A 72,089-nucleotide genomic window follows, 5' to 3' on the forward strand; every position below is an offset into this window, starting at 1 on the left:
ATACCGCTGAGCATTTACAGTTTAAAAGGGATTAAAAATAAATATATAAATAAAAATAGAAAAAAACTGACATTTACTATAGACAAATAAAATATATATGTAAAAAAGGAAAAATAGGACATTTTAAAAAGATCATAAAAATGGACATAAAAGTAAAGAATTTATATCTAAGAAATTAATACATTTATATCAATAAACTAAGAACATGGGAGTCATGGGGATTTTATATATATATATAATTTGATTAATAAAAGAATAAAAATAATTAAAACGAATAAAAAATATATATTCAATATAAACTCATTAAAAAAAATATTTAAAACAATCCCAGGCTTTCTGATAGTGTGTTTCAGTTTCAAATCATGAAAACAGCTCACCAAAACCTCAACCTATCCTTTATATTTGACAATATTTACTTACTTGAATTCAGCTCTGCGCTGTGAAAGAGAGCGAGAGAGAGAAAGAGAGAGAGAGAGAGAGAGAGAGGTGCAGCGCATTTTGCCTGATTTCTCCTGATTAATATAATGTAAATATGTAGCTATAGTAAGTTCAATAACATTAATTTTACTACACTTGTTCGACCTTATTTATTAAAACATTTTTTTTTTTTATTTAGAAAAGCTCCACTTTGCCTGCATGCAACATTTTAGAGTGCTGGACGAGATTTTAATTAATACATTAATATATTAAATATTTTAATAAATTCGCACTGGCGATAAGGAACAAACACTAACATATAGCCTTATATTTCTGTGTATTTCAAATGTTTTAAGTTTTATATAATTGACGGTCAGCACCACACGCCTTTATTTTTTAGATATAAAAATGAATTTCTGTTCAAAGTTAAATAAAATAAATTCATGTTCAGTCAAAGTTATTTTCTCTTTTAATTTTCCATTTAAAAAACTCCAGCATTTGAGTGAGAATAAGCATCTGTTGAAATTCTTAAACAGCAGAATGCCTGTGCCTGCTATATTTTAAATTACAGTTATTTAGTCTGTGTACTAAACATAAATCTAAATCCTTATAACTGACAGAAATAAATATAACTAATAATAATTTATAGTTACTGTGCAGATTTTTAAGTATATTTTATTTTTATAGTTGATTGCTGAAGGCTCTTGGTAAGGTGTATTTTTCTGTGGTAAGGAAGTGATGGTATGGGGTATTTTGGAGCGCGGGGCGCAGGGTGATCATGATTCAGTTCTGGGTGTGCGCCAGTGACAGTTGAATTTAGACGTCCTTTCAGAGGATCAATCGCGCAATGCGTTTTTCCGCCGCCAAGATAGAAACACGCCAGAAATTTACCTGAACACACGTCATTTCCAGACCACCACGCCCATCGATGTTAATATATTCCAAAAGTCCATTGCGATTTTAAGGACGTGTGTGCAAGGCGTAAAAATAGACTGTTGATGGGGTGTACGATGGCAACGCGCCAAGCTACACGCCTTGCGCGGGGTGTACAATAGGGCCCACAGAGTTACGGGTGCATACACACAAATAAAACCAGATAAACATTCTACAGTTAAGAACCGTTTAGTTCGCCTGCTTCATTTGACTGTATCAGTGGCACCAAGGAAGTCAATGGACCTTTTAAGTCTGTTCCAGCTATTTTAAACCACACCTGCCACACCTGTTAGATGAGCAGTTCAAATCCTCCCAGTTTAATTTCAGTTTGACTCAATCTGCTCTCAGTCCTTTTTACTCTGCCCTTGGGTTCTATAAACTCATTAAAAGAATAACTTTACTAAGAGCAAGCATTTAGTCAAAATTATAAAGAGAGTATCAGTCAAAGACCGCTCTGCCCCAGAAAGGGGAAGCTGTAGATTATAAATACCAGGGTGTTTTCCTGCACATTACTTATTAGTCATGACCAAGAGTGGTAAGATCAGTTAGTGTAGCCAATAGCAACCGTGAGTTTCTGTGTAGGAGCAGAGCTGCACACAAGCTCGTAACATGTTCAAAACAGGAAGTATAGCTTCCTGTCGAGTCTGTCGTTAGAAGTTAGATCTTTGCCTCCACTGCAAAATAGTCTAACTTAAGCAATGAATCACAGAGGAGACATGAAATGCTTGAATGCAAGGACCATAGGTGGTTTGGGTTGGCGTGTGGGGGAAGTAGAAGAAGGCGCCACTTTGGGGTGATAAAGTCTCTTTATGTGTGTTGCTGTTAAGTTTTTTGGTGAGTTTGATAAGTCCACTCAGCAAGCATTTACAGCAGCAGCTGCAGGTGTGCCGGTTGCAGTAGTGTTATGCAGGGTGTGAATTATACAATGACTTTTGGGGGGGGGGGGGGGGGGGGGTCAAGTTTTTCTTCAGGGTATAAAGGGAAACCAGTACAGCGCAGGCTGTCTTCAGTGAACTGAACAATCTGTGTGCTGTATTGGTTCAATACAAGCTGCAAATAAGGGGTGATTCTGTATTTAACAGGACGGGTGGCAACCCTACACAGTTATTTAACTCATATTGAACTCTGTACAGTGTTCTGCACATTTACCTTTTAAATTTACCCGCAATGCACACAGACTGTGTAGTATATAGCATATATATGGTGTTTATATAGTGTAGAGTATTTCTATACAGTACCAAACCGCATTCAGGGTACTGTTGGCTATCATGTGAAGGTTTGTGAGACCCTTCTAGGATATGCTTCTCCCAGATGGATGATGTTGCAGGCTCATGTCACATGTGCTCAGTTTGAAGCTGCTCTCATGTGTGAAGAGAATGGTGCACTAATGGTGGTCTTGCCAGTTCTGATGTTTTGTGGCAAATGTTAATCATGCTGCCTGGTGCTGGCCTGTAAGTACACAGGATGTCCGGCTCTTATGTCACTGTTATGGAGTCTGCTCCTGACAGGTTGTTCAGAAATATTCACACCAGTAGCCTTGGGATGTCATGCTGTGGGAGTGCTCCTCCTGTGCTTATCCTCCACAAACAACCTGGAGGTGCTGGAATACCTGTGAAACCTGAAAGGGCTGCAGACACTGCCTCATGCTACCAATAGTGACATGGATACTAGCAAAAAGCAAAACTAGAAGTGCATTTGGAGCAGGGTTCCTCCTAGTCCAGGCCAGATCCCAGCCTCATGTGGCCAGAGTTTTCCTGTTCCTGATCTAGCTCGTAAATGATGAGGGAATTGGTGCCACTGACTGGCTCTCACGTTCCCCAGACCTGAATCCAGTTGGGAACTAATGTGAAGTTGTGCCACAGACTGTCCAGGAGATCACATATCCCTAACACAGATCTGTGAAGACATACCCCAGGCTATACACATACACTACTAGTAACATCATGAGTCGGCATGAAGAAATTAACAGAAACTGAATGAGCTTATAATTTCAATGTTTTATTGTGATTTTTGGTATAAATTTTAGTGTACTAATTAAACAATTGTTTTTTTTGGGCAGTGTATTTTTTTTTACTTTGTTACTTTAATAATATTTAGAAATGTGTAGTTTTATCATTTTACTTAAGCAAGAATTGTAAACCATACTTTAACTTTTACTTGAGTATTTTGTAACTGAAGTATTTGTCCTTTTATTTGGCATGTGCTTTGTTTTAAAATTCTAAAGGTATTCCATTTTTGGGTCAAACGAATAGAAGTTAGGAGATGCACTAAATGTTAGCTCTGGTTATACTGGTGATATGTTCACTTAATCGCTAAAGAAAAGACAAATGTGTGCTATATGCTACTACAACTATCCTATGATTCTGTTATCAGAATTAAATTTACAGAAGAAAGCTTTAGAGCACCTGCCAGAAATTGCACTAAACCTTGTCCATATTTCCACAATATTCTGCCCCTGTACGTGTGTGTGTGGCTACAAGTTCAGCAGATAGACAACAGTTTCTCAAGAAAAACTGGATGCCGAAGTTCTCTTCAAAAGCTTTTCCTACGAAGTTTTCTTTATGTGCATTTATGTGCAATTCCATAACACTGTACATTAAATGAATGAAAACTGAATTGTTAGCTTAAGGCTAACATGTATGGAAAAATCAATATAGATGCTTGCGGTTAGCATTTACAATTAACTCCAGAAATATAAAACTTATTTTTGTTCATTAACCAAGGTGCACTTCAGATATAGTCTCAGTATAAAGTTATACAACAGCTAAACATAATAATACTTACAAGCAAATGTTTTTTTTTTTTTTCTGGCCATATAATGTAGAGTACAAAACTGTGACTGTTTAGTTCCTTCATACAGCCTAAACTATCTACGGAAACAATGAAGGCTCAAATAAATGTTACTGCAACAAATCCTGACCACTACATCTCTCCCTTTGCTCAATTGTTAATAATAATAATAATAATAGCTGTAACCCTTTTAATGCCAACAGAACTTCACAATGAAATACGACTAGCAGTATTAATCCAGTGGGTTCTGTGTAGCATTTCCTGTCTATATAAGCAAGATGTGATGGAGCTTTTTTTTCATAGAAATTTCTTTCTCTTTGTTTTAAGGTTCCTCCAAAAGCAGCAGAGAAATCCAGTCATAAAGAACATGATGAACATTGTCCTCCTGGGGAAAACAAGTGCTGGGAAAAGTGCTTCGGGAAACACAATCCTGGGAAAAGGGAAATTTTCAAACAAGAGTATAAATAATCAAACCCCTGTAGTTCAAGATGGTTTTGTGTTTATTGATGGAGTGAATTTCACGGTGTATGACACATCTGGACTCTTTGATCCAGAAACAACGAATGAAGACGTGATTAGAGAATGGCAGTCTCTCCTTCACTCAGTCCCATCAGTCTCCACTGTGTTCCTGCTGGTGATGAAGATCGACAGATTCACTCCAGAAGAGAAGAAAACTGTTGATGTGATAGAAGAGTTTTTAGGAGATCAGCGCCTTCAGAACACCTGGATCCTCTTCACCAGAGGAGATGAGCTGGAGAGTGAGGATCTCACTATAGAAAAATGTATATCAGAGACTGAAGAGCTGAAGAGAGTCCTACAGAGATTTAACAACAGATACCACGTCTTCAACAACATCAAACACGATCCTGATCAAGTCAGAGGACTGATAGAGAAAATCAAAGCAAATCAAAGTAAGTATATTTAGAGTTTAAAAAATCAATAATTAAATAATAATTAATAAATAATTTAATAATAACTTTCAACAGCGTTCATGAGATGCTCTTATTAGATTTTCTTTTAGTTTAGATATCTTAAAAAATAAAACAAAGACTAAAAGACAAGACGAGAATCAATCTGTTTAAAGAAAGGGGTAGTTTCAATCTTACAAGCAGATCAGAAACCAGAGGTCTTCCAGCTTACAGAGTCAAAAACACAAGGTTTTATACATTAATAAATGGGTTGAACATTCTCGGTGGGCTGGGACACAGGTGGGGCTTCAGGCTCTACCTTGCTCGTCATTACGTAACCCCCTTCAGTTTGGTTTAATTGTATCCCAATTAAGTCAGGAACTGTTTATTAAAAAGAATCTTGAGCGTCCTCAAGAGACCGGGGCAGGTTGACCCCACACCTGCGGTATCAGCTCTTATCTATAACTCCCTCTCAGAAGACAAGCGCGACTCAGTCTTGCTATCGAGCTGTTGGCTGGCATACGTGGGGAAATTGTCAACTTCTACGGCTAGACTTAGGGAGGCTGTGTGCTTTCTTTATCGTTACTGTCTGCTGGCCTGCTGCCAATGGCAAATCTGTCTGCTTATTGTTAATAAGTCTGCACCTGCACTCTGGCTCGCTCCCCATCCAGGTCCAAAACCCTTACACACACACACACATGCTTGAGAGGGCTGATTGAGGAGTTTGTACAGAGGACAATGCAGATCAACACCTCTGCTGTTTTATAGTTACATTACATTAACATACAGTGTAAATATCTATAAGGTAACTTATTTTAATTACCACATTCCCCCCTTTCGTGGACTTCTAGTCCACGAACCAATTTATGAGGTCAACATGAAAAGGGTTGTGAAATTTGACAATAATTTTTATTAAATGTTTTAAGGAAAAAGTTAATAAGTTTATATGCTGTGCTGGTTATATAAAGTGTTTGTTTCGTGTACTGTATATATATAGAGTCCTAGAACCACACTACCAGGTTGATTACGTGCCATACCAGAATTGATTAACATATGAGAGTTGATTAACATATGATTAACATATTAAAGCAGAAACAAATGATATCAAACCAAGATGATCATCAAAATATGGGAGAACAATCTTCAGGTAACATACAAGGTATAAAATAAATCAAACAGTTTATATAAATCAAACAGTTTATATTGCACACTGGGGGTTTGGTTGGCACGGTGACTTATACACATCGATTAGATGGCTTTGGTTTATTTATTAAACATTTTATTTTAAACATAAAAAAAACACATTCCCCCTCTTTCCAACCAGGTGACTAACTTATTTGTGCAGTACAAACTATGGCAGGTGTCCCTCAGCACCGGTGGAGCCCAAACCAGGCGCCACATGCCCTATTCAATGAGGAAAGACCCCCCTTGAAAAAGCCGCAGTTATAGGAAAGAGCAGAACACGACCATATTTGCTGCTATGGATCTTAACCCAGCCGGGTCCCAGTAAGCATTTACGGTCCCACTGCCGGAAAACGTAACCACAAGCCATAACTACACACAAGGCCTTCGCCCTGAAACATGGAGCACAATGCCCATCTTCACAACCTAGAAAGTAGGCGGTGAATGGGGCAGGCAAAACAGCCAGTCAATTGAACCAAATCAGGCCTTTTCCCCCCTTTGTGCAACATAAGCATCAAACTCAAAAAAACATTTCACAGGATGGTAAAAAAAGGCACACAACCTTAAAACAATAATCACACAGTGGTACATTTAGGACTCGTGAAAAATACAAAACAGTGACAAAGTGTGAATGTGCAGATTACAAAAGTATAATGAAAATAGTCCATATAAACCAATAAAAGCAAATCCAGGGCTGAAACAGTGTGATGCAAAGTCCTTTATCAATCATATATTGATAATCCACCCTTAACCAAAACTTTTTGTCTCAAAAATGAATTTCATATGGTGCCAGGCCATACTGCTTTTTTTATGGGCAGTTGTCCTTTTAACACATTTTGATAGTATATTATTCACAAATGTAATACTTATACAGCATTTGCTCATCTGACACAGTTGCAGTTCACTGTCGCACACCTGAAAATCCAGCTTCAGCACTAAATCAGTAGAGGCATATATTATAAACACATGATTCTTCTGTTTGTTTGTTTTTTAAGTAGAAACCAAAATTTTTCACAATGTTTGGTGGCACTTTGTTTTAAACAATACATTAACATCTTTCAGATCCATCATTGTTTTGCTCATTTTTATTTTAAAAAGAAATTATGCATTAAATGTAAAAAAGTTTTTTACTAAAAATTATTAGAAGTCCTATAGCTAACAATCAGCAGATAAACATAAAAAGTCTAATGAATACAGTAAGTGGATTATTTGATGTCTTCTACGTTGAGTAGGATGAGTAGGACATTTAGAAACATAATAGTTGGTACAATATAACACAGTGATTTTAATTTGGAGATTCTTTTCAGCCAAATATGTCAATCACCGACATGCTATTCCCTCAAGCGTCTAAACTTAGACATAACCTTAATAATGTTGCTGTCTGGCCTTCTGAAGTAGTAATGGTGTGATTCAGAAACCAGTGTTGGTTATACCAAATATAATTGATCCAGTGATAATTTGTATAAGATTGCATAAAATTGTCTGGAATAGGACAGAAACATCCATAACGTTAAGCTCAAGTATTGACTAAACAACTGAACATCAGGTAACAGGTAGACCATTTGGGCCATAGCACAGATTATTTGCTTGCTATTAGCTAAATGTTTTAACTATACAACTTTTTCATAAATATTTGCTAGGTCTTGGCATTGTTTTAAACTTGTTAAGTCAGCCACAAAATCAATTTGTTTAACTTCTGAAAGTTGATGTCTATTTTTCGTAAAGGGATGTCAATCAGTCTCAGCTAATACAGTTTCAGTAAGTATTTGGTTCGTCTGCTCCAGCTTTCTTACCTATTTGATAAACTGGTGTTGGAAAATCTATACATACACCTGCTGGTGAGCAGTTAATGTCAGCATATACTTTACAAAAGATATACCTTCCCAGTAACTTGACTGGGCAAGATTCTGAGTACAGTAATAGAGCTGTTATGTGTTGTGAATATATGGTCAGTTGTATTTGTTTCATAATGCTTAGTGGTTTTGTTTTCCCTAAAAAGAATAGCAGAAATATTAGGTGTAGTCTGTGTGCCTGTTGCACCTTGTAGATTATTAGGAACAGCTGCTGAGAGAGTAATAATAGCAGCTTGTGTGACAAACTCTTTTTGATCAGTCACATTATTGTTTGGTTCAGTTAGTTGGGTTTTCTGTAATTGTATAGTTAATTAAAATTCTTCTATGTTCTCTTTCATGTTACAGGTGTTAACTAACGTGTATAGCTATAGGTGTGATTGTGAAAGATTTTGTTCGCCTGTGTGGTGCGTAGTGTTTGAGTATGTGAGAGTGTTTGTGAGTATGCGTGTGTGGAATATATGTGTGCTTGTGTGTGAGAGAGGGAGTGTGTGCAGTCACCCCTTTCTGTCTGCCCCGCTCTCGCTCTCGGTCTCTTTTTCTCCCTGCAAACTGAAGTTTACTGGATGCCTGTAAAGTTGTTGAGTCTACTAAAAGACACACATATTATTAGGCAGCAACAACTTCGTTTGCAAACAAAGGCTAAACATTTTTTATTTATTTACGTTTTACTAATTGTATTTTACTGAATTTTCTAGCCACTTCTACAAGGTAAAGAACACTTCCACTTGTAAAACATATTAAGCAAGGGCTGAAACATTAAATCATATTCCATGTCGGTACAGTCATAATTCTTATATGATCACCCTAACAACATAAAATTGAAGCTCATAAGCATTTTTCCGTAACTAAAGCATCCGTTTTTAACACATTTTTATTGATAATGAATAATGAACACTTCACTAGTATAATTTATCAGTGACCCCACTTTTCTGTCCTTTTAGGGGTAGATCAGAGCTTATTTTTCAACAATCTTTGTTGATCAGCGTTTAACCGCAAAAATCTCTGTCCCTCTAAAAGGCTCATTAACATTCGGGTCTGTGAATATCTCAGACTAAGTTATTCTAAGTGTGCCAACCTATATTGCACAGTGTGTTTTATTTATTGTTTTAAGGGCATACGAAATATATATCGATTCTTTAATTTAATCATCATAAATTGTATACATTTAATATTAAATCCACAGACAGTTTTGCTTTTAGGTCTAACATATCAATTATCTGTCAAAGTCTTAATTTCTTATTATCTCAAATGTACCTTCTCTAGTCAGCACTTACAAACCCTATAATTTTCTATAAATTTAGCAATTTTCCTCCCTTATGAACCAATTACTTAAAATTTACCAATGGTTCAACAGTTACTGTAACATTACTGTAAAGTCATACAAGGTGGTACCCACAGCCATCGCATTTTACACAAAGACAAACATATAGTTGACAAACAGACAAACCAACAAATATTTATTGTTTTAGCACTTTTTCTCTTGTACTTTTCCATCACGTGTGTGTAATTTGTAGTAATTTGTAGCATGTTACTATAAATAGCCCTCCTCTGCCACCTTGTCCTCCGTCGGTCTTTGCACCTTCCCCTGTTGTCTGTTTCGCCACGTTTGCTATTGTTTACTACGTCACGTTATTGCTCTTTCTATGTTCTTGTATTTACACGCTATTGTATATTTCTAGTCACGTTTCTTGCCTGTTTGTTTCTTTGTTTATTTTGTATATATTTACGTATTTATTCCTTTGTATATATTCCCTAACCTTGGTTTGTACTTATCTGTTTAGCTTAGCTCTGTGTTGGTTTTCCCTGTTTGTTTATGTATATATATATTTATTCGTTATTCCCCTGTTTGTTTTTTTGTTTATTAGTTTATTAAAGTCTTGTTCTTACCCGCATTTAAATCCGCCTCCCGTCTCATCCCCGCGTTACAATTTCAACACTGACACACTCATACACAGGACAATACAAAGAGAAACACAACATTTAACATATAACTATTTTCTCTTATTCTCTTAGCGCTTTTTCTCTTAGGCCTTTGATTCACTTATTCTCTTTTTATCTCTTAATACTCTTCTTCTAACTGCTACTAGCCTCAGGCTGACTTACCGACAGCATCTATTGACGTTTCCCGTTTCCACCGCACGGGGTGCGTGGTGACCTAAGACCAGCACGTCAAGCGTTACTACGCCTTAGCGTCTCTGCAGAGAATGCGTATAAATCAGGCTTTCAATCACCTTAGTGCTTGTTAAAGCATGTGTATATATATATATATATATATATATATATATATATATATATATATATATATATATACGTATATATATATATATATATATATACGTATATATATATATATATATATATATATATATATATATATACGTATATATATATATATAGTTAATTATAGCCAAACACTGTTGGGTTGTATATCCTTCAATATTTACTCATACCTTACTTTCTTTAAAACATGATTCTCGTCTGTTGTATGACTTTAATTAATCTTTCAGATGTTTTAACAATTTGTTTTAGTCTCTTAAAAACAATTATACATGCTTAACAACACAGTTTATCAATAATTACTAGCTCAGTTAAATGTTTTAAGCTATCAAAGCAAGCAATTTAGAGAAATGGCACCACTGTGATGAGAAGACACAATATTCCACTTAATACTGAATTTTTAATAAGGCTCTGCTTACCTTTTAATTAATGCCGGCGTGGATGTTTGTATGGTTCTCTGTCACACTGTGTCATCTCTCCTGATTGTTTGTCAGCGTGGATCCACTTCGAGCCCCACTGTGAGGGCGCCAAAATGATGTGTCTAAATATGTCTCTTAGAATGGTTCCCCCAAATGGAAACCGGGGCTCACCACTGCTTGCTGAAATTGTCTAAGGTCTTCTATCAGATCAGATCAGGTCAGATCAGAACCAGAAGTCTTCCAGCTTACAGAGTCAAAAACACAAGGTTTTATACATTAATAAATGGGTTGAACATTCTCGGTGGGCTGGGACACAGGTGGGGCTTCAGGCTTTACCTTGCTCGTCATTACGTAACCCCCTTTAGTTTGGTTTAATTTTATCCCAATTAAGTCAGGAACTGTTTATTAAAAAGAATCTTGAGCGTCCTCAAGAGACCGGGGCAGGTTGACCCCACACCTGCGGTATCAGCTCTTATGTACAATATGGTCGGGCTGCAGCCAGGGGCGTTCCTGGTTTCCTGTATACAGGAACGCCCCTCACTTTCTCATTGGCTAAAACAAGTACAACCCCTCTTTTTCATTGGTTAGGGTTAGGTTAGGGTTAGGGTTAGGGTTAGGGTTAGGTTTACGGTTAGGGGGCGTTCCTGATACGGGAACGCCCGCAAACAGGAACGCCCCTGGCTGCAGCCCGACCCTTCTCCTTATGTATAACTCCCTCTCAGAAGACAAGCGCGACTCAGTCTTGCTATCGAGCTGTTGGCTGGCATACGTGGGGAAATTGTCAACTTCTACGGCTAGACTTAGGGAGGCTGTGTGCTTTCTTTATCGTTACTGTCTGCTGGCCTGCTGCCAATGGCCAAACTGTCTGCTTATTGTTAATAAGTCTGCACCTGCACTCTGGCTCGCTCCCCATCCAGGTCCAAAACCCTTACACACACACACACACATGCTTGAGAGGCCCGTTTAAGGAGTTTGTACAGAGGACAATGCAGATCAACACCTCTGCTGTTTTACAGTTACATTACATTAACATACAGTGTAAATATCTATAAGGTAACTTATTTTAATTACCACAAATGTTATTTATTATAAAATACAGATCATTTTATACAGTAATTTTCAAATAACTGAGATTTAATTAGGAATGTTTTTTTATTTAAAAAGCAAGTAATTTGAAGCAAGCATGACAATGCCTGACTCTGATTTCACACCAAATCCCACTCAGAATCATTTCATCTCAAACCACAAGCCTGAATTATACAGGAGAGAGAGGGAGAGATAGAGAGAGTGAGAAGAGAAAAGAGCTGATGTGAGTGGAGGCTCAGAAGTAATTTCATTTTTCATTTTACGGTAAGAATTAAACTGAGATAAATTGTTGAAATAGGTTAATTTATGTGATTATAAATTGTTTACAGCTTAATTAACTCGTTTCCAGCTTCACTGATTAAAGTTCAGGTTGATTACTTTTGTAGTTTTACTAGTAGACTTTACTGCAGAAAAAATAATTTCATGTTCGAATTTTCTGACATTTATCAAATCAAATATTAATCAGTGTGTTTTTTGTTTTGTTTTTGAATGATGTAAGCCAGCAATTTACCACCCCGTTGTTTTATGAATCTGATCATTTTATTAATATGTTTGACAAGCCACAGCGCATCCGCCCTTAGCGCATCAACCCTCCCCGCATCAGAAATATTAATTCTCTCTTTATATATCTATTTATATATCCGTATTCCTGGACTGCTATATATTGACTAAAACACATTAGCTAAACCTTTCACTGCTCTGAGATTAGCCAGCTTTCCATCTCTCATATGTAAAATCAGAACAGACAGGACTGTTTCAGAAAGAAGAGACACTGTGCTGCTCTACTAAACATAAACTATTAATACATACATCATATCATTATCATCACACACATAGAGGACATTCTTCTGAAGAAGAGCTGAGTGTTACTTTCACTTTCATAGATCACGTGCCCTCAATGACTCCTCCTCCTCCTCTGCAGCAGCTCTGATTTCACAGTGATGGAAGATTCTGAAATAAAGTGCTGTGTGTAATGAGTGTAGAATAGAGTGAAGCTCTGACTGTGTAAAAGATCATGTAAAGATCAGAGTTTAATAAAACAGCAGCTGAGGACTCTGAACACCAAATTCACGAACTGTTTGTACAGTAATCTCTGTAATCCTGCAGTTCTTATGCTTCCCCTCCTGCACCGAGCTGCACCGTTAAAATATATATAATACAAAGTAATACGAAGAAAGCATAACAATGCCTGCCTCTCATTAACCGACTGATTTCTTTAAATAAATGATTAGGTTCTGTATTACAAAGTACAATTTCACATCAAAACCAAACTCACAAATAGTTAATCTCAAACCCCAAGCCTGAATGAGCTCATCTCATACACCGCATTTTTTAGAGTCAAGCTACATTTTGATGTGCGATATTACGGTAAACAGAAGCGCAGGCGGAGAGCACGCTAAAAACACAGAGAAGGGGAGACCGACAGGTTTCAGTCGGTTATATTAATTCAGACATACATTAAGCCCAGAAACGAGAAGAAAACGGATTAAAATAACTCACCTCACTGTAGATTTTGTGCAGTACATTATTTATTTGATATAATACCATAACAATCCCATCAGTGTTTAAGAGAGAGAGAGAGAGAGAGAGAGAGAGAAAGAGTGAGAGAGATACAGAGAAAGAGAGAGAGAAAGAGAGTTTTATATTAATATTACTTTTTTCAATCCATGTTTCAAATTAAATTTCTCATGAGTTTCCCAAAATTCCAAAACAGATCCAGTACCTTGTAAAGAGTCCATCCTAGACTATCACTTCTGGAAGTGTGGGCAAATTTTACTGTATTGTTTATTTTGTATTAACTTTTAACTTAACACGTTAACTTTTTATTATTCATGCTTAAAATTAAATTTCTCATGGTTTTCCCATAATGCCAAAACTGGTCCATGACCATTTGAAAGAGTCTCTCTCTCTTTCTCTCTCTCTCTCTCTCTCTTAAACACTGATGGGATATTATATCAAATAGATAATGTACTGCACAAAATCTACAGTGAGGTGAGTTATTTTAATCCGTTTTCTTCTCGTTTCTGGGCTTAATGTATGTCAGCGCGGATAGCTTGACGGTATGTGAGTGGAGGCTCAGAGGTCTGGTTTTATTTTTCATTCCTGCTCAAGAACGACCACAAAATGGCGCTGAGTTACGGTAAAAATGAAATTGCTGAAATGTGTTAAAATCTGTGATTTATGTATACATTTATTCACAGCAGGCCCGGAGTGGCTAATCGGGAGATTCGGGAGGATTCCCGATGGGCCGGCTCATGTCAATCTCGAGTTTGGGCCGGTTGGAAGGAAAAAATAATTTTGTCACTTATCTAATCTTATTCTTGCATTAATTTCCATTCAACTACATATGCATTTTCTATTCATCTGACAGCACAGCCTCTACTTCGCTGTAGATTAGATGGGTTCAACCATCTGAGGGAATTCTCCCCTCCCATATGTTTGAGTTTGTTGCGCCCACGGGTGGTCTTTTCTGGAGCGATAAAATTAAATACAGCAACAGAATAGCACGAAGCGTCAGTCGGCTGTGATGGAGGGTAAAAAGAGGCCAGGTGGAGCCGAAAAGGCCAGATAAAAAAAGAAAGAAGATGGAAGAAGAAGCTGCCAAATGTGTAAAATTAACAAGCTTGTTTTCCAGAGGACAGACTCCAGCTGCAGCCGGTAAACAGAGATATGGAAATAATCTTGAATTGTCAGCTATTGCGCAACGTTTGCAATGTCGATTTAGCCTAGTATATTTTGTAGAGCCCAATACAAATCATTAACCTCTTAACTCGCCCTGGCCCGCGGGCAAGAAATATGTCATAATTAATATCTGGCTGTGTTTATGAATAATTATAATCACCCAATATTCAATTTTAAAGCTTAGAATCTCTGCTTTTCAGTTATCTAGCCTATTTAGCTGTATATCCTTTCAGAAAATAAAAATTTAGGGCGAAATATGCCTTGTTTATTAGAATTAATATGATTACCATATTTGCGTTTTTTGTACGTGTTATATTCAGTGTTGGGCACGTTACTTTGAAAAAGTAACTAGTTACTTCTCCAAAAAGAGTTACTAACGGAGTTACTCCACTATAAAATTAACTAGTTACCAGAAAAAGTAACTATTGCCTTACTTTTATGTTATTCGTCCCGCAAAAAAAAGAACAAAAGAAAATAAATTATGTAATTACTATTATTATTAGAAAAATAACAAGCGAAAATAAACCCAAAATGTTAACAAAAATATAATCTAACGAATTAAAAAAAAAAGAAACGAAAAACTCCACACAACCAAAGAAAATTACTAAGACTTGTAATACTGAAAAAAACCCCGGAAAAAGCAAATTCGCGTCTGGGGATGAAATCAAACAAACCAAACCACACTCAAAGGAAAAATGTATACATAAACAAAACAAAAGCATGGACAAAAACAACAATCTAATGACCGTTAAAATGGTATTAATATAACAGTTTAACTGGAGCAGCTTTCTCCTTTGGACAAAGAAAATACCATTCCAAGTTTAAATCTCTATAATATCTAACCAGTGAAAGGGAACAGTTTATAATTTTACATGGTGATTCTTTATGGATGTAAAAAAAAAAAAAGAAAATCGGAAAAGCGCCTAAAAAAAATCCTGTTTTTTACCATATGTTGACCATTACATGTTCAATTAAATAATTTTAAGTGTTTTCAGTAAATTTTGTAAAGGCGTCTAAGTAATATTAATTCATAAAATATTTTTTTTTACCTTTTAAATCTTTGTCTGATTTAAATTTGAATGAAACATGTTTAAGTGAAGGGTGTTCTGTTAACTAACCAACATATACTTGAACTTATATGCAATAAAAGGCATTGTAAGAGCTAGCTGCTGTTTCATTTATTCAAATTCCTCCTCCATGGAAAAAGTGGGCCGCATTTGGGCATGAAACTCCCGGGCTGAAAAAGGGGCCCACTCCGGCCCTGAATCCATCCCAACCCGACACCAAATAGGAAAATGATCACTTCTAACCAAATCGTCTTGCCGAACCGACCAATCAGCTAACCCTGCCAGATCTCCAGAAGTCAATGTGAGATCCAATACAGACATTCGCCCACTTACCACATCAAACCTTGTCCCTTCTCCCGTTTTAATACACACCATGCCCATACAGTCAGTTCCTCGATAATCAAGCCATTGTGATCATGTGTTGTTACAACCCCATAAAGTACTATGTGGATTAAAATCCCCACACTACAAAATTTTACTATAACCCGTACCACACACTCTCTCAAGAATATCCATCTCAGTTTAGAACACAGTTTATAATTGACAATTCTTACAAAAGTAGAGCCTGTCCAGACATCTACAACCACACTTTCACAGTCACCATTAATCGCCACCAACCTAAAGCCCAAATCCTGCATTATGAACGTAGCAACCCCTCCACCGTTACCCATTTCCCGATCCCTGCGGACAACCACATAGCCGTTCAATGTAAAATCTAGACAAGGTTTAACCATGTTTCCTGAACACATATTATACTTGGTTTTATCTCCCCAACATACTGTTCAAAATCAAGCCTGTTAGATATTAGACTTCTTGCATTCCACTGTAAAAGAAAAAAAGGCAACCATTATGAGCCACAGACTACCTGACACCTGGGACACCAGGTTCTCATTAAGTCTTTCAATGGTCAAGCCTTCCATATTTAGATATTTCTCTGCTGCCTTCAGAATGATTCTAATTCTCTCTGTCCTGCTTTCAGTCTGGGCTGAGCAATTCACTACTTCTACCATAAATGCAAGAAATTTGACTTTATCCAGTACCAGGGTATCTTGGCTAACTATACTCCGCTCAGTGTGACCTACCACACTTTTTACACGACCTTGGACTGAACAAGTCTCCTTAGCAGACCTTACCTCGTTTGCTGCTTCAGGGTATGACAAACCTTAAGCAATCTTAACATGCTGAATGCTTTGGACAGTCTGGTAAACGGAGCAGCCTCTGTACCCAGCACACTCCCCCACATCTAGCACATCTCATCTTCCCCCTGCAGACTCCAGCTACATGTCCGTAATTCTGGCATTTAAAACATCTGAGCAGTTGAGTAATGAAGGCCCTCACAGCATAGCTCACAAAACCCATATAAATGCATTCAGGTAGTTTCTCTTGATCGAGTATCAAAATCACAGACAGACTGTCCACCCTGGTACAATCTGTACAGTCTTAAGGCATCTGACCTCCTTTACCTTAGCACCTTTTACCCCACATTTAATCATTTCTTTAGACATTTCTTTTGGAATCCCACTGATAACTCCTCTAACCCACACTGAAGCCGAAAGGCTTGAACAAGCCACTCTCTGACCAGCCAGTGTTTTAAGCTTTAATGCCTGTTCTTGTTGTCTCCTATTCTTACAGCACAGCAGAATCCTTCCATCTCTTATAGGCTTAGCATATTCTATATCCCCCAGAGCTTTCTTTAAATCTTTTGTCAGTTTAAACTGATTTAAGCTTACAACATTTCCGGACAGCACTTTTATCATTACTTTGAACTCTCTATCCTCTTTCCTCCGATATATCTGTTCAGAATTGCCATCAGACACCTGGCCTTTTAAGTGTGGGAGGTTTCATGGCTAAATTGGAGCAGCCTGGTGGCCAATCTTCATTAATTGCACATTGCACCAGTAAGAGCAGAGTGGGAAGGTTCAATTAGCAGGGTAAGAGCACAGTTTTGCTCAATATATTGCAATGCACTCAACATTATGGGTGACATACCAGAGTTCAAAAGAGGACAAATTGTTGGTGCACATCTTGCTGCCGCATCTGTGACCAAGACAGCAAGTCTTTGTGATGTATACAGGGCTGGACTGGGACAAAAAATCGGCCCTGCCATTTTTGGTTTAGACCGGCCCCTCATAATTAGCGGAGCACAACCGACTTGTAATTTATGTGCGTAGGGTTACAGAGATGCATAATGTATCATCAGCATATTAAATATTAGAAGTTTAGTGTCTATTGTTAACTCCACCATTTTTGTCTGCTCTGTATAGTTCAATTGATTATCCTTTTTATTGAAATCATCTCTAATATGTATTTTTTTTAATTCTCTGATACAACAGTTCAATTCAAATTCTTCCTCCTTTAAACAGCTATAACATGTATTTGTATCAGGCTACAAACAGGGCATTAGCCTTACCATTATCAACTTCATAATTAAAATGTAACTTTAGTATAATCATGTTTTTTTTTTTGGATGTAATGTTTAATGGGGCTCTTTTATTAAATGCTTGAAACCAGGGTTCTCTCCTACTCTCATCATGAGAGGATCTTTTGATCTAGGTGGAACAAACAAACAATGAGCATGATTGTGGCGCTTAATTAAAACAAAAACAACAGCATTACTTTAACTACAAATATTTATTTTTCTAATTACTGGATGCATTTTAGTGTTTTTTTTAAGAAATATCAACTTTAAATTGATAAAATTAAATTATATTAGTGGTGTCAATCACTTACATCAGAGCGAGAGAGAGAGCGAGCGAGAAAGAAAGAGAGGCAGTCAGAGAGAGAGCGAGAAAGAAAGAGAGAGACACAGTCAGAGAGAGAGAGAGAGAGAGCGAGAAAGAAAGAGAGAGACACAGTCAGAGAGAGAGAAAGAAAGGGAGAGATAGAGAGAGAGAGATACAGAGAGAGAGACAGTACAAGCACGTTTCCAGTCGCCCATGTGCTCAGAGCTAAACCACGCAGAGAAAGGGTGTGGCCGCTTTCTTCCTATATCCTGATTGGTTCAGTCCACTGTCTATATTAAAGATGGGCCGCCCCCTCTAAATTGTGGGCCGGTCTCTTAGAAAAAAAAGGAAGAAAAAAAAATCAGCATTTGCCCGGTATGCCAGATTACCAGTCCAGCCCTGGATGTATGAAGAGCTACTGTATCCAGGGTAATGTCAGCATACCACCAAGAAGGACCAACCACATCCAACAGGATTAACTGTGGACGTTGTAAGAGGAAGCTGTCTGAAAGGGATGTTCGGGTGCTAACCCGGATTGTATCCAAAAAACATAAAACCACGGCTGCTCAAATCACGGCAGAATTCAATGTGAACCTCAACTCTCCTGTTTCCACCAAAACTGTCCGTCACCACAATAAATTATTGTGGTCTAAAACCAGGTGTTTCAGTTTTATTGTCCAACATTATATAAATAAATGAATAAAGAATCAATGTCTGCTTTTGTTTACATTAGCTTAGAGATCTGGAGGGGACTGTTTTCGGCGCAACAACAGCACACTCTGGCCATTTACAGCATATTATACACAGCTGATACAACTAATGAACTAACTACACTCTCTGACCCAACAGCGCGGAATTACCCAGAACCAGCTTTAAACGCAGTAACACGTTTTATCAGTGTTGCTGGGATGAGTGATAGTGGCGTGTTCTACACGCCACTCTATCAGTATGAGCTTTAATTATACTGATCCAACATCACCCTGGATACACTGACAGACCAGCTTCACCAGCAAAATACATCATTTACTGTTACTGGAACTCCTCATCCAGCCTGTTCACTCCCCAGCCTCTCTGGATGTTACAGCGGGTCAATAATGTGGGTTATAGTGATTTGTTTATAAATTCTGATTAAATATATTATGCAGTGAAAAAATAATAATGTTTGGTGTTTGTGGCTCGTTGTTTTAGTAATTACATTAAGGCACGTTAAGATTCGTCCTTATAACAGGCTTCAGTGGAAAGAAACCCCACATTAAGCATTTTTACGTTAAGTGAATCTTCAGTTAGCTCTGTGGTTTTGGAGTTACACTAATGCTATACTGCTGTATCACTCAGCTCGCCTCAGCCAGGGCAGATAGTTAGCTGATAAGTTAGTTGTTAGTTAATTATTTGGATCAGTTGTGTTGTAATCAGTATAAACCAGTGACCTTAATTTAGTTACCTGACCGTAAAGCCTGAAACAGGGACAGCACCTGGATTGGTTCTGATCCAAAGGTACAGACCTTACCGCGAACAGTAAAAAATTGGTCCAACAATTAAAAAAATTAAGTAGTTGTTACTGAGGAGTGATGAGAAAACGTTTCATTTCGGCGTTTTTTAGTGGTATGGCGTTTCCGTGACGGACGAGATATTTCCGAAAATGCTGCTTGTGTGGACGAAGATATTTTTTAAAAACGGAGACAAAAACCTCTGTTTTTAAAAATATTTTAATAAAGACTTATGGAAAATCTGTACGTAGTTTTATCGAACCGTTCGGTTCGGCCTGTTCGGTTCCATACACCCGGATGGACCGCGGTATTGCGGTGCGCGCACTGTTAGAGCGAACGAACGCTCTCCCGCTGTACATGCCCCGCACATGGCCAGGGGGAGGGGCTGCTTAGTGCGTACTGGGGGACACTGTGAAGGTACACCAGCAGCTCACATAAGGGAGAAGTAATGTTATTTTATTCTCTATTCTGTTTATTGTTTATGTAAAAACTGAGTTTGCAACACTGAATATTAATCAAGCAGTCCATTATTTACACTGGAGGAGGACCCTCATTTACAATACCGCTGAGCATTTACAGTTTAAAAGGGATTAAAAATAAATAAAAACTGACATTTACTATAGACGAATAAAATATATATGTAAAAAAGGAAAAAATTTAAGAAGATCATAAACAATTGTCACATAAAAAGTAAAGAATTTATATCTTATGAAGAAAAAATAATAGTAGTGAAAATAAAGTAAAATGATAAGAAAAATAAGAAATTATACAATTTAAATTAATAAACTAAGAACATGGGAATCATGGGGGAAAAATATATATATAATTATTAATATAAACTTTTTTGATAAATAAAATAACAAAAATAAATAAAAAAATGAATAAAAACTTAAGTAATATAAAATATAAACTCATTAAATAAAACTAATTTAAAACAATCACAGGCTTTCTGAATGAAAAACCTGATCATTTCAGTTTCAGTTAGTTTCAGTTTCAAAACATGGAAATAGCTCACAAAATATATTATATTTGACAATGTTTGATTAACTTTCCCGCACTCATCTTGGTTAAATGGTGTTTGGGGTGTAATGGAGTTTTATATCATGGTTTTGCTGGTTAAGCTACACTTGATCCGACGTTATTTATTAAAAAAAAAAATCTTTAAGAAAACAGAGGCAATTACGCACTCAATTACACTCGTGCTGCCAAACTCCGCTACACGTGCCTGCAGCTTTTTAGAGCCCTGGACACAATTTTAATAAATTAATTAATATATTTTATATTAAATAACATATATAACATATAGCTTTATATTTCTGTGTATTTCAAATGTTTTTAGTTTATATAATTGACGGGCAGCACCACACGCCAGGGTGACAATGTGCTTTATTTTTCCAGATATAAATAAAAGTGAATTTCAGTTAAATAATACCGAAGTGAAATAAAACAAATTTATGTTCAGTCAAAGTTCTTTTCTCTTTTAATTTTTCATTTCAAAAAGCATTTGAGTGAGAATAAGCATCTGTTAAAATTCTTAAACAGCAGAATGACTGTGTCTGCTATATTAAGCTACAGTTATTAAGTCTGTGTACTAAACATAAATATAAATCCTTATAAATGTCAAAAATAAATATAACTAATAACTAATAATAATAGTTACTGAGCAGATTTTTAAGTATATTATATTTTATAGTTGATATTTTTATATATATTACTTCTCTCCGCGTGTCTCTCCACAACCATGCAACAACCAATCAGATTTTTTTTTTTATTTCCCAGGAGCAAATCAGCTCTGAAGGCAAACACTGAAGATTTGAGGGGTTAATTAAACACAACTTTCTCAGCTTCATGATCATGGGAGTGAACGCTAAACGGAGAAAAGGAAATTTGAAGAGGCGCAGTCAGCTTATAAATCCGCTGTTTGGGACAATTGTGGCTTCAGCATTGAGTTTGATAAACAAGGAAAAAGACAGTCAGCAGATAAAGCACACTGTGATGTCAGTTGCCTGTTTTTGACTAATGGTCAAAATAAGTATTCCTTTTTTATAATAGATATTGTGATTTAAATTCATCTCATTCTATTTAATATTAGCTCTGCCAGTGTGAGTAGGAGCACTGTGTTGATTTGAAATAGAAAGGGCTAAAACGTACAGCATGTTGGAGGTAGAAAATATTAATACATATATATCGAAACCGAACCGAAACCGTGGCCCAAGAACTGCAATATGAACCGAACCGTGGCCACACTGTACCATTGCATCCCTAGTACGTAGGGTAAAATATTACATATCTTTTGTTATTGTAAACGACTATTTAGCTTAGACTTCCTATTCACTGATACTTTCACTTTAGATAACAAGTGATTAATTGAGAAATTAAACAGCAGAGTAGTTTGTTTTGGCTTAAAATAGTAACTATAAAATAATAAATAAGTGATGAAGTATAGACAAAGAGAAAGAAAATGAGAAGCCAAAATAGGCTGTGTGTATATTTGTATTATAAAACCCATAGAACACATTGATTTATGTAGGCTGCTGTAACTGCTGACAGCTAAGGAACTGGGAACTAACTACTTGGTAATCAATGAAGTTCAGTCACATATGAAATCTTAAGGTGTCAATAGGCCTAACAGAGAGAACATGAATAGTGATCGGTCAAAGATGGTGGAGCTGCTCACTATGTTCTTAGAATAGCTTATGTGAACAAAATTGCTGTTATCTTGGATGATTAGTTTGTTTAGGTCAGGGGTCCTCAAACTTTTAAACTAAGGGGCCAGCTCACTGTTCTTCAGTCTTCTGGGGGGCCGGACTAAAAAAATATATTAAAAACTATTTATCATGTGATACTGGTTGCATAATATATGCTATGTGTAATTTATAATGCAGACATTTTAATGATTTATTAAGTAATAATTTCCATTATCCTACCTCATACAGTGCTTTTTCATGAATTAATGTGAACTGTGCGCCTGCTTTTGGCTGACAAGACTGTCAATGTCAGGTTCCATGTTTGTTACTGTCAGTCGTAACAAGTGAAGCAAATGTTCATCAGAGAGTCTGGATCTCGTTGGACATTGGAGCTGTTTCATCCTGGAAAAAGTCTGCTCACAGATGTAGGTGCTCCCAAAAATTGTTGTCATTTTGAGTGTGTGTGTTTTTTAGATTTGGGTACATCTCACCGGGAAGAGAGGCATAGAAATCAACCAAAGTGCTGGACTTGAATGCGTCTTTAAGGTTGTCATAATTTTGTAACTCAGCCAGTTCCAGTTGGTAAATTGGATCGATGCAGTCAATGTCTGCAGCAAAGGGATTCTGGAAAAGACGAATGTCTTTGGCGTGGGCATGAAGCTCTTGAAATCTCACCTGAAATTCGCGTTGCAAAATTTCAAAGGCCTCCGCACATTTTTCAGTCGGGAATCCAAGTGAAGGCTCCTCAGCTGCCAGTTTCTGTGTAGTGGGAAAATGGCAGAATTTTTTCTCCTTCACATGTTTAAGGAGGAGACCCAGTTTTACTTCAAACACCTTTATATACGAATGCATGTCACTGATGAGTCTTCCCTTGCCTTGGAGCTGCACATTAAGACTGTTGAGTAGGTCGGTTACATCTGTTAAGAAAGCAAGGTGCCATTTCCATTCTTCATCGGTGAGTTCTGGCACAGCTTTGTTTTTCAACAGCATAAACGCTTTGATCTCGGGGAGCAGGTTGTTGAAACGTTTCAAAACTCGCCCTCGACTCAACCAGCGGACCTCAGTGTGGTACAGCACATCTTCGTAATCAGCATTTAGCTCAGACAAAAAATCCTGAAACTGCCTGTGGTTAAGAGCATGAGCTCTGATGAAATTAACACAGGACACCACAATTTCCATGACAGAATCCCACTTAACTGCTTTGCAACAGAGTGCTTGTTGATGGATCAGGCAGTGTATGGCGATCGGACGAGGATGGCCGCGTTCACTCATTTCTCTGTTGATACGCGCTATCACTCCTTTCATAGAACCCACCATGCTCGGTGCACCATCCGTGGTCACACTCACTAATTTAGCCCAGTCCAGATCTAAATCTGCCACCGTTTGGTGAACTTTCCTGTAGAGTTCCTCTCCTGTTGTCGTTCCCTTGATGCTTTGTAGTCCAGCAAGCTCCTCTGTGACTTCAAACTTATCGTTAGTTCCGCGGATGAAAATCAACAGTTGATTTTTGACACTTTCCACTGCTAGCTATTAGCTTGGCCACTTGAAAGCTAGCTCGAACTGATGATATATTTAGGTGTTTTTGTTTTATAAAAGAATTTTGCTAAGTCTCCAACACATGTTTCAGTTTTGCTATTTTGTCTGTCCTCACCTGCCCCGTCAGACAGCCGAACTTGTCTTTATGGCGCGATTTATAATGGCGGAGCAGGTTGTATTCCTTAAACATGGCCACTGACTCCTGGCATATTGCACAAAAAGGTAGTCAGAGGTCCACTGTTGATTAAATACTCTGCACTCAGAGTCGATTTTTCTTTTCCTCGACATTCCGTTAGATGTGAGTCTCAGAGCGCATGCGACCAGCACAGAGCGAGTGGTAGTATGTTGTCTGATTACCGTGGGAAATAGCCTTCTGTTTTTTTTTCATCCGTCTACGGAGACTCTCGATGGCCAATTGTCATTTTTTTTATGTTTTTTTTCCCCAGTAATGCTGCTTGCTCGAGGGGCCAGGGAGCAGGTACTGCTGTTGTAGCTAAAGGGGCCGGTCAAATGAGCGCAGGGGGCCGTATGCTGGCCGTAGTTTCAGGACCCCTGGTTTAGGTGATCACTATAAATCAATTATAAATCAGATATTTCTCTTCCTTCTCCTCAAGGTGAAACTGCAGATGCAACTCCAGGTACAAGTGCAGACTACACCAAAAGAGTTCAGGATGAAGCTCAATCTGGAACACTGGAAAACAAGGTCAGTATATACTAATAGAAGCTATCGTACAGTGGTGCTTAAAAGTGTGTGAACCCATTCGAATATTCTGTATTTCTACATAAAAATGACCTAAAAAATCATCAGATTTTCACAATAATCATAAAGTTGATCCAATATTACCTATTTGTGAGTGACAAAAATATGTGAACTTTTGCTTTCAGTATCTGGTGTGACCCCTGCAACCAAACATTTCTGGTAACTGTTGATCAGTACTGCACACCAATATGAAAATTTTAGCCCATTTCTCCATAGAGAACAGCTTCAACTCTGGAATGTTGGTGGGTTTTCTCACATTAAACTGCTCACTTCAGGGCCATCCACAACATTTCCATTGGATTAAGTTCAGGACTTTGACTTGGCCATTGCAAAACATTAACTTTATTTTTCTTGAACCATAATTTGTTAGAATGACCTGTGTGCTTAGGGTCGTTGTCTTGCCGCTTGGCGCACTAGTCAAGTCATAGAACATGAAAACACACTGTCATACAGTACATTTATAAATTCTAAAAAATCTGGATTAATTTCAAAAGATTTTATTAATGGAAACCAGTAAAGCGCAGACACGCTTCACTAAATTGAAATCTCGCTTCCTTACTGTAATGTCTACAGCACATAAAAGATAAATTCATTACATCAGCTAATGTAGCACAAACCACACAATAACCTTTATAGTCATAATATATTATACAGCAAAATCCACAGTTAATCCTGCAAAAACACACTGGCTGCTATATTTCATTAGCTTTCTCGCCTTTAAATTTGAATTCATATTCTGCAGGATCTGTCCTACAGGAATCATTTGTTATTTAATTCTAAATAAATAGAAAATAACAATGTTACTGAAAATCCCTGTAGGTAAGGATTTTGTCCCAACTCATCCACATCTTTTGACACTGGGACTACAATATTAAATGTTATGGAGAGATGTAGGAATGCATTTACCTACCTTAAAAATAGTAATAAACCAGTTTACTGTAAAACTACTCATCTGAGTAACTAATTCCTCACTAGGTCTACAGCAGAGTATGAAGCTTTTAGTTTCTTGTTCACATTTCCCTTCCACCTTAAAAAAACATTTCCATTCCAACTTAACTGTTTCCCTGCATTAAACCTAACTTTCTCTTTGTTAAAACACAGTTCCCTCTTTAGACTGTACACATTTCTGCTTGTTGTGCAGAAATTACAAACAGTCCATATAAAACGTGGATTTCCATTTGAATGTTCTATTCCACCTTAAAAACGCCAAAAAATAGTATCTAAAGCCTGAAGCCTGTGTGCCACAACAGCAGTATTTATGTAGTTATTTATGTAAGGAAAAGTGTGTTTAAAGTTTATATTTAAGAAAGCTAAGTAGATAGAATGCTACTTACACAATGCTGTAGCTTAAGCAGCACGCATACCTTAACTTACACACAAGCCACCTGACCAATAATGAGCCAGCAGGCAGGTAAACAAGGGGAATGATTATTAACATGGAATGGTATGATCCACTTTAGGGGCTTGAAATTGTGTCTCAATAATCTTCCAGGCACAGATACTGCATTGTTTTTGTAGTATTTGACATTATATGTAAGAAATATATTTAAATGTTTTGACGTCCCCAAGCTATTGTTTTGTTAAGCTTAGATCGGGCCCAAAAAATGCGACCTGAACCAACCCGAGCCCGTGCACGTTCTGCCCGAGCCCGACCCAACCCCTACCCATAAACTGTCATTATGAGCCCGAGCCCGCCCCATAAACTGGCTTTTTTCGGGCTGTTAGAATGAGCAAAATATGATCAGAATTATGGTAATTAACACTAACATAGAAGCATAGAACTATTATTTTGTTACACCTTAGCCCATGTCTGTGTTATGTTTCTCCCTCATTTGTTCCCTAGTGCTCCTGCCCCTCTGTTTTCCTGTCATGTGTTCACAGCCACGTGTTTCTGTTATGTATCTGTCACGTCTTAGCCCTGCCCTAACCATCAGTGTTCTCACCTGTGTCTTATCTGTAGCCCTGCCCCCTCATCAGCCCTGCCCAGGTGTTCCTCCTGTATTTAAGCCCCTCTGTTTGTACATGCGGTGTCGAGTCTTTTGTGTTTTCTAGTCTGTAAATCTAACCGTGTTTCCCGTTTATAGTGTTTAGCCTCAGTATCCTAGCCTTGTATCCTAGTGTTTGTATCCCAGTCTTTACCTTAGTCTTCGCCTTAGTTTATGTATTCCGTTTTCGTTTCTGTGTTTGTTTTGTTTGTTTAATAAATAATTATCTTTGCACTTACGTCCTCCTCCTCCTTCACACCCCTCCGTCCCTGCCTGACATAAGACTCGACCGAAAATATGGACGTAGCAAAGTGGAATGCCACGAGGAAGGCGGACCTGGCGTATCTCCGGTTCCTCGCGGAGCTAATTCGGGGGGATGAACCGCTCCCGGCGCCTCTCCGTGGGGTGGAGAGTGTCGGCCCAGCTCCAGCTAAGCTAACTAGCATGTTAGCTCCACCGCACTCTCCAGCCCGGCCGACTTCCAGCACTCCAGCTCGGCCGGCTTCCAGCTCTCCAGCGCGGCCGGCTTCCAGCTCTCCAGCGCGGCCGACTTTCAGCACTCCAGCTCGGCCGGCGTCCAGCTCTCCAGCGCGGCCGACTTCCAGCACTCCAGCTCGGCAGGCTTCCAGCTCTCTAGCCCGGCCGGCTTCCAGCTCACCAGCCCGGCCGGCTTCCAGATCGTCGACTCCGGCTCTGGAAGCAAGCTCCGGTCCGGTGTTTACAACCACGCCCACTACTGAATCTGCGGCTCCAGTCCGGATCTTGGCGGCAGCCGCACTCTCAGCTCCCGCTGAAGCGGCTTCTTCGCCAGCGGTGCCAGCCGCCTCCAAGCCCGCGGTGCCTGCCGCCTCCACGTCAGCGGTGCCTGCCGCGCTCCCGCCAGCAGGACCCACCGCCTCTGTTTCAGCGCTGCCCGCGGCTCCGGCCGCCTCTGGATCAGCGCTGCCCGCGGCTCCGGCCGCCTCTGACTCTGTACCCGCGGTGCCTGCCGCGCTCACGCCAGCAGGACCCACCGCCTCTGTTTCAGCGCTGCCCGCGGCTCCGGCCGCCTCTGCTTCAGCGCTGCCCGCGGCTCCGGCCGCCTCTGACTCTGTGCCCACGGCCCCGGCCGCCTCTGACCCAGTTCCCGCGGCCCCGGCCGCCTCTGACCCAGTTCCCGCGGTTCCGGCCGCCTCTGACCCAGTTCCCGCGGCCCCGGCCGCCTCTGACTCTGTGCCCGCTGTTACCCCAGTTCATGTGCCTGGGGGTCCAGCCTCTGCTCCTGTGCCTACTCCCAGGTCACGAGCTCCTAGACCCGCCGCGCCTGCTCAAGCTGCACCCGCCGCGCCTGCTCAAGCTGCACCCGCCGCGCCTGCTCAAGCTGCACCCGCCGCGCCAGCTCAAGCTGCACCCGCCGCGCCAGCTCAAGCTGCACCCGCCGCGCCAGCTCAAGCTGCACCCGCCGCGCCAGCTCAAGCTGCACCCGCCGCGCCTGCTCAAGCACCAGCAGCTTCCGCTGCTCCAGCCTCAGCTCCAGCTCCAGCACCTGCTGCCTCAGCTCCAGCACCTACTGCCTCAGCCTCAGCTCCAGCACCTGCTGCCTCAGCTCCAGCTCCAGCACCTGCTGCCTCAGCTCCAGCTCCAGCACCTGCTGCCTCAGCTCCAGCTCCAGCACCTGCTGCCCCAGCTCCAGCACCTGCTGCCTCAGCTCCAGCTCCAGTACCTGCTGCCTCAGCTCCAGCTCCAGTACCTGCTGCCTCAGCTCCAGCTCCAGTACCTGCTGCCTCAGCTCCAGCTCCAGCACCTGCTGCCTCAGCTCCAGCTCCAGCACCTGCTGCCCCAGCTCCAGCACCTGCTGCCCCAGCTCCAGCACCTGCTGCCCCAGCTCCAGCACCTGCTGCCCCAGCTCCAGCTCCAGCACCTGCTGCCCCAGCTCCAGCACCAGCAGCTCCCGCTGCTTCAGCTCCAGCACCAGCAGCTCCCGCTGCTTCAGCTCCAGCACCAGCAGCTCCCGCTACTTCAGCTCCAGCGCCAGCAGCTCCCGCTGCTCCAGCCTCAGCTCCAGCAGCTCCCGCTGCTCCAGCCTCAGCTCCAGCACCAGCAGTGCCTGCCGCCCACGTGGTACCCACTGCTCCAGACCCTGTGCCCGCGGCTCCGGCCGCCTCTGACCCTGTGCCCGCGGCTCCGGCCGCCTCTGACCCTGTGCCCGCGGCTCCGGCCGCCTCTGACCCTGTGCCCGCGGCTCCGGCCGCCTCTGACCCTGTGCCCGCGGCTCCGGCCGCCTCTGACCCTGTGCCCGCGGCTCCGGCCGCCTCTGACCCTGTGCCCGCGGCTCCGGCCGCCTCTGACCCTGTGCCCGCGGTTCCGGCCGCCTCTGACCCTGTGCCCACTCCCAGAACTTTGTATGCCCCCAGGCCTATCCCCAGGCCTGCTCCCAGGTCACGGGCTCCTAGGCCCGCCCCAAGGCCCCCGGACCTCTGCCCAAGAACTGTGCCCAGGCTGGCCCCTCTAACTACCCCACAGACTTTAGCCAGTCCTGGGCATCCCCAAGTTGCGTTTGTACCTATGTCTCTCCCTGTCCTGGTCCCCGTGTCTGTGTTTGTTCCCGTTCCTGTCCCCGGTGGTTTTCCTGTTCCCGTCCCTGTCACTGTGTTTGTGTCCGTCCCTGTCCATGTATTTGTTCCAGTTCCCCTGTCCAGTTTTGTCCAGCCCCCTGTCCAGTCTCAGCCCCGTGTCCAGCCCCCTGTCCAGTCTCAGCCCCGTGTCCAGCCTCCTGTCCAGCCCTGTGTCCTGTCCCCTGTCCAGTCCCAGTCTCCATTCCCTGTCCAGTCTCCGTCTCCTGTTCGGTCCCCTGTCCAGTCCCAGTCTCCATTCCCTGTCCAGTCCTCTGTCCAGTCTCCGTTCGTGTCCCCTGTCCAGTCCCTGTTCCCTCTCTCTCGGCGCCTCTGGAAGTGGCGCCATTGAGGGGGGGTTATGTTACACCTTAGCCCATGTCTGTGTTATGTTTCTCCCTCATTTGTTCCCTAGTGCTCCTGCCCCTCTGTTTTCCTGTCATGTGTTCACAGCCACGTGTTTCTGTTATGTATCTGTCACGTCTTAGCCCTGCCCTAACCATCAGTGTTCTCACCTGTGTCTTATCTGTAGCCCTGCCCCCTCATCAGCCCTGCCCAGGTGTTCCTCCTGTATTTAAGCCCCTCTGTTTGTACATGCGGTGTCGAGTCTTTTGTGTTTTCTAGTCTGTAAATCTAACCGTGTTTCCCGTTTATAGTGTTTAGCCTCAGTATCCTAGCCTTGTATCCTAGTGTTTGTATCCCAGTCTTTACCTTAGTCTTCGCCTTAGTTTATGTATTCCGTTTTCGTTTCTGTGTTTGTTTTGTTTGTTTAATAAATAATTATCTTTGCACTTACGTCCTCCTCCTCCTTCACACCCCTCCGTCCCTGCCTGACATATTTAATTAAAATGATTTTTAAGAACAGCTACACATAGTGCTGCAAGTCAAACGCGGACAAGCGGAGGAGTTCACGTGCACCCAGAAGTGCGTGATTATAAGATTTTAAATTTTTCGTTACAGTTTAATTTTATTTTGTTTTTCTTTTTTCTCCTACAGTTCCGTAAGTTTTAATTCGTTTTTAGGGTGGGCTTGCTAGTTTTTATTCCTTTTTCACACATCTTATCAAAGAGATGAATCTAAGAAACAAACGAGAGAAAGAGAGAGAGAGAGAGAGAGAGAGAGAGAGAGAGAGATTTGCGTGTTCTGGTATGAGCTACTCACAGGTAAATGTTCTCACATACTGTATCTCCTGTTTCTCTTTCATCTGCCTCGCGCTCATATTGTAATCCCATACATAATTCTGAAGTTTCTCAGTGTTTTCTGTCATATTTTGCGGCTAGCGCGAGCACTTTAAACGAGAACAAACGCCACGGACCACGAGGTGCCGCACGCTGCCACTGTTGTGCCGAATCCGACTCCCTGCTGAATCCGACTCCCGCTTGCGAACAGAATCGTCACAACACCGGCCGCTGTACAACTCCGGGAGTGAAAACAGCGCTTATAAATAAATTAAACACGAAAATGAGGGTATTCTATCAGTAATTTCAGTTTGTTTTAGTTAGTTTTATAAACACAAAATACAGTTCCAGTTAGTTACATTTTTTGTTTTAGTTATCGTTTTTATTAGATTCAGTTAACACAAATGTTTTTTCACTTTCAGTTTTTGTTATTTCGTTTGTTTTCGTTAACAATAATAATTGGTTACTTAGCAACATTGTGATTATCTCACAGAGCTTTATATAATATAAAAATATAATTAAAAAACAGATGCCTACATCGCAGACGATTTCGGGACTGGCCTCGGGTCAGGTCGGGTTCGGGCAGAGAATCTAAGCTCTACCTCTGGCTCCCCTTCTACTGTTGCTCCGAGTCACCTTCCTAGGTCCTCTTAGTTTGAGGGAGTTTCTTTTCACTGTTGCCACGACAACCTTGCCACCCCTGCAGGCACGTAACAGTATTAGACGTTATCCTGACATAAATTTTTTTGTCATCTGACGTCATGACCAACATTCCACCTGAAATTAATGTCTATTGACATTGGTGACCAGCTGGGACTGTTGGTATGACCGTGGTGCTTGATCATAAGAGGCTAGGACCCATTTCTCTGTAAAGCTGCCTTGTGACAACATTTGTTAAAAACAAAATTGAATTTAAAATTGAATTAAACACTAACCTTCAAGATTAAACGCAGCAAACTCACCAGCTCGATACCCCATCTTTCTCTTTAACTTTCCTCCCCTCTCAGTCCCTATGATAAATGTCTTGCTACTTCTAACATTTAAACTATTTGGGGCTTCAGCTTCATGCTTCCCAGTGAATCTGCCCCGAACTTCCCACACCCAGTTCAAGGAAAATTACATTTTAAATAAGATTAGAAAAATAATAATTTTATGTATTTACATTTCGTTGTAAATTCTCACTTTCAGTTTCTAATGATAAAACTTTGTTTAGTATATAAATTTTATACATCAGTAATGCACACGTTGGCTTTTATGTTTAACACTGTCAGTAAAACATTTAACAATAAGGATAATGTGATACATAATATTTATGATAAAAGGGGATGCACACCTTGCTGGAAAACACTGGGATAAAGAAGAGGTTACTGAGGTGAATGTTGCTGATCGTAGCGAGATTTACTGGGTGAGCAGTGCACAGTCCTCAAAACAGTACGTTTACTGTAAAAGAACGCCGTTTCGGAAAGTTATAATATAGTTTCCCTATTCGTTTAACTTGGTTCTTTTTATCTACTTTTAGGACTTTTTTATGCAAAAATATAGAACATTCTAAGGGGTTCACAAACTTTAAAGCACCACTGTTAAAAAGACTATGTCACCAAAGGTTTTTGAATACAGCTTTTAGAAATCACAGATAATTAAATCTTAGCACTTTATTTTACAGAAAGAAAAACAACTGCTGGTTGGAGCAGCAGAAGAAAATCCAGACAAATATGAAGCACAACTAAAAAATAAACAATTACTAAATAAACTTAATCTTACAGAAAACTTTAACCAAAAACTGAAAACTGCAGATGTTCTGAAAATAAGTAAACCATGCACAGAGAATGATAGGGTTCAAACTTTCCTACAAAGGCTGCTGCTGATGAACTACAGAGCAAGATGTGGAGAATCTGGTCAAATTATCCAAACTCAGATACCGTCAGTTACTGATAATGATGATGAAGATGATTTTTATACTGACCTTTTCAAAAGCTCTTCTGAAGAAGCAGTTCAGTCCAGTCTTGTTCACCCCATGGATGTTCAGATGGCCGTGTTCCACTGCTCAGATAGTTTCCTAAAGCAGCTGATAGTGACGAAGCTTTCACAGTGTCAGTATGCTCTGCCTCTACTGGTGCCAGATCCCTTCACAGGAGAGATTGAGTTTCCACTGTGGACGTTCCGACAGATCAGGAAGAGCTGGAAAAGCACTAATAACTTAATGAAGAAAATCAGCAAAGAAAAAAGTATTGCTACTCTAGAAACTCCAGTGGTTTCATTTTTCAGGCTTGGTACCACATCAACATCAAAGTCTCAGCTGATGAACAGACTGATCAATGAAAAACACGACACGTTCTTCCACAGGGACTGTCCAGGCAGCAGCAGAAATCGTCTACTGATGGACGGAGTGGTGGAGATTGCCTGGTACTGCCCGTCTGGGAAAAGTACTGATCATTTCACTGATTGTGTGGCATTCTGTAATCTACACGGTGAAGCAGAAACTCATGAGAAACAGCTGGAGATTCTGACTGAAATGTCCTCAGTGAATGTGGTGGTTTTAGGTGATCAAGAAAAAAACATAAGATCAACAAAGTTGCAGAATCTTTATAAACTGTCAACACCTATGATTTGTCTTCTGTCTGAGGAATCTTCATCTGTCACTCAGTTGAAGTCTGGAAAATACAGAATTGGAATTAAAAACAGAAATCAGTCTGATGTGTCTGCAGAACTAAGAAAAACTATTGGAGAATTAATTTCTAAAACTTTCACACTCGAAAAGTTGGCAGAACTCTCAGATATCAAAGTTGATGAAGAAAATGGAGAATGCAAGCAAGGCAAAGATTCAGCCAAAACAATGATAAACTTCCTAGATAAAAAAGACATTTTCACAATGAAGGAAACTCATTTACCCTGCCACGGGATACTGTGGAAAAACTGGTGTCAGAAGAACAAGGAACTACATCGACCTCAAGATGGCAACTTAGAACTAACGAAAAGCAGACTACGAATGGAAATGGAGAAAATCCGTGAGCAGCAGAAAGCATGTGGCCTCACTGAATTCATGGATTCATTTATAGAAAAACTGAATACACAAACTGCTGAAGAGATGAGATATTTTCTTAAATGGATCACCATCTTTCTGGACAAGCACAACTCAGATCTGTCATTCCTCCAGAAGGATTATAATGACAAGTGGACGAAGATCTTGAATCTAAAGAAGAAGCATGATAAATCTGGGCAACTAGAGAAGGAACAAACAGAACTTGAGAACATTTCAGACAGTTTTAATGCTGCAACTTTTGGCTTAGAGCACATCTTTAGAGAGATTGGTCAGATATATGAATCACACATGTCTGTGAAGAAAAAAAAAAAACAATCAGAAGAAAAACTGAATAGATTTTGTCTACCAGAACTTGCAGCAGAACTGATTATATCAGGATATCCACTGGAGCTGATGGATGGTGATGCTGCTCATGTTCCTCTGATCTGGGTTTCTGCAGTTCTGGATGAACTAAGCAGGAAACTGGGAGACCAGAGAGTCTTTGTGTTTTCAGTTCTGGGACTTCAGAGCTCAGGGAAATCCACCATGCTCAACGCCATGTTCGGACTCCAGTTTGCAGTCAGTGCTGGAAGATGCACCAGAGGAGCCTTCATGCAGCTGGTGAAAGTGTCTGAGGAGATGAAAGGGGAACTGAAGTTTGACTACATTCTGGTTGTTGATACTGAAGGTCTTCGTGCTCCTGAACTGGCTGGAATGTCAACAAGACATCATGATAATGAACTGGCAACATTTGTTGTGGGTCTTGGAAACCTGACTTTGATCAACATCTTTGGAGAAAACCCATCAGAGATGCAGGACATCCTTCAGATTGTTGTTCAGGCCTTCATGAGGATGAAGAAGGTCAGACTGAAGCCCAGCTGTGTGTTTGTTCATCAGAATGTTACTGATGTTGCAGCTGGAGATAAAAACATGGAAGGAAGGAGACGTCTGCAGGAGAAACTGGATGAAATGACAAATCTTGCAGCTAAAGAAGAAGTTTGTGAGGCAGAAAGTTTCAGTGATGTCATTGCATTTGATGTACAGGAAGATGTGAGATACTTTGCACAGCTCTGGGAGGGCAGCCCACCAATGGCTCCACCAAACCCATCGTACAGTGAGTGTGTTCAGGAACTGAAAAATACCATTCTCAAAAAAGCATCTACAACTCACACTCTGACACTGTCCGAATTCAGCACACGATTAAAGGACTTGTGGAGCGCACTCCTTCATGAAAACTTTGTGTTCAGCTTCAGAAACACACTGGAGATTACAATTTACCGAAAACTGGAAGCTGAATTTAGTAAATGGACCTGGAACCTGAGAAGTGCCATTTTGAGTATAGAAGACAAACTTCTGAACAGAATAGCAAATGGAGATCTTCATGTGGGTGAAAAAGACCTTATAGGAAATATGAAGAAGACACGAGAGGAAGTGACAAAGTCAATGATGCAATTCTTTGAGGAGGACAAGGACAAATACACTCTGATTCAGTGGAAAAGCAGATTCACTTCTAAAATTGAAGAACTTCATGATGATCTGATCAGAGAAACAAAAAGAAAACTGTGTGAAGTCATTGAGCAGAAAAAGACTAAAGAGACGCTGGAGAAAAGAAAGACAGATTATGAAAAGAAGCTCTTTAATCTGAGCAAGGAGCTGGCTCTGAGGCAAAACAAGGAAAAGACAGATGAACAAACACTCAAGAGAGAATTTGACAATGTGTGGAAAAAATGGATCACTGACCCCAAACAAGACACACCAAAAATTAAGGACATTGATTTTTGGGAGGATGTTAGAAGAATCTTGTCTGAAAGCAATGAAACGTCCCTTGTGCATGAACGTCTTTCCCTAAAAGCCTATAAAAACATTGACATCAATGTTTCCAACAAGAGTGAACAACCTCAAACTCAAACAAAGGGAGGATGGGCTTCAAACTTTGTGCTATTTGTCCGTAACAAGCTCACGAAGAATAAGGATGTTAATGCAGAAGATGAGATCTTAATAAGGGATCTAATTAATGACATTGTTGAGAAAACATCAAAGTCAGCTGAGGCAATATGGCGTACACAGTCTGGCTACAACAGTGGTCAGGTTCAGGAAATAATAGAATTAGTCAAAAACACTGTAAAGAAATATCAAACAAAAAAACAGAGCTACTTGTTTAGCAGAGAGCTTACTGTGGATCTTTGCCTGTTTGCATGTAATTTTACAGAACCTACATTTCTGGAGTGCCACGAACAATTCACCAAAGCAAATGATCCAGAACATTACCTGGAGAATCAGAAGGAGCAGTATTATAATGTCTACAAGAACTTCTGCCAAGGTGCCACAACAACAGCAATATTTGGAGAACTTCTCTGCAGCAAACTTGAACCATCAATCCTGGAAGCAGTTTACAATGAAATTGCTATAAATGTGGCAGCAGAAATGAGGGCTTCAATTCCTGCATTAATGAGTAACAGATCAAACCTGGAGAAGCATATCCTTAAAACGCTTGCAGAGAAGGAGAACTTTGAGGACTACAGAGAGTACATTCACAATCCCAAACAGTACTTCACAAGATTCATCAGGAATCAGGCTCTCAAGTACCTCAATAATGAGAAAAACAAGATTCAGACCATTTTCAGAGGAAATCTGGAAAACAAAAACCTGAAAATTAACAATGCAGTGTTTGTTGCTACAGACGAGGTCTTAAAAAAACAAGGAAATGCCAACATGTGGATGGGATGCTTCTCCAAACCTCTGAAAGAAGATTTGAAATTCAGTGAAATCTCAAATGTTGATTTCATGGAAATTACAGATTTTGATTTTCTTTGCAAAATTGTAACTGAAGGTCTTACAAAAATGGTGAAAAAACTACATGAAGCAGATATAAATCTGGAAATGCTCCAGAAGAGGTCAGAGAAGATTCTGATTGATCATTTCTGTCAGTGTTGCTGGGCCCAGTGTCCTTTCTGTAAAGCCATCTGCATCAGCACAATGAAAGACCATGATGGAGAACACTGTGTTCCTTTCCATCGGGCAGATGGAATCATTGGGTGGTATTACAGCGTAACAGGGGATCTCGGTTGTGATTTCTGTACCACTTTGGTCCAGACTGATAAAGGATTTTTCCCCAGTGGAGAATCAAAGTCAGTTCCTTACAAACAGTACAGAACAGCAGGAGGAAAGTACGCTACCTGGAACATCACCCCCGACTGCTCTGAGATGCCGTACTGGAAGTGGTTTGTGGGCAGATTCCAGAAGGACCTGGAAAACCTTTACAGTAAAAAATTCCAGGGGTCAGGAAAAATTCCTGATGAATGGAAGAAGTACACCAAGGAGGATGCTTTAGAGAGTTTGAACAATTACATATAAAGACAAAGGAAGGTTAAATGAAATCATTCTCGTATATAATGGCTTCTTGCACTTACCAAAACAACTTCTAAATGAATTCTCACGCAAATCATTAATTTTAGGACAAAATATTAAGTCTTAATTTTAGTTTATATGTCTACACAATAAAATGGTCTAAAAATAAGATCTTGTTACTTTGCCTTACACTGAATGATTTGCTTCTTTTATATCAGTTTCTTTTTTGCATATAGAGTAAAATGTATGTGATGATTCTACTGCTAAAAATCCTATTTAGAATCAGTGTAACAAAAATGTATTTTTCTTTGCCTTTTTAATAATGCTATCCATGTAAACTGATGTGAGCTCAAGTGGAAATCAAGTGGTAACTTTTCAATTTCTATTAGCAAAACTGCATTTTTATAGCATTACATTTAATAAGGGATAAAGTAAACTGTTTCACCTTATATGATTCACTCTTATCTTTATCACTCTTATATTGATCACCTTTTCTTTACATCTGCCTCTGTGTGTTTCTGTATCTTACTCAACTGAAAATGTACTTCTTTATAACAATGCATCTATATTCAACTCATGCTGTGTAACTGTTTCCAGTAGAAAAGTACCGTATTTTTCGGACTATAAGGCGCACTTAAAAACTTTTAATTTTCACAAAAATTGACAGTGCGTCTTATAATACGGTGCGCCTTTTGTATGGATTTTACTCGTCAGGTTGTAAGGAGCAGTAAACACACACTCCGTGCAGCGTTATAGAGAGTTTCAGTGCCATACAGAGTCCAGAGCCGTGCAGCTCCGAGGCTGAGCAGCAATAGCATTAGCTAGATGCTAACCGCTAAGCTAGCTAGCTTATTCACTGTTCAGAGATCAGTATTATCTAAATTTTACTCGTCAGGTTGTAAGGAGCAGTAAACACACACTCCGTGCAGAGCCGTGCCGCTCCGAGGCTGGAGCAGCAATAGCATTAGCTAGATGCTAACCGCTTAGCTAGCTAGCTTTTTCACTGTTCAGAGATCAGTATTTTCTAAATTTAGCACTTTTAATACTGCTGGAGCAGTATTATTAGAGTTAGATGCTAATCGCTAAGCGTTCACCGTTCAGAGGTGAGTTATCGGCCTATAAGTCTGTGCTGCTTTGCCTGGCTAGCATTAGCTAGATGCTAAGCGCTAACTCTCTCAGAGGTGAGTTTTATCAGCCTGTAATCTGCTTGTTTACCGTGTTAAAACAAGTTACGGGGGACGAATCGCTAGCTAATATCTCACTGTCTTACCAGAACACGCAGGATTACTCAGTGTAACGCTGTCGTTTAAGTTTGGGTTAACTTTACTAGTTTAGGTGACTAGCTAGCGTGCTAGCGGATAGCTATGCTAACGCTGGTGCAGCAAGCCTTAGTGGACATCTGGAAATCTAAGCTTACTGTAAATAAACTGAAGCACGTTACTCACCCAAATAAACAGTTTTCAGGAGAGGAATCTGTGTAGATTAATATCCAGCACTCGTTTGACTTTGAAAGAGCTAGATTTGTGAGACGCTCCACCGGCAAGCGACCACCCCCGGTGGGGGAAGGGAAACATGGCGCCACCCCTGTTCACTTTGATATAGGCACCCTTTCTAGTGTCACTTAACGCGCCTTATAATGCGATGCGCCCTATGTATGGAAAAATAGCAGAAAATAGGCGTTCTTTGATAGTGCGTCTTATAATACGGTGCGCCTTATAGTCCGAAAAATACGGTAGGTGAAGCAAACTGTCCATTGTAATAAGTAACAGACAGGAATATTCAGGGTTTTATTTTCACTCCAAAATGTGATTGTGCACAGCTGCACTTGTGCTGCACTGGTGTTCAAAGTTCACTCGCCTCCCTTCACCTGCATCTCTGTGCTTCTTTCTGCTTGTATTTCTCTTTTCTTAATAAATATATTTCTCATTACAATGGTGGCTCTGCTTTTCTTTACTGGCAGTCACTAAACTGACGTTACGAAAAAATAACATTAGACACACATACTGGTTGGATCCTGGTTAAATCAGTGAAATATTCTACATTAAAACAGTACATATACTGGATATATGGGTGCAATTAGCCTGGCTAGTTCATATTAGCTTCATAGTGTCCTGAAAGAAATTCTTACTGACTTACAAACACAAGGTACAACAGTGTCAGCTCACACTTTTCTCACCTGATTAGGGTTTCCACCCCGTCCCGTAAAATACAGAAACATCCTTACTGGTAATTAAATGTCACGTCCGGTATTGAACCAACACAATTTCTTTCCATATTTCAATAAATGTCCAACACACACGTCTGTCACACACACTGTTTTTTAAAGACTAATGAGTGATAATTTAATTAATATACAGCAGTATTAGACATTATCCATTCCCATTTAAAAAACAAATAACATATATAAAACATACCACCGCTGCAGGCGCCCCACCCTACAGGAGACAGGCTCATGGTGCCAGACAAGCAGAGGTGGGCGTCCCTTATTTTTATTTCTGAAAGGTGGCAACCTTACACCTGAATGAAATGGGATGCTATGATATGGGACCCCAGGATTTCCCCACTGTAGACACAAATACATAAAAATGACAGAATGTATTTGTGGAATCCACAATAATTCAGGAATAAAAACATTCTGTGAACAGATCAGATCAAAAAGGAGCTTTTTCATTAAAGCACATCACTGTTTAATTTACAGTAAACAAAATGAGAATTCCAAAGGAAAGAACACAATCCCGTTGGTTAAACATGGTGGATGTTTAAAGATGTTTTGTGGTTCTTTTGCTGCTTCAGGCACTTGATGCCTTGAATGTCTGCATGACGTTATAAAATCTGACTATCAAAAAAAAGTGCAGTGCAGGATCCAGTGTCAGAAAGTTGGGTCAGTGTCAGAGGTCATGGATCTTCCAGCAGCAAAGAGTAAAGCATTCTTCAAAAATCATTATTCTAGATCTACATTCTATAGAACAAGTGAAGAAATCACAAAACAACAGCTTAAAATATAGTGTTCAGAATTCCAGTAGAAATAGGTAAGAAACTCATTACCAGGTACAGGAAGTGACTGATTTCAATTTTAGTTTTCAGTCCTGGCGCTGTCAGTCTGCCTGCTCTGGTGTTTTACCAAATATTATGTTTGGGAAATATTTATTTAAAGATAACTTTCATAATTATTTTTTTACACTCATAAAATATATTTATAGGCTGAAAGTTGGGGAGTAAAGTTGTTCCAGTGTCTCAGTCATGAGGAGAAGTGAAGACTAGCTTTATTGTATTTATTTTTGTTTGTTTCAGTGATAGTTCAGTGCTGTTCTGTTGAAACTTAGATTACTACACCTGCATATCAGATAGACTAAATGTTGCCATTTAAGTCCACCTATTATAAATCTACAACTCTCAGTATATGCACTGTAACATATGTATGAGCCTTTTATAAAGACCAGTAGGTGGCATTGCTCTACTGGTCAGTGATTATATATAATGTATAATTATATATAATAGTTTTCTGAAAATATGATAAAAGAAAAATAATAAATGTTACAATTTACATCCAGTCTAAACTGGGTCTAAACTAATCTCTAAGCAGGGAGTGTGGACACAGAGCAGAATAAAGAAGAGCTGATTTTGTTTTACAATCAAACAGTCATTACACTAAACTATTCCAAGAATGCTAACAATTTGTGTCAAAATGTTACAAGATATTAAAGGTCAGGGGCCTCATGTACTAAAGGTGCGTACGCACAAAAACATTGCGTACGCCATATTTCACGCTCACGATCAGTACTAAATTTTTACTTGAACGCGTTCCCCCACGGAACTTTTGTTTCGGGCGTACGCCTTTTTTTTACGTATGTATTGTGTTTTTGTCATTTGGCGACAGTTAGAGGCGATGCATTGAAATTACAACTATTAAGATATCCTTTATGCACACATTGTAGTCAGCATTACTGGGTAAAATAAAGTTAATTAATCAGACAATTTCATTGGCTTACATAAATAATCGATCAACGTGTTTCCACTTAGCCTAGATTATATAAACATGCATAAAAGTTTGCGCTGGAGTTGTTGGAGATGGCAACGTTGGCATTATTGGAAAATATTGCTAATGGCCAAATTCACTGAGAGCACATTTTACGTGACCATTATGTTTTTTGGTCCTTGATGATGACTGGCTTATAAGCCGTTTTAGATTTCCAAGAGCATAAGAGGATAAGAAAACAAGCTGAGTGTGTGACAGGTGGCTTCTTGGTGAGCAACTCATTTAAAGCATTTAAATGAAATCATTTATTATCCCTCTTAGAATAATACAATTTAAAACATGGGTAATTATATGCTACGTATATATAATAATAATAATAATAATAATAATAATAATAATAATAATAATAAAATAATAATAATAATATTTTTATTATTATTTTATTATTATTATTATTATTATTATTATTATTCTAACTTTATACTCTGCGTAATTGAGGGAGAAGTCATGGCAGGTGTGATGTTTTCGTGCACTTGCGCTCGATTTCAAGTTGATTGCGATGTACAAAGAGAAAGTACGTGGGATTCTACGTGGGATTAAATCCAGATTTTTTTGTGCGTACGGAACGTTTTAGTAGGAAGTCCACGCAAGTCTTAGTACATGAGGCCCCAGATGTGTACAAAGTAATGCAATATCTATTCATTTATTGTTTTCTTTCTGAAATTAAGGGTGTTCATGCTGCTTTTGTTGTTTTTCAAGGGTATTAAAATAGAGTTTATCCTGCTTTTACTAGATGATGAAGCATTGCTGTGACCATTTATAGTAAGTGACAACACCATCACAACTCCCTTCATTTTGTTACCTCATCTGAAAAATACTGGATTGAGCTCCATAATTCCAGAGAACACTGTTCCACTGCTCCCAAAGGAGCGTCCATAGACATTCGGACATATATTGTAGTGTCATTTTGCCACCATGTACAGTGGGTATGGAAAGTATTCAGACCCAATTTAATTTTTCACTCTTTGTTTCAATTCAGCCATTTGATAACATCAAAAAAGTTAATTTTATTTCTCATTAATGTACATTCAGCACTCAATCTTAAAAGAAAGGGTCTGAAAACCTATGAGCATGTGATATTTCAGTTTTTCTTTTTTAATACATTCAGCACTTAATCTTAAAAGAAAAAAATGTAGGATTTTTTGCAAATGTATTAAAAAAGAAAAACTGAATATCACATGCTCATAGGTTTTCAGACCCTTTGTGACACTTATATTTAACTCACATGCTGTACATTTCTTCTGATCCTCTTTGTTCTCCTCGTTCTCCTCTACTCGTTCATTGGAGTCCAGCTGTGTTTATTTAAACTCATTGGACTTGATTAGTTCAGACACACACCTGAATATAAGAGCTCACAGCTCACAGTGCTATCAGAGCAAATGAGAATCATGAGGTGGAAGAAACTGCTCCAGAAGCTCATATAGAATTGTGGCACAGGTCTGGCCAAGGTTACAAAAAAATTCTGCAGCTCTCAAAGTTCATAATTCTTTAATGGATGTTTTGGATGACCGAACTCTTCCTACTGAGCAAAACTGAGCAATCGTGGCAGAAGAGTCTTGGTGAGAGAGGTAAAGAAGAACCCAGAATGCAGATGGGAGTTTTACTTACACAAAAGGGTTCTGGGGCAGAAGAAAAAGTGATTGGTTCAGAGAAACAATTGGTTGTTTCTCTGAACCAATCACTTTTCTTTCTTCCCTCAGAACCTTTTTGTGTAAGTAAGATCCCCTTCTACCCAAAGATCACTGTGGCTGAGCTGCAGAAATGCAGTAGGGAGAAAGTGCCACAAAGTTAACTATCCCTGCAGCCCTCCACCAGTCGGGGCTTTATGGCAGAGTCATATGAAAGCCCGCTCGGGACAACTCTGTGATCCTTCTTGACTGACCCAGCCAGAGCCCTGACCCAAACCCAATTGTGCATCTCAGGAGACACCTAAAAAATTACTGTCCACCAACGTTTACCATCCAACCTGACGGAGCTGGAGAGGATCTGCAAGGAAGAATGGCAGAGGATCCCCAAATCCAGGTGAAAAATTTGTTGCATCATTCCAAAGAAGACTCACAGCTGTACTGGCTCAAAAGGGTGCTTCTACTCAATACTGAGCAAAGGGTCAGAATATAATGCGTGTATAGTGTGTGGATGTGTGTACACTGCGTGTGTGTGGTCTACTGGGCACAGTGCTGGTTGTATTGGTAGCAGTGCTGGTTATAAAGTCTGACTGGCAATGCTTTTTCTTCTGACACTTTGGATAAAGGGGTTTCGAGTGTGAGAATCTCCAGCTTGTCCCTCAGGAGTGCAGGCTGTATAATGGTAATTAATGCTGTGGATTTGAACTATTACATTGTCACTTTCAAATGAGTTGTGTATAGTTAAGTCAGTTCAAAAGGCTTTTATTGTCATCCAAGTACAAATACACAGTAGAGTGAAATTACCTTCAGGAGTGAAATTACCTCCAGAACCGAAGAAAAATACAATATACACTATATTGCCAAAAGTATCCTTTCGCCCGCATTGTGTTTGGTGATGTGAGGCTTGGATGAAGTTGCTCTGCCATGGAAACCCATTCTATTAAGCTCTCTACTCTTCTCTTACTGTTCTTGAGCTAATTTGAAGCTACATGAAGTTTGGAGGTCTGTAGTGATTGACTTGAACTTACTTAGCTCCTGAGAGATCCATTGTTTCACTTGTTTTAGATGGTCCAGAGAATACTTACAAAAAGTAATACAAAAAGGATTAGTGTGTGCAAAAAAATGAAAACGTGCAACAGGTTAAACAAACAGAACTATAATGCTGCCATGAACAGCAGACATTAGATAGTTTAACAGACATTGCAGTATCAACACAGTTCAGTCTGATTGTGAGAATACGATGCAGATGTAACATGCTTTGAAATTTAGGTCACTATCTTGCAAGATATATCAAGATGCTCATTGCTTTATTACACCATGGCAACAGTCTATTTTCACACCTTGCATCTGCACCATTAAAATAGCACTGGAACTTGTGAATACAGTGGCTTGCAAAAGTATTCATTCCCCTTGAACTTTTCCATATTTTGTCACATTACAACCACAAACATAAGTATATTTAATTGGAATTTAATGTGAAAGACCAACACAAAGAGGTATACAATTGTGAAATGGAAAGAAAATTATGCATGATTCAAAACATATTTTACAAAAAAAAAAACTGAAACGTGCTTTGTGCAAAAGAATGGCCCTCCTGGGCCATTCTTTGTGGAAGCACCTTTCGCTGTGATTACAGCTGCAAGTCTTTTGGGGTATGTCTCCACCAGCTTTGCACATCTAGTGACTGAAATACTTGCACATTTTTCTTTGCTAACCAGCTCAAACTCAGTCAGATTAGATGGAGAGCATTTGTGAACATCCACAAGTTCTCGATTGGGTTTAGGTCTCGACTTTGACTGGGCCATTCTAACACATGAATATGTTTTGTTTTAGATCATTCCATTTTAGCTCTGGCTTTATGTTTAGGGTCGTTGTCCTGCTGGAAGGTGAACCTCCGCCCCAGTCTCTAGTCGTTTGCCGACTCCAACAGGTTTTCATCCATCTTCCCATCAACTCTGACCAACTTCCCTGCCCCTGCTGAAAAGAAGCAGCACCAGAGCATGATGCCACACATAGCATTTTGCATTTTGGCCAAAAAGTTTTGGTCTCATCTGACCAAAGCATCTTGTTCCACATGTTAGATGTGTCCCCAACATGGCTTCTGACAAACTGCAAAGGGGATTTTTTATGGTTTTCTTTTAACAATGGCTTTCTTTTTGCCACTCTTCTATAAAGACCATGTTTATGCAGTGCACAACTAACAGTTGTCCTGTGGACAGATTCCCCCACCTGAGCTGGGGCTCTCTGCATTTCATCCAGAGTCACCATGGGCCTCTTGACTGCATCTCTGATCAGTGCTTTTCTTGTTCGGCCTGTAAGTTTAGGTGGACCACCTTGTCTTGGTAGGTTAAAAGTTGTGCCATACTCTTTCCATTTCCAGGTGATGGATTGAACAATGCTCTGTGAGATGTTCATCAAATCTTGGGAAATCTTTTTACAGCCTAAGCCTGCTTTAAACTTCTCCACAACCTTATTCCTGACCTGTCTGGTGTGTTCTTTGGACTTCATGATGCTGTTAACTCCCCATATTGTCTTAAGCAACCTCTGAGGCCGTCACAGAGCAGCTGTATTTGTACTGAAATTAGATTACACAAAAGTGGACCCTCTTTAGTCATTAGCAGTCATCAGGCAACTTCTGAATGCAATTGGTTGCACTCAGAGGAAAGGGGACTGAATACTTTTTGCACATTGCACTTTTCAGTTTTTTATTTGTAAAACATGTTTTGAATCATGCATAATTTACTTCACTAATAATTTAATCCACTTCACAATTGTATACCACATTGTGTTGGTATTTCACCCTGAAAAAAAAAATCAAAATATGAGTATATTGTGACAAATAGAGTAAATTGTGTATAATGTGACAAAATATAAGCCACTGTATATCCGCAGCGATAGGCATGGTTGTCTGAAAGTGAGGTGTGTTCAGGTATATACAGTATCATTTGTATTGGTATTGTTGTAGAAATGAAAATGAAAGGTGGGTCCGCACCCACCTCTCGCCTGGGGTACAACTCCCCTACGTGTTCGTTGAATAGAGAGTCAAGACAGGTGGAGTGAAGTTGAAAGCAAGCCAAGTATTTATTACAAAGGACTGGATCCAGGAGAACATACAAAGTACGGTTATCAACCGTCCCAGCATACGCTCTGACCCCCCTACTGATCTGACTCCATGTATATACCCAAAATGACGTGAAATCTGCCGATGAGGCGTTGCTAAAATCATCTCATGTCAGCATGCATGGTGTTACGTGTTAGTGCTCAAGATTTCACTGTCTGACTGGACCGCTGGTATTTGGCCTTGGCTGTGTTCAGCCAGACAGTAGATATTGTTTCAGTAATTAGACAGTGTTGCACTCCCATGCGCGCATGTCCTCCTTAATTTGACAGGTGAAGGACTTTACGTGCACAGAGAGAAAGACCGTATTGTTTGTCCAAAAGTCTCCTTTGTATTAAGTCAGGTCATGCAGAATGCACTATCTGATGATTTGTAGCTGTTAGTTAGAAAACATGCAATCACACAATGAGTTTCAGTGAGGTGTTAGTGGCGCGTGATTCGTCCGCCATACAATAGGTCTATACGTTAGTGAACCCCTTATGTATCATGTGGGTTAGTTTGTCAGACTAAGGTCTGTGTTAGTCACATGCTCGTTAAAAACAATGTTTCACTATGTACGTGAGGAATATATGATGGTTATGGGTTAGTCTTCTATCTAAATGTGTGTAAAATATCCTGTGAGTAATAAAATGATTAAATATAGTGTGAGTATTGGTTAATGCATATAAAATACAAGGTTTCACATGATGATTATGTAATTTTAGATACTAAGGTAAGTAATCATGATTGTGAGATACTTGTCAATATACTCAAGGTAAAACAAGGTTTCTTCGTAAGTTTTCCCACAATTCCCCCTTTTGACGTATCAAACAGATACGTCAACAAATCGTAATTCCTACAAATCATGTATTTACATATGTTCAACACTTGAAAACATGTGTATGAACATTTTACTAAAATGTGGGAGCGAAAACCTGTGAGGCAGCCTTCCAACCAATTTTTTGACAGGAAAAACTCTCCCACGACCCCTCTGCCCCCCAGGCGGTCCAGGTTAACCCTATCAAAGGAGGAAGTGACATCATTGCCTTAAAGTCATCCCCAAGACTGGTTAATTTACAGCAGTTCCTCTTGCTCTTCCTCACACTCCAGTATAGGTACCCATGATGGTAACGGTTATGATTATCTGGAGCCATATTGGAATAACTAGAGGAAATGCTGATTCGTTATAATGTCCGTATCTGGACCTGTCCCACCCCCTTTTTCCGTACCAAGCCATTATTAAACCATAAATGTGTTTCCCTCTAAGTTTCCCACTATCTAGCAAACTTGTTATTTTATAGCCTTATATGTGTAAGTGTTAAGGTTACAGAGTGTATATATATATATTTTTTTTACAATTCCGTTTTTTGTTTTTCAAGCGTCCAAGGCAACCTGCAAAGAAGAATAATGTGTTCCCCCCTAATTTAGCAAATCCCAATCTATAACCCTATATGTGTAAGTGTTAAAATTACAATGTGTGTTTTTTTTATTTTTTTTACAATTTTTTCAAAGTCCAAGGTAACCTGTAAACGAAAAAGGTTTTATTGTACTGGATTATCCAGAGCTCAGACAGCTCTCTGGTAGTGCCTGCTGTCCTTGCAGTATTCGAATGGCCCTAGCTGTCGGCTCGGTGTTACGCGCTGAGTGGGTGTTCCAGGTTACACTTGGTGAGGTAGGGGTGCTCTTGTCGCACGTCTTTCTCTCACGGCGTGCCCAAATGGCACTTCTTGGGTTGCTTGCTCCTGCTTCTGATGCTCCCCGGGTGGCAGTGCTGACTTGCACTGAGATAAGTGGAACCACGAGTTGCCTTTGCCCTGGAGTCGTACCGCGTGGCTGGTTCTCTCCGTCACCCGGAAAGGCTCAATCCAGCCATGCTCGTTCCCCTTTCGTGCGTAATGGCGGAGGAACCCTCACTCTGTGTCTGGACTGGTCCACCTTTGCACCACGTTCTCCTTCTCCCCCTGTGTAAACAGATCTGAAACGAAACTTTTGTATTCGTTATAATCATGTTTAAGGTTCTCTATTCATTTTGGAAGTCTTTTAAGGGGTCCTCCGTGTCTCCTTCCTGCAAGTTAAAATACATGGTTAAAATACATTTATCACACTTAACTTGAGCTCTAATTTCCCCTTGGAAGTTAATTATTTCATATTTAAATTTTGTCTGTGCACAGATTTCAGACCAATTTTTGTTTTCTTACCTTCTTCAGTTGTCTTTCAGTTATATTCAATCATGATCTATACTGTCAAATGTGCGTTCAATCCCTAATATTTAGTCATTTTCAATTGTAAATTGCAACATTTAATTATCATCACCATTAATTACTTGCTTTTACCTTCATTTTGTTCACATCCCTTACCCTTTTAGTGTAACTGCTTCTCTGTCACACCAACCAATCTCTTATATCCAAGTTAGATCTTACAAACACTTCCAATTTGCACGCCTAAGTTTATCACCAGACACACACTATGTCTCATGCATGCACACACACAAACTCAAACACGTCCACTCTCACAAACACTAACCAAGCTAAAGATCACACACCTCAACTCTGCAGCATCATTGTACAGACCATATTTTACTGCTTCACAGCACAAAACTGCTGCTTTAAACGCACCTGCTGTTAAGCCTCCCACTTAAAGCTTCCTGTAGATCTTCTCATATTGTATTGGTAATACTTTATAGATAATAAAGAAGAAACAAACACCTGGAAATACATCTAATTCATGTTTTTTATATAGATCTTAATGATCAGCTGCTCTATTTTCCCCTCCATATCCACACTGATTGATAGAATATCAGGGCCCAAAGTTTTAAATTCTGCACAAACTACACATAATGTGGCTTCTGTCTCAGGAATGGTTCCATGTTGATGTACTGGGCTTTCTTGGGTTACTTTTGCTTGGACTTTAGAATCACCTCTTGTGGCTATATTATTTTACCTGCCACTTTAATTTTCTGCGGTGTGCTATTTTACTAAGAAATTATGTTTCTGACTTTTTCAATTCCCAAGATTTTATAAAGACTTGATTTCTATATTTAGTTGATTTTATTTAGTGCTTTAAGAATTGGGATAAGTGGAACGTGATAATTTTTCTCTGTATCAATCGTTCCATTACAAACAATAATATTATCAATATTAATAAACACAGATGTTATGCTTTGCTTTGTCCACGTTATTTTAGCAAATAAAATCCAAACAATGCTTTTCATTTACTGATCAATATGTTCAATATGTATTTATGCATATGCAATGCACAGCAGATTGCTTTTCACAATTATCAACAATACATCTATCTCCTTAAACAATTTATCAAGCCCCACACATTGTTCCTCTTGTTCAAAAAATGGCTTACATGTTGAATAGTGAAAGTTTAATTTTGTGTCTACATTTCATATTTTAAAGTTAGGATTGAGTGTGTCTTAAAAGCTAAAACTTTTACAATATTGTTGAAAGTAATTGCTCATCTGCATAGTGGTTGTTTTAAAACCAAACTTTAAAAGGATAGACAAGCTAAAAGTTAAAAAAAAAAAAAAAGCTCTATATCTATAAAATAATGATTGGTCAAAAATTTTAGTAATAGTGGTGAGGGATGAAAAAGGTAATAGGTTTAAAAAAGATAAAAAGTATAAAATAATTATTGGGCAAATAATGGTGGCAATAATGATCATCTATTCACATCTCATCTATTCACATCTCCCCCTTTTTCTGAAACAGAATTTCTGTTTCAGAAAACTTAACGCAAAATTGCTTCACCCTCTTACTGTCCATTGGGCTGGTCTACCCTGCTCAGGCCTCCACTGACACACACCCCATCACTTCATTCATCCACTCACTCTCCCCCTGGGCTGCGCTTCCCTTCCACGATGTTTTCTCCGTTTTCTGTTAAAATGCATGTGGTGGTCAGATTGAGACTGTGCCTGCCTTAGGTTGTCCCGTTGCAGTACGTTGGGATCTTACCCGTCTTTGGCTAACCAGCCTATCACACTGAACCACACACAGCGTAGCAGCACTGTTTAACCAACATTCAGTGCCGTAGTGCCCCCGCAGGGAACAGCTAGGGAACGCAAACCCAGGTATGTCACACTGTCATAAACGCACACTCTGGTGTTTACCGTGAAAGCCTGTGCAAGGCACCAAGTACCCATGGTTTATTATTTGTTATTATTGTATACATATTTTATTTATTACCATCATTATCACCTTTTCTCTCCCACTGAATTTAGCTTAAATTATTTGCTTTGATGCCACTGCTCAGAAATAGACCCAAAAGAGTGCATGTCAATGAATTATTCAGATTTGGCATCTGCACCTTAAAGGTGTACCACAAGGTTAAATTTGGGTCCAGTTTTATTTAATATATATATACATAAATTATAGTGCTGGCTCTGCTTCTCAGATTGCAAACTTTACCATTATGCAGATGAAACAATTTTGTATTGCTTAGCTGATTTTGTTCATGCTACAGCCAGAAAATTATGCATTTGTTTTATAGGTGGCATTGTATAAGCATGAAAACTAAATTTATGCTGTTTTCCAGATCTCTTTTTAGTCTAATTTAATACTATACAGAAAGAAAGTAAAACAAGTTCTTCATTGCAGAAAGTAAAGCATATTGAAAGCAAAATAGAAAGCTCATGTTTTCAACATTTGATTATGTCTCCTTATCAGAAAGATACCAAATTCCCTGTAGCTTGAAATAGATGCAACACTGCGTTTCCTTTAAAAAATAATAATAAAAAGAATAAAAATAAGGTCTTTCCTCACTGGTTTCTGAAATCTACTATCGCTCTTAAGATAATCAAAATATTAGCATAGACGGATATCCATGAGATCATAGAGAAATTAGATATTACATCTGTCTTATATAAGTCTCATTCAGCTAGGATAATAAGATAATTGACTAAATCACCTGATAGAAAAAGCTGTGTTTGGAATGGCTCACTTATTAACTCATTCACTATTCACTATGTAGCATTTTTCTATTTATTGAACTGATTATTTAAGAATCAAACAAGAAACCATGTTTATTTGTCCTGCTCTGAGGACATCTTATACAACAGTACTGCATGGCATAGTATATTTTGGAATTTCTAGCATACATCTTCTGTACAATATTATTATAATATAATGTAATTAATAGTGAACTATATGGGGGAAAAAATATACTGCTAAGTTTCGACAGAGCATTGTAAAAATGGCCAATCCAAATTGCTTAGTATTTCTGCAATAGGAAACGATTCCGACACAGCCACACACCTTCATTATTTTCATTATTAGCTTCGCTTATAGAATATAGAGTTAGACATATGTCCCTGTTAGGTTAGGGCCCCCAAGATATAGTCCAATACCCAAAATTAAGCTAATTATTTTCCTCAAATCTGACTCCCCCTTTTCTTTTTTTATTTTGTATTTGTGTTGCTAACCAACCCCATAATCCTTTTATTAAATTGTCTAAATTCTCTAATTAGCTATCCAGTCACACCTTGTCTGACATTATTCAACAACTTAATTATTTATATTAACACTTCCCCAACCTTGCTTACATTAAAGTATACTTTACTCATGATTGGGTATTCACATTTTCACATTTTCAATTTAGAACTGTCTAATAACGTATGCATATGTATATTATATTATATTTCTATGTCACATTAGTCACTGTCATAATAGATGTCATTGCACTTTACTCTAGGAATTATTTAATTATTTATGACTGTAATGGCTATTTTGTGATCCTATTGTTTTCCTATTGATAACCACTGGTGGCCAAGCTGGAGAGGTTGACTCAAACATCCAAGTAAATAGGGTCCAGATAAATGTTGTCCAAAAATATTGAGAGATTTAATGAAAGTAAAATATGATACAAAACTCTGAAGTTATATAAAGTCCATATAAAGCAGGATTGCTAAGATAAATAAAGATTCTTTGGCTTGGTAGTATGGCTCAGTTGTTAGGTCAAAGACCATCACTTCCTGCTCTGGCCACACCTTCTCAGGTAACATCACCTGTAGATAAAGGATAGATGAGTGGCCCCTTTGGCCACAAGAGGGAGACAGAAATGGGCTTGCACAACACAAAAGAAAAAGAAAAGAGATATCAGAAAAAACTCAAATGTGGGTTTTGGCTCCTACAAATCCGGCCCCTAATTGTTTTAGGATTAACATAAAACAAATACCAATTCTTTATAAGGAGCCAATAAATTAAACAATAAGGAAAGACATACTTTACATGTTCTGATTTGGTCACTAGGTCCCGTCTTCCAAGAGCAGGCACAGTTTAGTAATTGGCCTCTCTAGAACGCCAGTTTTTGTTTTGAGTTTCACTGACCGGACCAATCCTTCTGCATCAGGCTTTGTCTCAAGGATTCTTGCAAGAGGCCATGAAGATCTTGGGGAGGTAGGGTCAACAATCACCACAACATCTCCTGTCCTGAGGTTTTCTCTTTCTTTGGACCATTTTTCTCTTTTTTGCATCAGTGCCAAGTATTCGTGCGTCCATCGTTTCCAAAACAAGTCTGCCAGATACTGCACTTGTTTCCACCGGCGCCTGGTGTACAAGTCAGTACTAGAGAACTCACCGGGAGGGAGCACAGGCTGAGTGTTGATTAAGAGGATGTGATTTGGGGTAAGTGGCTCTAAGTCAAAAGGGTCAGAGGAGGCTGTTGTGATTGGGCGGTTGTTGAGGATAGCCTCGACCTCACAAAACAACGTCTGGAGACCTTCATCCGTCAGGGTTTGATGGTGTGTGAGGGCATTCAGTACCCGTCTCACTGACCTGATCAGTCTCTCCCACACCCCACCATGGTGAGATGCTCCTGGGGGGTTGAAGGTCCAGCTTATGCCTCTCTTCAGCAGGGTACCTTGGATCTTCTTGTCATTGAGACTGGACAAAGCCTGTTTCATTTCTTTGTTAGCACCAACTAGATTGGTGCCGTTGTCTGACCAGATGTGCTGTACCTGGCCTCGTCTGCATACAAATCGTCTTATCGCATGGATGCAGGAATCCGTGTCGAGAGTGTATGCTATTTCAAGATGGATGGCTCTGCAAGACAAACAGGTGAATATCACACCGTATCTTTTCACTAAACTTCTGCCTCTCCTGGTTACTATTGGACCAAAATAATCCATACCAACATTGGTGAATGGGCGAAGGTTAGGCTTGGTTCTCTCATGTGGCAAATTTGCCATCTTTTGTTCAGCTGTTTTGGTTTCTAAGCGTCTGCAGGTCACACATTTTGTGATTACCTTTCTCGCCTCACTGTTTGCACTAAGAATCCAGTACTTTCTTCTCATTTGGCTGAGGATGTAGTTTCTGCCACAGTGTCCATACTTTTCATGTATATGTTTGAGTAGGAGACTGGAGATGTGAGACTGATTTGGTAGAATGATGGGATGCTTCATTGTGTCTGACATGGCTGCTCTGGACAATCGTCCTCCTACTCTGAGCAGCCCGTCTTTCAGGATAGGGTCTAGTCTATAAAGTTTGCTCCGTTTTGGAACACAAGGGGACATTGTTGCCAACTTTTCCAATTCAACTGGGAATGCTTGTCTTTGAGTGAATGATAACACTGCTCTCTCAGCCCTTTCCATGTCATCTAGTGATATTATTTGACTACCTAGCTTTAATCTGAGGGCTTGCAACTGAGATGTTGTATTCTGTTGGCGAGAACGGGTGATTACAGCAGTGGTCAATTGTCGTCTTTTTGCAGCCAATGCCAGCTGACTATCTCCGAATTTCTGGTACCAGGCAATAGCTTTCATTAGCCTGCTCCAATCTGAGAAGTAAGAGAGAAGCTTGTTAGATGGATTTGATTGATCTTGAATGACTGCACTGCATACAATGGAACGCTTGACCTCTGGATCGTCGTGTGATAAAGGTTCTGAGTCAATGTTCATTGTGGGCCAGGTGTGATTCTGTTCCCAGAGAAATTGAGGACCTCTAAGCCAACGCTTATTGTCCAAGAATTTCTTTGCACTGAGCCCCCTGGAGGCATCATCCGCTGGGTTGTGTTTACTCTCAATGAACTTCCATTGCTGAATGTTGGTGTTCACTCTGATGAAGGCAACTCTGTTTGCAACAAAGGTGTGGAACCTGGCACTGTCGCTGCCTATGTACTTCAGTACAGCTTGACTGTCAACCCAAAACATGGAAGTTTGTAGGGGGAGATGCAATTCAGCTCTCAGTAGCCTGTCCACCTTAACAGACAGTACTGCTGCTGCTAATTCTAGTCTTGGGATTGTGAGCTGCTTTAAGGGAGCAACCCTTGCCTTTCCCATCAGGAAACATACATGTATCCCTCCCTGTTTATTGGTCATCCTTAAATAACTCACCACCCCATACCCAAGCTCGCTGGCATCAGCAAAGTGGTGTAGTTGGATGCTTGTAGGTTTTCCAAAGCAGGGTGGTTTGATACAGCGTGGGACATTGAAGCTAGCTAGTTTTGGGAGATATTCAACCCAGTCAGTCCACTGTTTTGACTGACCTGGGGAAATTGGCTCATCCCATCCATAGCCCTGCTTACAGAGCTGTTGTAACAGTTGCTTGGCTGGGAGAGTGAGAGGTGCCAGGATACCCAGCGGGTTGTACACGGAACTCACCATTGACAGAATCCCTCTCCGTGTTTGTGGCTTCTGAGGAACTACAATGTTGAATCTGAAGTCATCACCTTCCACACTCCATTGTAGTCCAAGCGCCCGGTCCGCTGGTACTTGGTCTTTGTCGAGATCCAAGGATCTGATGTCTTTTCCTCTTTCCTTTGGTTTTATGCTTGACAGCACAGTTCTGTTATTGCTCACCCATTTCGTAAGCTGGAATCCTCCTTTGCTGCATAGTTCCACCAGGTCTGTTGCTAACTGCACAGCATCCTGTACTGTGGGCAGAGAAGTCAAGCAGTCGTCAACATAAAAATTATGCATTATTGTGTTTGTCACCTGTGGTTTCATGTGGAGATTCTCCTCTGCCGTTCTTCGCAGGGCAAAGCTGGCACAGCTTGGGGAGGAAGTGGCCCCAAACAAGTGTACCAGCATGCGATGATCTACTGGGTCTTGTTCAATGTTCCCATCTCTCCACCACAAGAATCGCAGAAAATCTGTGTCTGACTTGGTTACCCTGACTTGATGGAACATAGATTTAATGTCTGCCATTAAAGCAATGGGCTCTTGTCTGAATCTGAGCAGAACACCAATTAGTGAATTGGTCAAATCGGGGCCTTGCAAAAGTTCTGAGTTTAGGGACCTACCCTGGTACACCGCACCACAATCAAACACCACCCTGAGTGTATTTTTCTTGGGGTGGTATACTCCATGATGCGGTATATACCAGGTTCGTCCTTTCATTCCTTCCAGCTCTTTCTTCGGGACCACTTCAGCATATCCTTGAGCTATGACATCGTTCAGGAATGTGGTGTACTCATCACGGAACACTTCATTTTTCTTTAGTTTCCTTTTCAGGCTTTGGAGGCGCTGTAGGGCAATGGGACGATTATTGGGCAGTTTGACATTATCGTCCTTAAAGGGTAAATCTAGTGTATAGTGGCCATCTATGAGTGACACAGAGTTGTTTGCAATATCAAGAAACCTTTTGTCCTCAATGGAGTGCTCACGCTTTTCGTCAACAGTCCTTTCATTAAATTCATGATTATATTGACTTATTAACAACTTCTCCAAATTTGCAACAGAGATCCTGTTTACTGCTGCAGATTGGTAATCATCATCAATAGAGGACTTGCCATGTCTTAAGGGCCCATTGACAACCCATCCCACTAGGGTCTTTATGGCATAGGGTCCCTCTCCCTGACTGTTTACTATGTCCCAGGGCTCTATTAACTTTGAAGCATTGGTTCCTAACAGCAATTCAATACTGCTGTCTATCACTGGAATGTTGACCTTTTCCAGGTATGGCCATCTAGAGAGATCTTGCTTTGTGGGGATATGTTCAGAGGTTACAGGCATCTCTTTTTGTGTGAACACATCAGGTAATGGAATGAAATGGTTTTCTTCAAGACCAGAAATTTCTAAGCCTGAAATCACATAAGTAGGCACAGATGTCTCGTGACTCATTGTTTGTAGCAATATGTTTGTTTTCCTTCCCTGAATATTCAGCCGTGTCATGAGTCTTTTGGTACAAAAAGTAGCTGTGCTACCTGGGTCAATGAATGCATACGCTGTTATGACCTTGTCCCCTCTACCTGCTTTTACCTTCACAGGGAGCACTGAGAGCACGTTACCGGCCCCTGTACCGGCCCCAATGTGCCCACACTCCTTAGGCTGCGCATCAGCAGGATGTACGTCTTCAGACGTGTCAGACCTTTGTTGTTGTTGTGGCTTTTGTTTTGTGTCAATGTGCAGGACACTTGGGTGCTGTTTGGAACATACTGTGCAGGTAAGTCTTTGTTTACAGTGTTTGCTGAGGTGACCTTGGTGTAGACAGCCAAAGCAGATCCCTTTTGTCTTTAAGAAGTCTATCTTCTCTCTGTGTCTCTTTTTCATGAGTGCATCACAGCAGTCCAGTGTATGATTAGAGTTACACATAGGGCAAGACCCTTGCATGGCATTAGCTTTGAAATTTGGGCTGGGTTGGGGGGAGGAGGCAGTGATAGTAGTGGCACCACTGACAAAAGTGGCACCGGTGGACTTGGACGGCTTAGAGGTATTGGGAAATTTACTTGTCGCCCTTGTAGGCCTATCCTGAATGTCTCCATACACTGGATCAGTAATCACTCTCAATTGCCTTTCAAGAAATGTGACAAGATCAGGGAATTGTGGTCTGTTGTTTTGCTTCTCCTGGAATTCACACACATAAGAGCGCCAGCGCTCTCTGAATTTATATGGGAGCTTCATGATTAAGACCCTCAGGTTGGAGGACAAGTTAATTTCCTGTGAATATTTCATTTCTAGCATTGCATTACAATAACTCCTCAAAAATAACACAAAGGCTTGTAGTGCCTGTGTGTCCTCAGTTTTAATGACAGGCCAGTCTAGTGCCTTTTTTAAGTAGGCAGAGCAAATCTTGAATTCGTCCCCATAGTGTTCCTGCAGCAAAGCCTTTGCCCTTTCATAGCCTGTGTTTGAGCTCATGTGAAGACAACTCCTCACAAGGTCTCGAGGGTACCCACTTGTGTACTGATCAAGAAAGTACAGCCTATCTGCACTATTGTCAGTTTTAAGCTCGATCATATGCTCAAAAGCCCTGATGAATGGCCTATACAGCAGAACATCTCCATTGAAGACTGGGACTTCTCTTTGAGGAAGTTTTGACTGTTGTTGTTGCTTTACAAGAATAGATGTTATGTCATTTTGACGCTGTAGAATATTTGCAAGTCCATTATCACCATCATGCCGTGGAGGCACTATGGGTTGGTTAGATGTGCTTGTCGATTTGGAGAGGTTGCTCTTTCTTGACTCAAGAGGACTTGAGGTGGTCTTTGTACTCTCTAAACTCTCTCCCTCTCCTACCAAGACAGACTGAAAGTGAACCCCATCCTTTGGGCGAATGCTTGGGGTTTGTATTATTGAAAGAGCTTGGGCAACTTTATCTAATGACAGGAACTCACTCTCTTCTGTAGCACTTTTCATTGTCATTTCAGCAAGGTAAGCATTCATTAGATCTTTACCTTCACTCTGAAGTGTTTCCTCTGGTAGCTTCACATGCGTGCCTGTTGCTGGTGTGACTGTGATTGGACGCCTTGGCAGCTCCTCACTGGGTGGTTTCACTGTTGGACTGGACACCAAGACTCCTTGTTGTTGCTCAGCAGACTTGAGAACTGCCAGTTTGGATGTTGAGACGGCCAACTGTGTTCTCAGCTCAAGAGCATCACGTTTCTGCTTTAATGCTCGCATTTCTCTCTGTAGTGCACTCTCCCGTTCCTCCAATTCATGCATTTCCTTCAATGCTGCAGCCTTGGCCATGAGTCCAGCTCTCTCAGCTTCCGCAACTATTCTTGCTGATGCCACTGTAGATGTCCTGGACCCACGGGACCTTTGAGAGACTTGTGAAATGCTGTCCTTGGCCGTTACCTCTACTTCCTCCTCCTTCTCCTCTTCTGGTTCAGATTTGGCAGTCTTGGAGGCACCAGCGAGCCACTCATGCACAAGAGAAAGAAAATGATCAATTTCTGCCATTTTAGGTTCAAACCATTCACATTCATCTTTGCTAATTTCATCTTCACTCAGTTGCCCCTGATAACCTCTATGGACAGACTTAAACTCTGCAAGAAGTTGTGTGTACTTCTGAAGATTTTCTTTTACTTCCTCTATGTCAGTTACATCTTCCATTAGTTCAAGCATTATATTCTTCCTTTTAGTTAACTGACTAAGTTTTCCTTTTCTAACATTTTTCAATTTAGGTACATGTTCACCCTCTTCCGTGTCCTTTCCTGAGTTTGAGGCACTATCAGCTACTCCTTCCATCTCATTTGTTTCCATTTGATCAGCCATGTTTGTTTCAGTCCTTATTTCATCCAGTCATCCAAACAATATAGAAACACGTCTTCTTAAATGTAGTAGAGGGAGTACATACCATGCTCTCAAACATTCAGCAACTTGTGCTCCATAACTTCCATCCATATCTCTTTCCCATCCTGAATCCACAGGTTGTTTTTTCGAGTTGGCTCAGCTCACTGGATGGCATCCATGAGTTTGGAAGAGGTCTTTGACTTTTTGTAATGGCTATTTTGTGATCCTATTGTTTTCCTATTGATAACCACTGGTGGCCAAGCTGGAGAGGTTGACTCAAACATCCAAGTAAATAGGGTCCAGATAAATGTTGTCCAAAAATATTGAGAGATTTAATGAAAGTAAAATATGATACAAAACTCTGAAGTTATATAAAGTCCATATAAAGCAGGATTGCTAAGATAAATAAAGATTCTTTGGCTTGGTAGTATGGCTCAGTTGTTAGGTCAAAGACCATCACTTCCTGCTCTGGCCACACCTTCTCAGGTAACATCACCTGTAGGATAGATGAGTGGCCCCTTTGGCCACAAGAGGGAGACAGAAATGGGCTTGCACAACACAAAAGAAAAAGAAAAGAGATATCAGAAAAAACTCAAATGTGGGTTTTGGCTCCTACAATGACCATTAGTAACATCTACTGCACCACTCCGTTCACAGATAGATCCTTACATTGTATAGTTAGGTTTTTCATATCCTTATATTTTCTTATATATATATCTATCTACCCATACAAAAGCCTTTTCCCCCTGTTCACCTCTGTCCCCCATTTTCACTGCGTATTACTCTATTTCCCTACTGAACTTATGTTCTATTTTCTATGATATCTCACAAGCGTTAATTCAGTCTAAAACCAATAGGCTGGACCAACTCCACCTACTTCACCTTGGACTCCTCCCCTGCAGTGGGACTCATCCATTCCTATGTTGTTGTCACTCACGACTTCGTACACTCAACCAATCACACCGCTCACAGGAGCCCCGTTCACACACAGTTTCACACACACTCCAACACATACGCACACACTTCTGTTGCACTCACTCTCTCACACACACTCTTTAATTCGCTGCCACACATTTTCTCAGTCCCGGCCACACACACATTTTCTGAGTCTCTCTCAGGAAAACTGGACACACACCCTTTCACACTCACCGGTACACTGATTAATCGCTATAACAGGAGACCCCCGCCTCAACTGTTTCAAATAAACACTAAATAAACACTAAACCCTGCAACAGGGCCAGGAGACCCCCGCCTCAACTGTTTTAAATAAACACTAAATAAACACTAAACCCTGCAACAGGGCCAGGAGACCCCCGCCTCAACTGTTTTTTACTGTATTTTAAATAAACACTCTGGCACGCTTCGTGCCCCACTCCGGACAGCAGCCAGACGGCCGGTCCACCCAAATTTGAAATCACCAATATGCAGAATTTGATTAAACTGGCTCTGCTTACCATTTTCTGAAGTTCGGCCGTGGGTGGATCAGCGTCGGGTGCTGCCTTCTGCCAGACTCGACGTCGGGTCACCAAATTGTTGTAGAAATGAAAATGAAAGGTGGGTCCGCACCCACCTCTCGCCTGGGGTACAACTCCCCTACGTGTTCGTTGAATAGAGAGTCAAGACAGGTGGAGTGAAGTTGAAAGCAAGCCAAGTATTTATTACAAAGGACTGGATCCAGGAGAACATACAAAGTACGGTTATCAACCGTCCCAGCATACGCTCTGACCCCCCTACTGATCTGACTCCATGTATATACCCAAAATGACGTGAAATCTGCCGATGAGGCGTTGCTAAAATCATCTCATGTCAGCATGCATGGTGTTACGTGTTAGTGCTCAAGATTTCACTGTCTGACTGGACCGCTGGTATTTGGCCTTGGCTGTGTTCAGCCAGACAGTAGATATTGTTTCAGTAATTAGACAGTGTTGCACTCCCATGCGCGCATGTCCTCCTTAATTTGACAGGTGAAGGACTTTACGTGCACAGAGAGAAAGACCGTATTGTTTGTCCAAAAGTCTCCTTTGTATTAAGTCAGGTCATGCAGAATGCACTATCTGATGATTTGTAGCTGTTAGTTAGAAAATATGCAATCACACAATGAGTTTCAGTGAGGTGTTAGTGGCGCGTGATTCGTCCGCCATACAATAGGTCTATACGTTAGTGAACCCCTTATGTATCATGTGGGTTAGTTTGTCAGACTAAGGTCTGTGTTAGTCACATGCTCGTTAAAAACAATGTTTCACTATGTACGTGAGGAATATATGATGGTTATGGGTTAGTCTTCTATCTAAATGTGTGTAAAATATCCTGTGAGTAATAAAATGATTAAATATAGTGTGAGTATTGGTTAATGCATATAAAATACAAGGTTTCACATGATGATTATGTAATTTTAGATACTAAGGTAAGTAATCATGATTGTGAGATACTTGTCAATATACTCAAGGTAAAACAAGGTTTCTTCGTAAGTTTTCCCACAGTATCGATCATAGACTGTATATAAAGATGGATGCCGTGTCGCCGTTCCCATTCATTCAATGAGAATGAAGCCAAAATCTTCCGCCATTTTGGCGATTCTGAGACCAGAGTCTGCGCAGTAGAGTCCAGAGGAGGGAGAAAGACTGTGGAGAGCTCGTACTCATTTAAATAACCACGCCCCTGAGGGCTGCAGAGCGGTCACAGGCTGCAGAGCGGAGCGGAGCTGACGGTCTGTTATTGGTCCCGCCCATAACCAGCCCTTTTACAATAACCACACCTTTTTTGAATAGAGCTGAATAACGTTTTAAAAAACGAATTCTGTGGGGATATAAAAAATTGACAATATAAGCAGAGGTTACACTAGCTGCTGCATTTAAATAATGGAGGTAGTATTACAGTATATTAGAAAAAAACGTGATTAAATGTTGTCTGTTTTGCCATTGAAACCTATGGGGGTGGGTGGGGTTACACAGCTTTCTGCAGCCGAACAGCAGGGGGCGCCCGACCTGTCCCCGCCCGACTTTTGAGAGACGATGCTCTGTCCAGCTATATACAGTCTATGGTATCGATAGATGCACCACTGATTAAAACCCTGACAAAAGTCAACCACCAGACATCCATACCTATCTTAGCTACACAGGTGTGCCATGTATACCCTTGGTCATTACACACACACACACACACACACACACACACACACAAGGACGTGCTGCAGCACTCAAACCAACTTTAAGACACACTGACACGCCCTAAATCAAACTGCATGGTGAACGGTTGACAGCTCACCTATAGATCACTATAGGCCCCAAAATAGGGCCCATAGTGAGGCAGGACCCTCAGAGTAACCACCAACTCAGCCAACCCACAATATCAAGGCTGGGTGGGGGCTTGTGGGGGTGGTCTGTGTGAGAGATAATAGGGTCATCCACAACAATGGTGCAGATGCAGCGTAGTGAAATCTATAGCTAAGCAGAATATCATATGACTTTTTATCATCATCCCTCAGGCTCCTATATTTATAATATGTTTTTTGGAAATAAAAGTGTTCACATTTAATCATTATAAACTACATTAAGCTGTTGTTTTTGTTTATTTCATAAAACAGGCTAAATTTATTTTTGTGAAAAGGCAGGCTGGTACTGAAACATCCCCAATGACACCCATTCTTAACGACGCCATTGCCTACAGCTGTTGGTTTACTTGTCACATGGTGCAATATTTTTCATTATACTCTCATGTGTGAGAGCTGGAATCGTTAGGGATCACAGAGAAACCGCATCAAACCGGTTATGTGTCAGTTTGTGTATCAGCGAGTGGATCACTGTTTGTGCTGTGTCACTCTGCAACTACCACAGTTTAATGAAATAGTAATTAATAACAGATTTAACCTGAACCTGAGTCTGAAGGCTGACCAAATCAGAACTGGAAGTTATTTTCTTTTTCATAAACTTGTCTTCCTGCTGTCCTCGTTTCTGCCCAGGTAAGTAATGTCTTATAATTGTTTTGTCATTGATATGACTAAGAGCTATCTTACCATTATTGAGTAAATTTGGGTAGTATTTTAGCTATAGCTATAGTCTATATATAAGCATAGAATCGACCTAGAAACTGCATGTTACTGTTTTGTATAAAGAGAAACTGAATGAATTAAAAACTGTGTAAATAATGTAAACTCAGCTCTTGTTTTCTTAGAGAGATTGAAATCACTGATGTTCATCCTTTAAATGAACGTGTTTTAAAAATATGAAACTAGTTCTGTTTATGATTGTAGGATCCTGGTTAATAAGTGACTAAGAGCCTGCAGTATTGATCACAGAGCTGTGTGTCTGCTAATATATCACTGACTGCATTTAAATACTTCATAATCTAATACCTGCACAACCCAACAGACTTCATTAATAATCCCATAAACGTGTTTACATGCATTTTTTAAATCAGATTGTGAAAAAACCCTGGGTTTATTGCTTTGTAACCAGCCAATAAATCTCAAACATGTTGTGTTTAAGTAAAAAAAAAAAAAAAAACATGTATTTACACATTGAGCTACAATATTAACATGTAATGTGATCAGTTAAGAGATAAGAATATTCAAATTCTTAATTTTGCCAATCATGATGTTGGTTTGATTTTTAGGCCTTAATCTTATTATGAACTCCTGGATATCGCAGTCCACACATGCTCTACATATTTAAGTCAAGTATGTAATTTAAAGACACAAACTGTACATTGCCATGTGTTTTGTAGAGTTAATGTTAAGCAAGGTGATCAGAAAAAAATGTTTAATGCAAAGTGAAAAGACAAAGTTAGCTAAAAGATTAATGTCTGTGATACACTGCTGAAAAAAATGATGCGTAAAATTTACTTTAAAAAAAGTTTCTCAACTTTCTGCATTTGCTTTTTTTAAGTAAATTTAATTTCAGGTAAATTTAGGTAACTTCAACTCAGTTTCAAGACTTAAAGGTACATTCTGTAGGAAAAGAGAGCGAGCATGTGAAATAGTTACAGTTCATGTGAACTTTATCCGTAATTAGCTAACCTAGCCTCGTGCACCGCTAGCTGCGTTAGCCTAAGCCAAGCCTGTTATAACTGAAAAATCCCACTGCTCCAAAAATACACACCCCAGAGCTGGAGTTACTACTTTACAGGTCCTAATAATTTACTGCCTAGCAAAGCCAGTTTAGACTGGTAGGAGAGACAGAGAATAGAAAAGGGACTCTTCTTGAACCTGTATCTTGCGTTATATTGACTGCTAAACAGCTAAATAGCTAGATAGTTGCAAGGGATGACGATAAGCAACATTTACCATTAATCGTTTTGGACGTAACAAATCACTCAATATATAAACACATTGAGAGCTAAACTGAGTCAGTATAGAGACTAACTATCTTTATATTATATTTATATTTAATAATTATGCGTACATTTTGGAGTACTCATCACTGCCGAGGTATTAATCAGATGTGACACGGCTGCTCCTCCGTTGTGAGTGATTGCAGGTCCCGTTAGAATGTGTAGCATGACTGCGTTAGCCACCATAGCCCAGAGGACTTTAGCTAACCTTGCTAACCTAACTAGCTCTCTTAGATACCCTCTGCCCTGTTCTTCCAGCTGCACTCAGACCACTGATATGAATGTGAACACTCAATTTTTTAATTAATTTAAACACCAGTCCCTAGTAAGCACATCTAGTGATGGTAATAAATTAGCTGACTGAATTAGCTAGCCAGTTAGCTTATCTTTACCTGTTCAGGAGAAAAGTAGCAGCTCTGGGTCGGTCTTGTAGTGTTTTTCAGCTCTAAGTCTCCAACTTTCAACTCACTGCTAATTATTCACTCTTGTTATATTCCTGCTTTGGTCATTGAGCTTTTTTGAGACATGCTGAGGCTTTATAAGCTGTGTAGCAGCTGAGGTTTAACTGAACCAGCCCTGCTAGCTAAGCTCCTTTGCTGCAGCACCGATAGACAGCTGGCTGTAGTGTTAGGGCTGGCAACCTCTGGGGTGGAGTTAGTGTTGGGGAAGGAGCTGCAGGAGGAGTCAGAGGACAAAACAAACACAAAACTCCGGGACAGAGTGCACACTAAAAATAGGAACGTACTGCTGAAGCCCTGCTGACAAGAGCTGCCAGTGCTTTTACTCAACATGTTTCCTTAATATCTGATGATACACCCTGATCATTTTATCATTTACCACTGAAAATTAGATACATATTAGTCCTTTAAATGTTACATAGAGTAAATAAGTAAACTGAACTTCAGTCAATCCTTTCTTATAGTAAACTTTACTTTTTTATTTTTGCTGAATCAATCCTTTCTTTTAGTAACCTTTACTTAATTTCTGCATACAATATTACCTAATTGCAATTACATAATTTATACAATATTATTATATATAATTTAAGTTAAAACCCACTTTAAAATATTTACATAATCTCAAAGATTTATTTTGTAAACAGACCAAGTCTCACTCTCTTAACACATGGATGACATGTAATACATTCTTTTTAGTGTAATATGTGAGTATTAAGGAATTATAATTTAATATTATGTCTCATAAATTATTTGAGTAATATTGTATAAATTAAGTAATTGTAATTAGGTAATAATGAAAGTAGAAATTAAGTAAAGTTTACTAAAAGAAAGGATTGATTCAGTAAAAATAAAAAAGTAAAGTTTACTAAAAGAAAGGATTGATTCAGTAAAAATAAAAAAGTAAAGTTTACAAAAAGAAAGGATTGATTCAGTAAAAATAAATTAAGTAAAGTTTACTCAAATAAAGCATTGATTCAGTAAAAATAAATTAAGTAAAGTTTACTAAAAGAAAGGATTGATTCAGTAAAAATAAATGAAGTAAAGTTTAATAAAAGAAAGGACTGACTGAAGTTCAGTTCACTTATTTATTCTATGCAACATTTAAGTCTTGAAAGCGAGTTGAAGTTACTTAAATTTATCTGAAATTAAATTTACTTAAAAAAAGCAAATGCAGAAAGTTTATAAACTTTTTTTAAGTAAATTTTACGCATCATTTTTTTTCAGGGTAGTGTGATTTGACAATTAGTTACAGTCTAGTTACATACTGTAGCTATTAAATTATAAGGCCTTAAAGATGCTGTTTACATGACCACTTCCACAATATTACAAGATAACAGCAGAACCCTATTATTATTATTGGATTGTAGAGTGCATGTGACCTGAGCTTTCTACACTAATATTTCTTTACTAGGTCATAAACCCTAAAACACCTTAACATCATCAGTAGCAAGGCAACCTCAGATGTTAGTGGTTCTTTTTTGTCTTTTGTATTTTTTCATTAGTCACAGTTAAGCCTGTTGGCTTTAGCGAATCTGTAGGTTACTACTGTTAAACCACAATCAGGTTAAGTCAAACATCATCATCTGACCTTCACATTTTCTCCTGTTTAATCTGATGTTTTCCAGATGGTCTGTGCCATAAATGTATTATTTATTTTTTTATTCATACAGAATGAAAACATTCTGTGCATCAGTGTATTTTCTTTTTTTCATAATTTTTGAATGGAAAAAGAAAGGAACACCCTGCAACAGATTGGGTAACTCACACAAGATTTCTAACTTTATGTAGCTTGTTATGGGTTTTTCTTTCAGGGGGATGGCCATGGTGACTTGTTTAATAGGTAATTTAACAGCTACAGTAACATTATAAATGTATACTAAAATAAATTAATTTTTGGGTAAGTCAAACGTTTCAGGACACGTGTGCAAGGCATGTTGTGATGCTCATTGCTATCTTACACCCAGTCAATAGTCTATTTTTACAACTTGCTTCTGCATTGTTTAAGTAGCGACAGTGCTTGTGAATATATCTACACCAATGGTGGTCTGGAAGTGAGGTGTGTCCAGGTAAATTTCTGCTGTATTGCTATCTTGGCAATGGAAAACACAGGCATGCCACCAACTGAATACAACCTAGATAGACCTCAAGCCAGACGTTCATTGCTATCTTGGCAGTGAATTGCATGAAAAAATGTGTACACCTTCACTGTGCACACATAGCAGTGCACAAACCCATAGTGCAGAACAGAACACACAATATAATAACTTTATTCTACATCAACACAGATATAGGTCATTGTTGTATTATTTTTGTTAGTGCTAAATGATCTAGTTCTTAAAGAAAATGGCCAGTGAAAAAGTCCATTACTTTTGTTGATGTAAAAGCTGAATTTTTAATTAATGAACACTAATTAGTAGGGCTATACCGTATCGTATCGTACACAATAATATCGCCAACATTTTTGAATATCGTGAATATTATTCCCTGAAATATGGTGCCATATCACCCACCCCTAATTATCATATCAGGGTACTACTTTTTTATTGTTTTTAGCAAAAGAATAATTCACACGGTTCTCATTTCCCATTATATATTTACTAGAGACAGATTATATCTGTACAGTATCATTTTTTTTCTTTAATCCTGGATATATGGAGATATTTGGAGTGCATTATTATTAGTATCATGGCATTCTGGATCATTGACTTCTGTTACAAATCTGATGAAATTCTTGTATTTTTTAATATCTCAGTTAGGGTTGTGCCATATCATATCATATGCAATAAAACATTATTCATTATTTATTATTCATATAATTCAGTGTTTTTTTTTTTCATATTTGCCAAGAGTATCGTTATCGCATTAATACCATGAAATATCGTGATATTATTTTAGGGGCATATCGAACACCCTTACTAATTATTCTTTTTATTATCATTGCTTAAGTTTGATTGTAAAGTCGTTCCACACCTTGTTACTCTCTGTTACTGTGTGCACTGTGTTGATATAGGTGAGCTGGGGAGCAGTGTGTGTGAAGAGATTATACCCATAATGCACTAAGAGATCAACATGTGTGACTTCAGCAAGGGTAAGAGAACATCCTCATCTCTGTCACAGTGCTTCCCTTCAAGGTATGGATGAATTAGGCAGCAAGTGAACAGTCAGTATTTAAAGTTGGTGCGTTAAAGCAGGAAAAATGGCCAAAATATTACACACTTTGACAAGAACTAAACTGTGATGTTCTAGATAACTAGGTCAGAACATCAGGCAGGTCTTGTGGGGTTTTTTTTTAATGCAGTGGTCAGTACCTACCAAAATTGCTCCAGAAAAAAAAGGGTTACCAAAAAGATGATCGTAAACTAGCAACAGGGTCATGGGCGCTAAATACTCACTGATGCTCTTGGAGGCCCCACCCATATCTAAAATATGCACAACAATGTTTAACAGCTTTTTTTCAGAAGTAGATTATCTTCTGCCTAAATTATATGGTAATCAAACTACTTTTATTTTGTTTAGATTTGGTTGGCTGTGCACAGCTGGAGTCATTTTACTGTCACTTCATCATGTCACTTTTGCACTTGATCTACTATGCTAATGAGAACAGTTGTAAAGATGAGGAACTATTTTAACAAATTACTCAATGTGGTAGTGTGTTATTTGATATACAGCCCTCAATAATGCAATTTGTGTTTTTCATGTGATTAACTGCATTGAAACTATTTTAAATACTTATTTTAATGTTCATTCATTTGTCATCATTATAAGTGTGTGCTAAAATTTTAAGCCTTGCTGTATTGCCCAGAATAAATGTTTTTGAGATGTTTGCGAGATGGTGGCGCGATTGTAAATTGGAAGCTGTGTACAGCCAACCAAATCTAAACAAAATATAAGCAAACAAGCTTGATTACCATATTATTTAGTCAGAAAATAATTTATTCTGAAAAAGGGGGGTTAAATATTGTTGTGCATATTTTAATTAAATAAAAAAAGTTAACACTGTGTGCAAATATTCATTAAAATTGTGTTTTTATGTTTTATGCCACCTTTTTAGTACATTACATTGATCAGCCTCTGACTTGTAGCAATGGCATAGCTGCCCCCTGTTTTTAGGGGTTGCTCAAGCACTCCTAAATTGTAAATTGCTCTATTTCTTCTTAAATGTCACACTTATCCCTCCTAGAAACTATCCTCAATTTCATTTACAGTGCAAAGTTTTTTAAAGGTTTTGTTGGGTGCATCTCTGATCCTAGAATTCCCCCTGTCCAGCATGCCTTCTTGTTTTTTAATGAAAGCTTTTCAGAAGGCAGCAATGCAGCAGCTTTCCTCTTGCAGCCCTGCCATGCACATCATTGTTGTTTAGTCTTCTACTGATGGTGGATATTAACATTAGCCAATGAGAGAGAGGCCTTTAGTTGTGCTCACTGTGTAGTCTTTGTTGTTGGACACTCCTGGGGAGGATAATAATGGTCTTGAATTTCCTGAGTTTGTACACAATCTGTTTGATTGTGGATTGGTGGAGTCCAAACTCTTTAGAGATGGTTTTGTAACTTTTTCCAGCCTGAAGAGCATCAACAGCTCTTTTTCTGAGGTCCTCAGAAATCTACTTTGTTCATGCCCTGATACACTTCCACAAACATGTGTTGTGTTGGAGCTAACTTTGATATAATTGCCCACTCACATCTGATTGTCATCCCATTGATTTGTTTCACCTTCACATTAGCTAATTCTAAAGATTCACATTGTTGTAAAAAACGAAAATGAAAGATGGGTTAACACCCACCTCTCGTCCGGGGTACAACTCCCCTGCGTGTTTGTTTGATAGAGAGAGTCGTAGACAGGTGGAGTGAAGTTGAAAGCAAACCAAGTATTTATTACTGAGCTCAGGAGAACCATACACACAGGAAAATAGGTAAACAGCCGTCCCAGTATAAGTTCTGACCCCCCTCTGATCTGACTCCATGTTTATACCCCAAATGACGTGAAACCTGCTGATGAGGCGTTGCTAACGATTAGCTCATGTTAATATGCATAATTTCACGTGTTAGTACTCAAGTTTCACGTGTCTGACCGGACCACTAGTGTCTGACCTTGACTGTGTTCTTCCAGAATGGAACATCGTGGCACTATCTGTGTGTGTGTGCATCACCTCCCTCACACAGAAGGCCGCTTTGATCTAAAAGCCTCCTCTGTAGAAATTTAGTCTCGTACCGAGTGTACCAGTCGAGTTGATGACCGTTAGTTAGGGTCATGCAGTGAACGAAATGCTTCAAGCATGAGCTACGCAATAGTCACACAATAGATTTCATATGTTATATGTTAATGTGTTAGTAACGCGTGGTTAGTCCGCCATACAATAAATCCTATGTGTTAGTAAATGCCTTATGTATCGTGTGGGTTAATTTGTCATAATAAAGTCTGTGTTAGTCACATGCCTGATCAAACAATGTTTATCTATGTGTAAATAATATATATTTTGAGTATTGGTTAATCTTCTATATAAATGCGTGTAAAATACACTGTGAGTAATAAAAATGATCAAATACAATGTGAGTATTGGTTAATGCATATAAAATACAAGGTTTCACACAATGATTATGTAATTATAGATACTAAGATAAGTAATCATAATTGAAAGATATTTGTCGATACACCAAAGGTAAAATAAACAGTTACTCTTCAAGTGTTATGTTCTGTAACTGTTAATGTAGAGTGAATTTTGGACATTTCACAAAGTTAGATTTGAAATAAAAACAAGCAAATTAATTTATTTCCTGTTTAATTAATCATATATTAATAACTCAGATGTCTACTTGTGAGTCTGCTTGGCTAAAAGTTTGGGCAAAATATTTTAAAGCCACCGTTAACTAAACCATTTTGTCTCAAAAATGAATGTCATATGGTGTGACACCACACTCCTTTTTTTTTTTACTTTTGTGTGGAGACCTTTAGGGAGTGGGGGTCCTTCTTTCAGGAAAGTTACAGGGTGTGTTATCACTCTTTATTATTTCAGAAAAATCAAGTATATCTAGCTCTCCTGCTTTAGTTTGATTTTGTGTCTTATGGTGTGACACATTTTACACAAAATGCCGAAATTAAATTTCCTTTTAGTCAATATTAACTTTAAAACTATATTGTCATTGTAGATAGCATGGTTTCATGATGTTAGCATAAGGCTACATTGCTTAAAGTCATACTAAGTACATGAAACGTCATACGGTGTGAGAGTATTTTCTTGTCACACCATATGACTATTTTATCACACTATATGATATGAACTGCATTTAAATACATAAATAATGTTATTAGATATATATGTTATAGCTACTAGGTAAGTGTATTAAATATTTCATTCGTTTAACACATTTTTATAGTATATTATTCACAAATGTGATATTTATACAGCAACACTCACTCATTCATGCAGATTCACTCACTTACTCAGACTCAGTTACTCCTGAACACAAAAGGAAAAGTTCAGTCTGACCCAGTGTCAGTTCACTGTAGCACAGCTGAACATCCAGTTTCAGCACAAAACCAGTAGAGGCATATATTATAAACACATGCTTCTTCTGTTTGTCTCTTTAAGTAGAAGCCAAATGTTTAACGATGTTTAGTGGCACACTGTTTTTATCAATACATCCACAGCTTTCTGATCCATCATTGTTTTGCTCATCTTTTTAAAAAGGAATGATGCATTAAATATAAAAAAGTTCAATGATTTACTTAAGTTTATTAGAATTCCTGTAGCTAATATTCAACAGATTACAATAAACATCTAATGAATACAGTAAGTGAGTTAGTTAATTCTACTGAGTAGAATTCACTCATTTTTTTTAACAATTTTGTGATTCTGCTGTAAACGAAAATGATTTCAGTCACTTGACAAACTAAGTTTGTTTGTTTGCTAAATGCAGATAATACAAGAAGGGTAATGCTGCAGGCCGGAGCCCCAGTGGGCGTGGCTAAAGGGCGGAGCATGTGTCAATCATTTTCGACTGCAGCTAATCAGATACTACACTTTCGTTGTCAATCACTTTTTATTAAACCAATCCTCAGACAGACCAAGCTGTCCATCATTTTTTACTGCAGCCAATCACCTTAACAGATCTGTTAAAAGAAGGAGGAAACTGCGGTGCTACTGGTTAAACGTATCGCGATTTAAACTTCTGAACAGCGGTGAAGCTGAATCTGTATAAGTATTTTACAAAATAATACATTAACAGTATAAACACATTTATGTGCTTTTGTAGTTAGTCCTGCCTATATGCCGCTCTCTCTATATATATACACACACCAATACATAAGTGTATATATGTACAAAACAGCTGGAGCTCAGTGAGGTTGGATGGAGAGCGTCGGTTTGTGAACAACAGTTTTCAGCTCTTTCCACAGATTCTCGATTGGATTCAGGTCTGGACTTGGCCATTCTAAAACCTGGATATGTTTATTTGTGAACCATTCCATTGTAGATTTTGCTTTATGTTTCGGATCATTGTCTTGTTGGAAGATAAATCTCTGTCCTAGTCTCAGGTCTTTTACAGACTCCAACAGGTTTTCTTCCAGAATGGTCCTGTATTTGGCTCCATCCATCTTCCCATCAATTTTAATCAACGTCTCTGTCCCTGTTGAAGAAAAGCAGGCCCAAACAATGATGCTACCACCACCATGTTTAACAGTGGGGATGGTGTGTTCAGGGTTATGAGCTGTGTTGCTTTTACGCCAAACATAACGTTTTGCATTGTGGCCAAAAAGTTTGATTTTGGTTTCATCTGAGCAGAGCACCTTCTTCCACATGTTTGGTGTGTCTGCCAAGTGGCTTGTGGCAAACTTGAAACAGGACTTTATATGGATATCTTTGAGAAATGGTTTTCCTCCTGCCACTCTCTCATAAAGGTCAGATTTGTGCAGTGTATGACTCATTGTTGTCCTATGGACAGAGTCTCCCACCTCAGCTGTAGATCTCTGCAGTTCATCCAGAGTGATCATGAGCGTTTTGGCTACATCAGTCTTCTCTATGTTTGAGCTTAAATTTTACGGGGCGGCTGTGTCTTGGTAGATTTGCAGTGGTTTGGTACTCCTTCTATTTCAATATGATCTCTTGCACAGTGCTCTGTGAGATGTTTAAAGCTTGGGAAATCTTTTTTGTATTGTGACCGGCCCCCA

At 39.4% G+C, this 72,089-nt stretch overlaps 3 protein-coding genes across 3 annotated transcripts; 1 reads left to right on the forward strand and 2 right to left on the reverse strand.

Moving 5' to 3' along the window:
* Window positions 1-22,871: 22,871 nt before the first annotated feature.
* On the reverse strand, window positions 22,872-24,237 carry LOC125799303 (general transcription factor II-I repeat domain-containing protein 2A-like). The gene is made up of 3 exons (XM_049475696.1): window positions 24,163-24,237; window positions 23,003-24,038; window positions 22,872-22,924 (listed from the first exon to the last, which is right to left on the reverse strand). Exons 1-3 carry the CDS (start codon window positions 24,235-24,237, stop codon window positions 22,872-22,874), a joined length of 1,164 nt encoding a protein of 387 aa, XP_049331653.1.
* A 7,636-nt stretch (window positions 24,238-31,873) lies between these two features.
* Window positions 31,874-36,985, forward strand: LOC125799304 (interferon-induced very large GTPase 1-like). The gene is made up of 2 exons (XM_049475697.1): window positions 31,874-31,966; window positions 32,225-36,985. The coding sequence occupies exons 1-2, from the start codon at window positions 31,874-31,876 to the stop codon at window positions 36,932-36,934; spliced, it is 4,803 nt and encodes a 1,600-aa protein (XP_049331654.1). The 3' UTR covers window positions 36,935-36,985.
* A 14,423-nt stretch (window positions 36,986-51,408) lies between these two features.
* On the reverse strand, window positions 51,409-58,765 carry LOC111197647 (uncharacterized). The gene is made up of 2 exons (XM_049475791.1): window positions 57,300-58,765; window positions 51,409-54,557 (listed from the first exon to the last, which is right to left on the reverse strand). The coding sequence occupies exons 1-2, from the start codon at window positions 58,120-58,122 to the stop codon at window positions 51,934-51,936; spliced, it is 3,447 nt and encodes a 1,148-aa protein (XP_049331748.1). The 5' UTR covers window positions 58,123-58,765; the 3' UTR covers window positions 51,409-51,933.
* Window positions 58,766-72,089: the final 13,324 nt, after the last annotated feature.

Source organism: Astyanax mexicanus, chromosome 3 (assembly GCF_023375975.1).
Source record: "Astyanax mexicanus isolate ESR-SI-001 chromosome 3, AstMex3_surface, whole genome shotgun sequence".
NCBI lineage: Eukaryota > Metazoa > Chordata > Actinopteri > Characiformes > Acestrorhamphidae > Astyanax > Astyanax mexicanus.

Excerpts from the sequence above, each read along its gene's own strand:
- LOC125799303 (XM_049475696.1), bottom strand. The coding sequence starts at position 24,237 with ATGTTTAAGGAATACAACCTGCTCCGCCATTATAAATCGCGCCATAAA. Across the intron at positions 24,039-24,162 it reads TCGGCTGTCTGACGGGGCAG|CTAGCAGTGGAAAGTGTCAA; the intron begins GTGAGGACAGAC and ends CCAAGCTAATAG. Across the intron at positions 22,925-23,002 it reads TTTCTATGCCTCTCTTCCCG|ACTTTTTCCAGGATGAAACA; the intron begins GTGAGATGTACC and ends ATCTGTGAGCAG.
- LOC125799304 (XM_049475697.1), top strand. The coding sequence starts at position 31,874 with ATGATAAAAGGGGATGCACACCTTGCTGGAAAACACTGGGATAAAGAA. Across the intron at positions 31,967-32,224 it reads ATCGTAGCGAGATTTACTGG|AAAGAAAAACAACTGCTGGT; the intron begins GTGAGCAGTGCA and ends TTTATTTTACAG.
- LOC111197647 (XM_049475791.1), bottom strand. The coding sequence starts at position 58,122 with ATGGCTGATCAAATGGAAACAAATGAGATGGAAGGAGTAGCTGATAGT. Across the intron at positions 54,558-57,299 it reads GGAAACACTTCAGAGTGAAG|TACAGGATGCTGTGCAGTTA; the intron begins GTAAAGATCTAA and ends CTCTGCCCACAG.